At 46.9% G+C, this 72,089-nt stretch overlaps 2 protein-coding genes across 3 annotated transcripts in view; both read left to right on the top strand.

The window, feature by feature from the left end:
- RASSF1 (Ras association domain family member 1) overlaps positions 1-27,087 on the top strand; it is a 29,425-nt gene extending 2,338 nt beyond the window's left edge. The window contains exons 2-6 of one of the 2 annotated variants that reach the window (XM_066596888.1): positions 7,064-7,188; positions 23,078-23,182; positions 25,745-26,039; positions 26,274-26,389; positions 26,492-27,087. In XM_066596888.1, the coding sequence (XP_066452985.1) occupies positions 7,064-7,188; positions 23,078-23,182; positions 25,745-26,039; positions 26,274-26,389; positions 26,492-26,638 (788 nt within the window). In that variant the 3' untranslated portion in view covers positions 26,639-27,087. Of the gene's footprint in view, positions 1-7,063; positions 7,189-19,365; positions 19,666-23,077; positions 23,183-25,744; positions 26,040-26,273; positions 26,390-26,491 lie in introns of those variants that run through there. The other variant, XM_066596889.1, reaches the window with a different exon arrangement.
- Positions 27,088-47,369: 20,282 nt separating this feature from the next.
- Positions 47,370-49,825, top strand: TUSC2 (tumor suppressor 2, mitochondrial calcium regulator). The gene is made up of 3 exons (XM_066596887.1): positions 47,370-47,619; positions 48,603-48,723; positions 48,952-49,825. The coding sequence occupies exons 1-3, from the start codon at positions 47,486-47,488 to the stop codon at positions 49,015-49,017; spliced, it is 321 nt and encodes a 106-aa protein (XP_066452984.1). The 5' UTR covers positions 47,370-47,485; the 3' UTR covers positions 49,018-49,825.
- Positions 49,826-72,089: the final 22,264 nt, after the last annotated feature.

Here is a 72,089-nt window from a genome sequence, read left to right as displayed (position 1 = left end):
TGCGGAATCTGCAGCGGATTTTGCCCATAGGGAATCATTGGCCACCCGCGGTCCATTAAATTGATTTTTGTACCCGCGATGGCATTTTAAAAGAATTGCGTTTTTCACGTGTGGGAGAAAAAAACGCGGCATGCTCCATTCTGCTGCGGATCGGCAATATTGCTATCTCATTGATAGCAATGTGTGCGGATATCTGCATGCAAAAAAAACCAAAAACATTTAAAGCAAATCCGCGCGGAATCCGCCGCGAAAATCCGTATTTCAGTATTTTTCTAGTGGACATGAGGCCTTAGCGTGCCTTTCCACTAGCCTTTTTTTATTGCTGCGTTTTTTTTTCACACGAAAGTCAATGGGACTTTCTAATGGTAAAAACGCAATGCACCAAAAGCGCAAGTTGTGCTGCGTTGCGTTTTTAACATTAGAAAGTCCCATTGACAATCGCGTTAAAAAAAAGGAGGATCTGCAGCAAATGCCTTTCAGCATGCTATGTAAACTTGCTTTTTCCTTCACACTCATGGAAATGAATTACGATTTCTGCCAGCGGAGGAAAAATCGTAGCATGCTCTATTTTGCTGCTGACAGCTTCCATTGAAGTCAATGAAAGCCATTTGACCCACAGCCCATCCGCAATTAACATTTCGTTCGGGTAATGTGCCTTAGACGAGTATCTCCCTGCTCGTCCATAAAGATTCGGGGGCCGCTGCGGCTGACAGGTGAGTTGCGGCGGGGAGCAGTAGGGAGCGGGCGGGAGAGAGGGAGAGAGAGATCTCCCCTCCGTTCCTCCCCGCTCTCCCCCGCAGCTCCCCGCCCTGCGGCGGCCCCCTAATCTTTATGGACGAGCGGGGAGATACTCGGCTAAGGCACATTATTCGAACGAGTAGTGCCTTAGCGACTATACTCGCTCATCCTTAGTTATAATCAACGAGCGTTCGCCATCAGCTGCCGGAACCACAGACAGATGGCTAAAGTATTACATTGATAAAAAGTCCAACCTATTTCTAATATTTCTACCTTTTCTTTATAACGGATGATCACCACCTTCTGGACACCTTACAAGTGATCAGTTGGAACCGGCGACTGCTTCACTTTTCGAATTTACTACTTTTGATGAATGTCCATTTTATCACTTAAAGGGGGTTTCTGCCTGCCATTGCATCCTAATAAGAGAAACTCGGACCGATATCACACTTGTACAATTGTGATGCCCACTGCGAGTATGATGCGATTTACGAGAAAATCACATCACTGGACATGCAACTATCACGCACGTGAAAATCACATGTATTTCCAATAGGAAAAAAAAAAAAATCGCATGAAACTCTCATGTACACACGACTGTGATGCAATTTTTTTTCCTCATCCATTGAAAGCAAGGGGCGAGATTTCTGCGGACTCACAGAAAAATAGAGCTTGCTGCGATTTTTCTATCTCCCAGCATCACTACACAAGTAAAATCGCCCATAGAAATAGACACTTTGGAAACAATGGGGTCTATTTCAGTGCGGGTTCTGTGCATCTTGCAACGCACAAAACTCGCTGGTGGGAATGCACCCTAAAAGCGACGTAGTGAAGACTGCAGCAGATCTGTAGGTGGTTTTTCCTATTTACTTGACACAGAAAGCGCTAAGGAAACAAGAAACTGAGGTGAAAACACCTCCAGGAGAAAACTGATAAAGCTGAACCCTCCCACATGTCACTGTGGCAGCAATGAGGATGGAAGCTCTGACATCTATAATAGGTTGTTTGCTTGTCAGTTCCCTTCCATTTCCAAAATCTCTGCTTGCTGTCAGTGAACAGGAAGATGATTGTTTACATAGACTGAAAACCTGTCCTGACCTAATACTTCTCACAGCTGAAGGTTTGTTACAATGTATCCAATTCAGTCTAGACAATCCTCTATGATATGAGCATCCTGGAATCCACACTAATACATGTTACCTGCACTGATACATTGTAACAACTATCAGAACAGGAGGGGGAAAGTGTGCTGATAATTTGTTTCTCACAAAGGATTGTCTGCACTGATACACTGTAACAAACCCTCAACTGTGAGCAGGTCAAGGCTAGGATAATTTTTCAGCTTTTAGATGTAGACAAGAATCCTCATCTTGATAACCGAATAAATGGAAAGTTCTACAACTCTCTAATTTACTTTGTATTTCAGTTTCTCACCAGTTTCAAGATCTCTGCTTGCTGTCGGTGCATGAAAATATTCGTGTTCAGGATGTATTCACACAAGCAAGTTTTTCGCATGAGTTTGGTGCATTGTGAGACGCACAAAACCTGTGCTGGTATAGACCCTATTGCTTTCATTGGGTCTATTTACATGTGCAATTTTTTTTTCACGCAGTGACGCTGTAACATAAAAAAATAAATCGCAGCATGTTCTATTTTTCTGCAGACATCTCGCTCATTGTTTCCAGCCAGTTTCATTCGAGATTAATTTTAAATTATTCCTAAAGAAAATTAGTGATGCGTTGCCCCATGTCCAGTGAATGCACCCTTAGGCTACCTACCCACTTGCAAGTCAGACATTGCGCTCACCAACATATGTTTTCACGGTGATGCAAAGCGTTTTTCGGACAAAAGCACCTCCCATTGCTTCGGTAAAGTAGCGATTCTCCGGCGCGGCTTTCAACCAGAGGACTGCCAAGTGTTTCCCATTGTTTTCAATGGCAAGCCTCGCATCTCACTTGTGTGCACCTCGCACGCCCTGAGATGTTTTACTGTCCCATTGACAACAATGTGCAATGTCTTCCAAAGCAAATCTGTCCTATGTGAACATGGCCTTACAGTCCGAGGCAGTAAACCTGTACATAGCCAGTCCTGCTCACAGCTAAGAGGTTGGTACAGTTGTAGCCAATGCTCTGTGAGACTAGCAAAGTACAGGGTTTGTGCAACTGTTGCGTGTAGCTCACAGAGCATTGGCTAGACCGGATATAGTTGTAACAAGCCCTCACGCTATGTACAGGTCTGGTTTTATCATTGCAAAGTGTGAAGGATAATAAGGCAGAGAGCGCCACCTAGGGGACACTGCGTAAATGTTCCATCGTGCTGTACACAGACTGTCATTGCTTACAGTGGGCACTGTCCCCATGGTGGCTCACGATCCATATTCACAATTTAGTATATTTTTGGATTGTGAGAGGAAACCCAGGGAGAACATATAAGTACAAACTCCATGCAGATGTTGCCTTTGAAGCAGGGACCCCAGAGCTGCAAGGCAGCAGTGTTAACCACTGAGCCACCGTGCTCTTATTATTATTTATTTATTTTTTTAGCATGTGATGTGCACTAACCAACAGAGCAAGCAGTTATTTATTCCCATGTGTATGTTCTTGTATGACAGTGTATATTAAGGGTGCCTGTACACGGGCGTGATTTCACCGGCAGTAAACCGCCGGCAAATCACGGCGTCTGAAGCTTTCCATAGCATTGCTATGGAAAGCGCCGCCCCCCCCCCCCTCATTGCGATTCTACGCTCGCGGCGGGCATTTCGCAGCATGCTGCGAATTGCCCCGATTCTCCGCGGTCAGCCTATCTATTAGATTAGGCTGACTGGCGGAGATTCGTCTGTGGCTCCTGCTCCCGGGCAGCGGCTCTTGCGGCGGAGCTCCGCCGCGGGATACCGCATCGCCCATGGACAGGGGGCCTTAGGATGGTGTATATATACACTGCATTCGGAAAGTCTTCACGCTCTTTCACTTTTTCCCATTTTGCCAGGTTGTGGCCTTATGCAAATTAAAATAAAAATTCAGGTTTCCCCATCATTCTGCATTCAGTTTCCCGTAATGACAAAGTAACACCAGAATGTTGGAAATCTTTGTAATTTTTTAAAAAATTAACAACTATTCTTTTGCTCCCACATAAGTATTCACGCCCCGTACTCAGTACTTAGTTGAAGCACCTTTGGCCGTGACTCCATCCTCCTTGGGTATGATGCAACAAGGTTTGCACACGGATTTGGGAATTTTCTGCTCTCTTTTCTGTAGATCCTCTAAAGCTCTGTCTGTGGACAGCAATTTTCAGGTCTCTCCAGAGAATTTCAATTAGGTTCAAGTTAGGGCTCTGGCTGGGCCACTCAAGGACATTAACAGGGTTGTCCCTAAGCCCCTCCTGGGTTGTCCTGGCTGTGTGCTTAGGGTCATTGTCTTGTTGGAAGGTGACCCTTCTGCCCAGTCTGAGGTTCCTTGCGCCCTGGATCAGGTTCTCATTATCTCTGTACTTTGCTATATTCAGCTTTCCATCAACCCTGATCAGTCTCCCCTCACACAGCATGATGCTGCCACCACCAGGCTGCACTGTAGGGATGGTATTAGGCAGGTGATGAGCGGCGCTTGGTTTCCTCCAGATACAACGCTTAGAATTGAGGCCAAAAAGTCCCATCTTGGTGTCATCAGAGCAGAGAATCTTGTTTCTCGAAGTCTCAGGGTCCTTTAGGTGCTTTTTGGTAACTCCAGGCGGCTTTCATGTGTTTTACTGAGGAGGCTTCTTTCTGGCCGCTCTGCCGTAAAGCCCAGCTTGGTGGAGGCTGCAGTGATGGTTGACCTTCTGGAAGTTTCTTCTATCTGCAGACAGGATCTTTGGAGCTCAGTCAGAGAGACCATTGGCTTGTTGGCCACCTCTCTTACCAAGACCCTTCTTCTCCAATTACTTAGTTTGGTGGGTCGGCAGCTTTAGGAAGAGTCCGGGTTGTTGTTCTATGTAAGAGTTATGGAGGCTGCTGAGGTCTTGGGAACTTTCAGTGCAGCAGAAATTTTTGTAGCCTTCACCTGATCTGCGCCTCCACAAAATCCTGTCTCTGAGCTCTACAGGCAGTTCTTTCATCGTCATGGCTTGGTTTTGGCTCTGATATGCATTGTGAGAAGGTAGACCTGATATAGACAGGATGGTCTTTTTAAATGATGTCCAATCAATTGAATTTCGCATAGGTGACTCCAATCAAGGTGTAGAAACATCTCAGAGATGATAACGAGAAATAAGAGGTCCCCAGAGCTTCATTTCAAGTGTTATACCAAAGGGGCTGAAAACCTATGTCAATGCAAAATGGAGGTTTTTTATTTTTTTAAAATTACAAAGATTTCTAACATTCTTTTGTCACTTTGTCATTATGGGGTACTGAGTGCAGAATTATGAGGGAAAAACCAGATTTTTTACAAATTTGCACAAGGCCACAAGATAAAATGTGAAAGGGTCTAAAAACTTTCTGAATGCAGTGTATGTATGATTATGGATATATATGTAGGATGGTGTATACATTCAAAATTTCTGGAGAATTTTGTAACACTCCTTAAAAATGTAAACTTGGGAAGAAATGGTAATCTTAATGCTTTGGGATGTCTTTGTAACAACACAATTATTCCGACTTGGAATCTGGACATAACTTCACATCTTGGACTCCTCAAAGTCTCCCCCCTCCCCTTTTGCCTCTATGACTGCTTGCATAGTATCGGTATGCAGTGGATCAACTTTTACATTTTTTGGTCAGGATACATTCTCCATTCTTTGTGAGAACCTCCCACAGATGCTTCTGACTAGTCATCTGCTGTTTGAAATATGGGGCGTTTTTTTTCAATATCTGGATGGTATTTGATGATGGACTATATGTATGATGGAGTATATGTATAATGATGTATAATAGTGTATATGTATGATTGTGCAAGTGTACACATGTATATGTATGATGGACTATACTTATTTATGATAGTTTATATGTATGATGATGCAAAATAGTGTATATGTATGATATATATGTACGTATAATGGAGTATATGTATGACTGTGTATGTGTACACATGGTTATGTATATGTATGATGCTCTTTCTGTACGTATGATGGAGTATACATATATATGATGGTGTATAATAGTGTATATGTATGATGGTATATATGTACGTATGACAGAGTATACATATTTATGATGGTGTATAATAGTGTATATGTATGATGGTATATATGTACGTATGACAGAGTATACATATTTATGATGGTGTATATGTATGATGGTGTATGTGTACATATGATGGTGTATATGTGTATATGATTATGTATATATGGATGATGATGTATATAGATCTTGTAGCAGGATAACCTCTCATTGATATATTTCTTCTGTCACCAAGTCCCTAGAAGGACCACATCCAGGGGGTGCTCTGCTGTCACTCCATGATGCGCATACTTCTGCCCCCTTGACAGTCTCGGTAGGGCTGTGTCTTCAAGTTTTCCTTAATTTATCCACACTCGGAGCAGATAACTGGCCGCTCTGAGTGGCGCTGCAGTCATACCTAACCCCTCATACATGTTGCCGATTATAATAATCCCATTTGCACGGTCGTCTCGATCCTTCACAGGTTTTAGTGTGTCCTTTTTTTTATAAGAATAGGAAAATATCGACATAAAAAGATAAATAACAAAAACAAGAATTCTTGTTTTTTCTAGAAGTTTTTTTTCAGATGTTCTTTAAAAACATTACAAACCTGCAATAAAATATTTTCCACCGTGAGCGTCTCCTAGGGACAGGAACAGGAAAGTTGTCGCATTGCCCTGGGATCTGGATCTAAAGACGAGAGAAGCTGTGTGTACTGTATGTCTTACATCGCCAGCACATACCGGGGCGTAACTGGGCAGATTTGTCATTCGGGGTTCTGGGAAAGCTGGGTGATGACCCGGGTGGAACTTGTGATGGCGGCCACAGTTGTCTAGACATAGAAGTGCCAACTAAGTACACAGGCCCCCTTCTTTTACAGCCATCAGCAGGGGGCGTTACGCCCTATAATAGCACATGTAACACGGCGCAGATTGGTACAGGTCTTGTAGGCTGCAGCTGCTCTTTTTGACATATGTGGAGCAGCTGCATCAGAGCTGGAATTGGTCGGGGTGAGTTACCCGGCTGTACATGCCTTTCCGCTGCCTCCCTTCCCTCTATTGGCAGGACCATGACAACGTTTCCTAGACTATATGGCATATAGCGTCACCTGGTGGATATTTTAATGCACTGGTTTCTGCTGGGGGTTTGTGGGTCTGACACCCCATTATATACCTCTATTACTCTTGTGTCTTGTAGACTGCAGCTTCACGTGTCACTACCGATGCCGAGCCCTCATCCGGTTAGACTGCAGCAAAGGCGAAGACGAGGACAGTGACAGCGACTTATCACAGGACACCGCCTGGGAGAAAGACACTAATGTGGTAAGGTGACCGCCATATTACCCAGGGTGTAACCTGGAGGGGACTAAAGAGCCTCCTGCCTCTGTAGTGGAGGCAAAGATTTACCCTTATTGCATTTAATCCATATTGTCCGTGTTTCCCTGAACCCTGGATTTTGGCATATAGTCATCTGACCCTAGAATAATCTTCACTCTGCAGTGAATATCAGCGCTCTGCCCCTGCTGTTCGCAGATGATACTGCATGTATCCTTATTTCTCTATTTCCTCATCATGAGTCGTGTTACAGCGCTGTATGCATTGCCAATCACCTTGAACACCGTAGTCCTTATCCGATCATACCTGTGACCTCAACGGAGAGAGGGGAATAAGGTGTTGCTAGATAAAAAATGCCCCTCTGTGGTACAGTGCTGATCTGTTCCTCCTTAAAGTAATAATGCCCCTCTGTACCCCCTAAAATTATGAATTCTCCTCTGTAGTATACTGCCACTCTGTTCCTCCTCAAATTAATAATGCCCCTCTGTGCCACTCAAAGTAATGTGTCCTTTGCAGTCCACACCTGACCCTGGAAACTCCGGTCAGCAGAGGACAAACTTATGCTGCTGATCACATCACAGCTCAGTGCCCAACTGCTTCGCCTATCTTCTGCTCTAAGGCCAGCTTCACACTGGTGTGGGTGATATCGGACCATGATTCACGGCCTGATATCGCCCTCGCAATCCATGTGAAAACAGCCTTGCATCACTGTGAAAACAGCCCCATGGGGAATCCCTTCATCCCTGTGGGGAATCCCTTTCCAACCCCCCTGGGCCTAAAGGGATTTCCCCGCTGCATCTGAAGGGATTCCTTGCAGGGTTGAAGGAATCCCCTGCTACGGCAAAGTTCTTCCATTGCTTTCAATGGGGCCGGCACTGCTGCTGCCAGCTCCATTGAAAACAATGGGCGAAATCACAAAAAGATAGAACATACTGTGTTTTTTTTTCATGCAACATCACAGATGGGAATGAAATCATTGAAAATCATTGGTTTAATAATTCTGCATTTTCACTCACACTAGCATTGTGCAAAAATCACACGGTTTTCTCGCCAGTGTAAAGCTGGCCTTAGGGCTCTTTCACACTACATCGAGTAGGTGCGTCAAAGAATCGCATCTAAGAGAACCCATGGTTTCCTACACGCTCTTTCAGATGAATAATTTTTGGATGTGCTGAAAAAAATCATGTGTCAAAAGATAACACAATAGTTGCGGGTTTTTTACGCTTTACACCGACATATCCTATCTTTTGACGGCACGGTGCCAACTGCTCCCATTTGCTCCTATTGGAGACGACAAGCAAAGGGAGGGCGAGTGGCATTCTCGCTATTGGCAGCTGCGATGTGCTCGCGGCTGCTATTCGGTCACCTGATTTAACACTCAAATAGCCTTAAAATGACGCTGGTATGAAAAAGCCCTTGAGCGCTGGGGAGACAGGAAGGTGTCAGACTCTGTACAGCACTGAGCCGCGTTGTGTCCTGCAGCAGACTGAGTTAGGCCTCTTTCACACGGGCGACAGCGATATCAGCGCTATAAAATCACTGCGATATTGCAGTTTTGTACACGCAATTTTGTAGCATCAGTGATGCCTTTTCTTGTGAAAAATTTCTCATTGTGTCGCTGCTTACCCGTATACATTGCATTGAATGCCTGTGATTGGTTCATCGAGTGCTGAGTGATTGGCTGAGCTGCAACACTCGAGAACCAATCAGAGCCAGCGCTTCCTGGAGGCGGGGTTTTTGAAACCCCTGACCAGGAATCGCTGGCTGAAGACTAGAAACAAGTGGGTTTTTTTATGCAGCTAGGGTTTATTTTCAGGGCAGGGCTTATATTTTAAGCCCCCCTTCCCCTAAAAATCCTGGCAAGAAAGTGACACAAAATCACAATATTGCACAGAACACAAGTGTAATATCACTGTATCCAACTGCATCCTGAGGACACGGATATAGTTGAAATTGGGACATTCTGCAGGCCTTCCGGGATGGCGCCATAAAATCAGAACAGTCCTTCTGGAATCATTATGATAGGGAGGCATGCATATATGGTAATACTTCTAACTCCACTCCCTCCAGCGTGCTCACGATTCACAACTCCTGAACATCTATCCATTTCTGGTAGCTTGTGTGTGTAAATTTCTATAGCAATGGAGATAAGCGGCTGATGGACACATCTGTCGCTGCTTAACCCAGTAAGGCAAAGTGCCTAGATCTCTGATCCATTATTTGTAGGTTGTTATTGACCCTCCCCATCAGTGGCATCATCACTGCAATGGTCATACAGATGAAGTCCTGTCATGTGACTAGTCAGACCCGCGCCACCCTCCTGGTCGTCTGCTGACGCTGAGAGGCTCTTTTATCACAAAAACTTCTCAGCAAGGGCTTCTTCACACGAGAAAATCGTGCGAGATGTGTGCGTTGTGAGACGCACAAATATGAAACCCATTATTTTGCATGGGTTCATTCACATTTGCGATGTTTCTCAGCATGGCACTGTGTTGCGATGCGATACAGGAAACCCATCGCAGCACGTTCATTCTTATTGCAAAATCGCCCATTGTTTTCAATAGGACAGGCGGCAGCAGCCTCGGCCCCATTGAAAACAATGGGAGAACATCGCTATAGTTCCTTGCCTCACATCTAGGGGTTTTCAGGACTGCGAGGGCAAAATCAGGCTGTGAATCACGGCTGGGTATCGCCCTCGCCAGTGTGCAGGAGCCCTAATGTTGTATTTAAATGGGCGAGCGGGAAACTGGTCTGAAAAACCCAAATTGATATCACACTTGCGACTCTAGATGCACTTTTGCATAAATAAGGCGCGGCCTGGCATCCAGGTACTTTCGATTTTCATACGTTTTTCCAATAGATTTCAATGATAAAAATCGCATCGCCTCACATACGAATCGCATGGCATGTGGGTACAATGTGATTTAAAAAAAAAAAAGTAAGATCCCATAGGAAACCATAGGCGATTCCTTACAAGGAATCGACCAAAAATAGGATATGTAGCGACTTTATAATCTCACAGCGCTGCGAGCGAAAAATAGCTCATGTGAATAAACACATTCAATATGTTATTAACATGCGCGAGTTCCATCCGTATTGCTATTGGATGGAACAGGCACATGAAACTCACCCGTGTGAATGCACCCTAATGTGTGCAATTACCGAGCAGCGCCCATTAGCCTCCAGAGTTGTCACATGACGGCGTGTACAATCCCAATTACCGCCGTTTCCTCACAGGATACTACGTGACCTAGAATATAGTTTAGTGCGTTTAGTCTGACGCTGCACAGATGGCGGCTCATCTAGAGCAGCGGCCGTCACCCATAGCACTAATATATATATATATATATATATATATATATAAAACATAAGTGCCCTCTGTACACGGCCGCGTCCAGTAAATCTGTGTAATGGGTTACAGTCTCACTTTACAACACACTGGGTGGGGGAGGAGGGATGACCCCCGGAGGGTCCGATGACTAGAGGCAGGATATTCCCACATCTGGCGGGAGCCCCCCTCCCCCCCCCTTCCTCAGGATACCTGGTCATGTGACCCGGAGTTGCTGCCAACATTGAACTGAACACAAAGAACAGAGATTATAACGATTTACAGAACAAGAGCGAGAGCGACTGAGATCAAAACTAAGCGGCGGGGGAGGAAGGGGCAATGATGGCAGCCGGGGGGCACAGGATGTCATATGCAGCATCACAGGATCCGTTTTATATAATTGATTCATCTCTGTGTTCTTCCACTAAAGGGGCCTATAGAGGTGCTAGAAAAGGGTACATGAACAGAATGTGAGGACTACAGTGAAGACTGACACAGGCAGCTTCAAAGTATGCGAACACTTTTCTGGCACATATCTTATGTTGCATTTACATGGGCAAGCGTGATATCCGTCCGAGAACCATGGTCCGATATCGCACTCTTAAACCTGAAATTTTGCCTGCAAGTGCGATGCGTTTCGCAAGAAAAAGCATTGAAACGCAGTGCAATTTTCACGCACATTTTTCACGTGCTTGAAAATCACATGTTGCTTCAATAGGAATAATTTAAAAAATGGCTTGGCACTCTCATCAATCTTGCATGTACAGTGGGGAAAAAAGTATTTAGTCAGATCCCAATTGTACAAGTTCTCCCACTTAAAAAGATGAGAGAGGCCTGTAATTGACATCATAGGTAGACCTCAACTATGAGAGACAACATGAGAAAACACATCCAGAAAATCACATTCTATGATTTTTTAACAAATTTCTTGGAAATTATGATGGGAAATAAGTATTTGGTCAATAACAAAAGTTCATCTCAATGCTTTGTTATATATCCTTTTTTGGCAATGACAGAGGTCAAATGTTTTCTGTAAGTCCTCCCAAGGTTGGCACACAATGTTGCTGGTATGTTGGCCCATTCCTCCATGCAGATCTCCTCAAGAGCAGTGATGTTTTGGGGCTGTCGCTGGGCAACATGGACTTTCAACTCCATCCAAAGGTTTTCTATAGGGTTGAGATCTGGAGACTGGCTAGGCCACTCCAGGACCTTGAAATGCTTCTTACGAAGCCACTCCTTCGTTGCCCTGGCGGTGTGCTTGGGATAACTGTCATGCTGAAAGACCCAGCCACGTTTCATCTTCAGTGCCCTTGCTGATAGGAGGTTTGCACTCAAAATCTCACGATACATGGCCCCATTCATTCTTTCATGCATACGGATCAGTCGTCCTGGTCCCTTTGCAGAGAAACAGCCCCAAAGCATGATGTTGCCACCCCCATGCTTCACAGTAGGTATGGTGCTCTTTGGATGCAACTCAGCATTCTTTCACCTCCAAACCCGACGAGTTGTGTTTCTGCCAAACAGTTCTACTTTGGTTTCATCTGACCATATGACATTCTCCCAAAACTCTTCTGGATCATCCAAATGCTTTCTAGCAAACTTCAGTCGGCCCCGGACATGTACTGGCTTAAGCAGGGGGACACGTCTGGCACTGCGGGATCTGAGTCCCTGGTGGCGTAGTGTGTTACTGATGGTAGCCTTTGTTACGTTGGTCCCAGCTCTCTGAGGGTCATTCACTAGATTCCCCTGTGTGGTTCTGGGATTTTTGCTCACCGTTCTTGTGATCCTTTTGACCCCACAGGGTGAGATCTTGCGTGGAGCCCCAGATCGAGGGAGATTATCAGTGGTCTTGTATCTCTTCCATTTTCAAATTATTGCTCCCACAGTTGATTTCTTCACATCAAGCTGCTTGCCTATTGCAGATTCAGTCTTCCCAGTCTGGTGCAGGGTTACAATTTTGTTTCTGGAGTCCTTCGACAGCTCTTTGGTCTTCACCATAGTAGAGTTTGGAGTGTGGCTGCCTGAGGTTGTGGACAGGTGTCTTTTATAATGATAACAAGTTCAAACAGGTGCCATTACTACAGGTAATGAGTGGAGGACAGAGGAGCCTCTCAAAGAAGTTACAGGTCTCTGAGGCTGCATTCACATGAACGTTTTCACGCCGAGCCGATATACGTTGTTCTCCTCTGCGGGGGGGGGGGGGGGGGGAGGATGGAAGAGCCAGGAGCAGGAACTGAGCTTCCGCCCCCTCTCCGCCCCTCTGCACTATTTGCAATGGGGAGAGGCGAAACAGGGGTGGGGCTAATTCGCGGCACTTAGCCCAACCCCCGCCTGCTTTCATTGCCCGCAGAGATGCGAGTCTGTTGCATGCAGGGGTTTTCAATGCGACCAGGATGCAGGGATGTGAGGCTGTTTCCGTGTGGGGTTTTCAGAAGGATTGCGAGGGCGATTTTTGGGCCATTAATCACGCTCGATAACGCCCTTGCCAGTGCGCAGGAGCCCTAAGGCCTCTTTTACACGGGCAACAGTGATATTGGCGCTACAAAATCGCAGCTTTGTACACACAATTTTGTCTGGGGGGGGGGGGGTGCATTATTGGGATGTGAGAAGCTGGATGGTCGTATCGATGAACTGCCGCCACTGGGCCGTTCTGTCCAGACTGTTAGGGGGTGTTGGGACCAGTGATGCGTTGGGGCACACAAGGTGACCGGGCTCAGGACCCCCTGACAGACCACCAGTAGAGAGGATCGTCTGATCGTCCGACAACCACAAGCAGCTCCAAATGCTTTGTTGTCCGCCAGAAACAGGGGGAGCCATCGTTACTCTCCTGTGATTGTCGGAACCATTTCCAGGGGCTTAGCTGAAAGACATTTGTTACATGTACTGCCTTTGATACCCACCATCACCTCTGTTTGCAGTGGTGTCGTGAACAATTATACTGGACGCTACGGAGTGGAATCGGGTTGTCTGAAGCGACGAATCCAGGTTTAGTTTGGGCGCTGATAACGGCCGGGTTCGTGTCTGGAGACCTCTGGGTGAGCGCCTCAATCCTGCCTATACTGTGGGACGGCACACTGCCCCCTGCTGGTGTGATGGTCTGGGGACATCACATATGACAGTCGGTCACCCCTAGTAGTGGTATGAGGCACAATGATAGCTCAGCGATATGTTCAGGACATCCTGCAGCCACATGTGTTCCTCTCATGGCAGCTTCAAAGAGGCATTTGCCAGCAGGATAATGCTCGGCCGCACACACAAGGGGGACACAGGAGTCTCCACAACATTGTCACACTTCTGTAGCTGCCTGGTTGCCAGATTTATCATCAATAGAACATGTATGGGGACCATCTGGGACGCCAACTCCGACAGCCTAAGACTTTGCAGGATCTAAAGGCTGTTACAGCAAATCTGTAGCAATATGCCATAGGATACCATACGAACCCTGTATGCCTCCTGTGATGCCTACCCGTATCACATTTTGTATCCAAGCTAGAGGCGGTACAACAAGGTACTAGAGCCTCCATGCCCGCCTGTATCACATCTTGTATCCAAGATAGAGGTGGTACAACAAGGTACTAGAGCCTCCATGCCCGCCTGTATCACATCCTTTGCTCTGATATTGTAATTACTTACTTATATCAACACAGAGAAAGTTTCATTCCATCCGACAACTTCTGGGGGAGGGATGTTACTGACAATGAGTGTACTTTGGTTTTTTTTGAGGGTGGGGGGGGGGTTCCTTCCCAAGATCTCTGCTTGTAGTCAGTGAACGTAAGCATTAAAAGCTGGGGTGTTGTTGCAGTGTATCAGTGCACACAATCTTGTGTTAGGTAAACAGCAGCACAAGTCCCACTTCTGAGCTGGACTCTGGGCTGAGACACTAAGGCCGCCAGCTCACAGGCAGGTTGGACCCTGCATGCAAGATACCCGCAGCGAAGTTCGACCCGGTTCCCAGCCAGTGACCCCCAGCATACCTCTCCACCGTCTTCTCCTCTGCTGCATATGTGCCAGCCGACACGCCACAACACATGCGCAGTACAGAGGATGCCGCGCCGTCGCTATGGTGATGATGCGGCTGCCTCAACCATTCTACAATGATGGTTGCAAAATGGCAGCGGGACGGACGGCTTACATTGACTTCAATGGAAGCCAGCCGCGCGTTTCCCACACTAAAATCGCTGCATGATGTAATTTCTCCTCCGCAAGTGGAAATTGCAATCAATTTCCACTCGTGGGCAGGAAATCACGTATTGCCATAGCATGTTATGGGCTGGATTTGCTGCAGAATTTCGCAATGCAAATCCGCTCGTGTGCAGGATGCCTTAAGGCTCATGGGCCAGTAATAGGCACAATAGTTTGCCAGCCCACCTGAATAAGGCAATGTAACTGATTGCCTGTGAGTTACCGCATATCACACGGCGTAATCATATGCCGTGTGACCCGGCCTAAGACTGCGCATTGTTAGTCAGATGCAGTGTCAGTGCAATTTTGAGAGGGGGGCGGGGGGGGGGGGGAATTGACCGCATAACTGAATACACCCCATACAGTGAAAAGTCTGTAGACCGGACACAACTGTGACAAACCCTCAGCTGTGAGAAGTCTGAGGTCAGGACTGGAAGTCACAGAAGTGGTTATTATAATGGAGGTCCACGTAAAGAACTCTGTGCCCCTCCACATCCCCCGATGACTCAATTTCTGGCTTTGGCTCAAAAAAATAGCATCAAAAACTGTAGCATGTGACTCCCACCTTACACAGGGCAATTATATAATGCAGCGAGTGGCACAAAGATCAGCAATACCCATAGTCATTGAGCAAGCAGCGGTACCCGTAGTCGCGGAGCGCAGATCAGCGGCGCCCCGTAGTCGCGGAGCGCAGATCAGCGGCGCCCCGTAGTCGCGGAGCGCAGATCAGCGGCACCCCGTAGTTGTAAAGCACAGAAATTAGTGGCACCTATACTTTTGCAGCAGAGATTAGCGGTGCCTATACTTTTGCAGCAGAGATTAGCGGTGCCTATACTTTTGCAGCAGAGATTAGCGGTGCCTATACTTTTGCAGCGGAGATTAGCGGTGCCTATACTTTTGCAGCAGAGATTAGGCGGTGCCTATACTTTTGCAGCGGAGATTAGGCTGTGCCTATACTTTTGCAGCAGAGATTAGCGGTGCCTATACTTTTGCAGCAGAGATTAGGCTGTGCCTATACTTTTGCAGCAGAGATTAGCGGTGCCTATACTTTTGCAGCAGAGATTAGCGGTGCCTATACTTTTGCAGCAGAGATTAGCGGTGCCTATACTTTTGCAGCAGAGATTAGCGGTGCCTATACTTTTACAGCAGAGATTAGCTGTGCCTATACTTTTACAGCAGAGATTAGCTGTGCCTATACTTTTGCAGCAGAGATTAGCGGTGCCTATACTTTTGCAGCAGAGATTAGCGGTGCCTATACTTTTACAGCAGAGATTAGCTGTGCCTATACTTTTGCAGCAGATTTTAGCGGTGCCTATACTTTTGCAGCAGATTTTAGCGGTGCCTATACTTTTGCAGCAGAGATTAGCGGTGCCTATACTTTTGCAGCAGAGATTAGCGGTGCCTATACTTTTGCAGCGGAGATTAGCTGTGCCTATACTTTTGCAGCAGAGATTAGATGTGCCTATACTTTTGCAGCAGAGATTAGATGTGCCTATACTTTTACAGCAGAGATTAGCTGTGCCTATACTTTTACAGCAGAGATTAGCTGTGCCTATACTTTTGCAGCAGATTTTAGCGGTGCCTATACTTTTGCAGCAGATTTTAGCGGTGCCTATACTTTTGCAGCAGAGATTAGCGGTGCCTATACTTTTGCAGCAGAGATTAGCGGTGCCTATACTTTTGCAGCGGAGATTAGCTGTGCCTATACTTTTGCAGCAGAGATTAGATGTGCCTATACTTTTGCAGCAGAGATTAGATGTGCCTATACTTTTGCAGCAGAGATTAGCGGTGCCTATACTTTTGCAGCAGAGATTAGCGGTGCCTATACTTTTGCAGCAGAGATTAGCGGTGCCTATACTTTTGCAGCAGAGATTAGCGGTGCCTATACTTTTGCAGCAGAGATTAGCGGTGCCTATACTTTTACAGCAGAGATTAGCTGTGCCTATACTTTTACAGCAGAGATTAGCTGTGCCTATACTTTTGCAGCAGAGATTAGCGGTGCCTATACTTTTGCAGCAGAGATTAGCGGTGCCTATACTTTTGCAGCAGAGATTAGCGGTGCCTATACTTTTGCAGCAGAGATTAGCGGTGCCTATACTTTTACAGCAGAGATTAGCGGTGCCTATACTTTTGCAGCAGATTTTAGCGGTGCCTATACTTTTGCAGCAGATTTTAGCGGTGCCTATACTTTTGCAGCAGAGATTAGCGGTGCCTATACTTTTGCAGCAGAGATTAGCGGTGCCTATACTTTTGCAGCGGAGATTAGCTGTGCCTATACTTTTGCAGCAGAGATTAGATGTGCCTATACTTTTGCAGCAGAGATTAGCGGTGCCTATACTTTTGCAGCAGAGATTAGCTGTGCCTATACTTTTGCAGCAGATTTTAGCGGTGCCTATACTTTTGCAGCAGATTTTAGCGGTGCCTATACTTTTGCAGCAGAGATTAGCGGTGCCTATACTTTTGCAGCAGAGATTAGCGGTGCCTATACTTTTGCAGCGGAGATTAGCTGTGCCTATACTTTTGCAGCAGAGATTAGATGTGCCTATACTTTTGCAGCAGAGATTAGCGGTGCCTATACTTTTGCAGCAGAGATTAGCTGTGCCTATACTTTTGCAGCAGAGATTAGATGTGCCTATACTTTTGCAGCAGAGATTAGATGTGCCTATACTTTTACAGCAGAGATTAGCTGTGCCTATACTTTTGCAGCAGATTTTAGCGGTGCCTATACTTTTGCAGCAGATTTTAGCGGTGCCTATACTTTTGCAGCAGAGATTAGCGGTGCCTATACTTTTGCAGCAGAGATTAGCGGTGCCTATACTTTTGCAGCAGAGATTAGCGGTGCCTATACTTTTGCAGCGGAGATTAGCTGTGCCTATACTTTTGCAGCAGAGATTAGATGTGCCTATACTTTTGCAGCAGAGATTAGCGGTGCCTATACTTTTGCAGCAGAGATTAGCGGTGCCTATACTTTTGCAGCAGAGATTAGCGGTGCCTATACTTTTGCAGCAGAGATTAGCGGTGCCTATACTTTTGCAGCAGAGATTAGCGGTGCCTATACTTTTACAGCAGAGATTAGCTGTGCCTATACTTTTACAGCAGAGATTAGCTGTGCCTATACTTTTGCAGCAGAGATTAGCGGTGCCTATACTTTTGCAGCAGAGATTAGCGGTGCCTATACTTTTGCAGCAGAGATTAGCGGTGCCTATACTTTTGCAGCAGAGATTAGCGGTGCCTATACTTTTACAGCAGAGATTAGCGGTGCCTATACTTTTGCAGCAGATTTTAGCGGTGCCTATACTTTTGCAGCAGATTTTAGCGGTGCCTATACTTTTGCAGCAGAGATTAGCGGTGCCTATACTTTTGCAGCAGAGATTAGCGGTGCCTATACTTTTGCAGCGGAGATTAGCTGTGCCTATACTTTTGCAGCAGAGATTAGATGTGCCTATACTTTTGCAGCAGAGATTAGCGGTGCCTATACTTTTGCAGCAGAGATTAGCTGTGCCTATACTTTTGCAGCAGATTTTAGCGGTGCCTATACTTTTGCAGCAGATTTTAGCGGTGCCTATACTTTTGCAGCAGAGATTAGCGGTGCCTATACTTTTGCAGCAGAGATTAGCGGTGCCTATACTTTTGCAGCGGAGATTAGCTGTGCCTATACTTTTGCAGCAGAGATTAGATGTGCCTATACTTTTGCAGCAGAGATTAGCGGTGCCTATACTTTTGCAGCAGAGATTAGCTGTGCCTATACTTTTGCAGCAGAGATTAGCTGTGCCTATACTTTTGCAGCAGAGATTAGCGGTGCCTATACTTTTGCAGCAGAGATTAGCTGTGCCTATACTTTTGCAGCAGAGATTAGATGTGCCTATACTTTTGCAGCAGAGATTAGCGGTGCCTATACTTTTGCAGCAGAGATTAGCGGTGCCTATACTTTTGCAGCAGAGATTAGCGGTGCCTATACTTTTGCAGCAGAGATTAGCGGTGCCTATACTTTTGCAGCAGAGATTAGCGGTGCCTATACTTTTGCAGCAGAGATTAGCTGTGTCTATACTTTTACAGCAGAGATTAGCGGTGCCTATACTTTTGCAGCAGAGATTAGCGGTGCCTATACTTCTGCAGCAGAGATTAGCGGTGCCTATACTTTTGCAGCAGAGATTAGCGGTGCCTATACTTTTGCAGCAGAGATTAGCTGTGCCTATACTTTTGCAGCAGAGATTAGCGGTGCCTATACTTTTGCAGCAGAGATTAGGCTGTGCCTATACTTTTGCAGCAGAGATTAGGCTGTGCCTATACTTTTGCAGCAGAGATTAGCGGTGCCTATACTTTTGCAGCAGAGATTAGGCTGTGCCTATACTTTTGCAGCAGGGACTAGCGGTGCCTATACTTTTGCAGCAGAGATTAGGCTGTGCCTATACTTTTGCAGCAGAGACTAGCATTGCCTGTACTCCTGGAGTAAAAGTCAGCGCCGCCTGTAGCCATGGAACACAGAGCAGCAGAGTATGTGCTCATGGAGCAGAGATCAGCGGCGCCTGTACTCCGGGAGCACATGGTCACGGATCAGAGCTGTACATGGTGATGAAATCCCCGGAGCGGATGTGGGTGTGGAGTGTTGGGGGGATGAAGTCATCTCTTCCCCTCCCGGCGCCGCTCTCCCCCTCCCAATCACAGCAGACTTTGCAGACTCTGTGTACGTTCAACTTGAAGCTGAGCAGAGAAGAACAGAGCAGAACGGACAGGCAGGCAGACTGACCGACCGACAGCCGGCCACCTCCGTGTCACTACACATACTCGCTACCATCATGGGCAAAGGCGACAAGGACAGCGCGAGCTTCGAGCGGACCTGGAACAGCACGACCAGCAGCGGCTACTGCAGCCAGGAGGAGTCGGACCCGGAGCTGGAGCTCTTCTACACCGCCAAGACCTCCATACTGCCCCGGAGATCCCCGGCCAAGACCCAGGTCAGACTACGCGCCGGAGCGGGGAGGGGGCGCAGGATTGCAGCCCTGGTGGCAGAAAGTCCTGGGGCGGCAGACCCACGGGCACAGCGGCACAATAACTTATAGAGATAGCGCCAGCATAGTCCGCAGTGCTGTACAACCGGGAGGAACGACTAATGCTAGAAGTCACTAAACCGGTGACTGTGTTGGTGTAAGAGGGCAGGAGGGGCATAAGGGGGTACCGGCTGGGTGTGAGGTTGACAGTATAGGGGGCAGGAGTGGTACAAGAGGAGGTAGGAGGGGTATAAAGTGGTACCAGCTGGGTGCGACGTGGAGGTATAAACTGTCTGGAAGGGATTAAGAGGGGAAGAAGAGGTATGAGAGAGTACCAAGTGGGTATAAGAGGGTGTAGGCAGCTGCTGGTACTATCATGGGCACTGGCTTGGCACTTCATACTAGAAGTTGGCACACATGATCCTGGGGCTTGACAGGCGTGCCCACATCTATTGTTGGGCGCTGACATTCTTAATCTCTGACTAAATGGATTATTAATCTTAATTACTAATGCCGCCTTTAGACCTGGGCGATTGTCGTTTGCCCAAGCGAATGACGTCATCAGCAGCTCGTGCCGCGGCTCAGACCGTCAGATCGTCGCTGACTCGCTCCCTTCTTGTTCAGTGTTTGCTGTTCCTGTGCGAACGAGAAGTGGTTAAACACAACGCGCCAATGGTGGTTTTTAGTTCTGCAGAAACTGAATGACTAATGAGGAGCGAACGATTCTTGTTCGTCGTTGGTGCGTATTTAGATTGAACAATCATTGTTCTCTTTGAGACCCCCGGACTATAAATTACTGCCCTCAAGAATGTTCCTTCATGGGAGATGGCAATGAGATCTACCAGGAGGACCTACTGAGGGATGTAGGATATATATAAATTGTCCACAGAAAGGCCTATCCAGGGGCAAAACAGGCCCTTCCAGCGCGGCACGAGGGGATGTGTGCGCGGAGCTACTTGTTCCAGCGCTAAAATAACCAAAGGGAATCTATATTAGGCGAATTGGCGTAACAGTGTGTTTATTTATTGGTCGCCATTAAAAAATGTCACAATTGAATTAATGTAATCGGTCAAATAAATTAAATCGCTCAGCTAAAGCGTCCCGCGACAACCGCGAATCAGTGACAACGGGGGAATTGTATTAATATGAGGCCACGATGCAAATCGTGAAAGAAATGTAGTTTCGCCATATTGTGACATGCGATACTAGTGTCCCATCGATAGGAGATGCGAGCTGCTGGTGACACGTAGATGACAGCGGTGACGTCCTGTACAAACGGGCTATACCATGATAAATGGGGACAAAGCGCACAAGCTGCAGCACATAGAGTTCAAGAGGTCTCCCGGCGACCGTAGACTGCGCATATGATTCTGACTGCAGCTCGCCGCCTAACGCAGACTGGCAGCACTGGGGGCGTCACAGACCAGGTCACCCACGTCTGAACAACCTGGACATGTCGTCGCACTTCCATTCTGCCACCTTTACCACATACATCCTCGTATAGCCGCTGACTGCGCTTGGTAATGAACGTTTTTCGTATGATAAATCTCAGTTTTGGTTCCCGTCCCGCGGCCGTCCTTATCGCTGCCGGCCACAAAAGGTTTGTGTGTTATACTAATGTAATCCCACTGTATTTAAAATTCCCTGCGGCTCTGCCATTCAACCCCCCCCCCCCCCCCCCCTGTACAGGCCGGGCGTGTGGCTCCATGTCATTCTGAATAAAGGCCATCTCCACAACACACGTCTCTGGGTACAGGCCGGGCGTGTGGCTCTGCCATACCCCTCTGGGTACTGGCCAGGCATGTGGCTCTGCCATGCCCCCTTGTGTACAGGCCGGTGTGTGGCCTCATGCCCTTCTGGTTACAGGCCGGCACCACAGCACACGTCTATGGATACAGGGCGGGCGCGTGGCTCCATGCCCTTCTGGGTACAGGCCGGCTTCACTGCACACATCTCTGGGTACAGGGTGGGCATGCGACTCCATGCCCTTCTGGGTGCAGCCCGGCTCCACAGCACACGTCTCTGGGTACAGGATCGGTGTGCGGCTCCATGCCCTGCTGGGTACAGGCCGGCTCCACAGCACACGTCTCGGAGTACAGGGTGGGTGTGCGGCTCCATGCCCTGCTGGGTACAGGCCGGCTCCACGACTCCATGCCCTGCTGGGTACAGGCCGGCTCCACAGCACACGTCTTTGGGTACAGGCCGGGCGTGTTCTGCAGTTTCCTTCCTCTCAGATTTCCGGAGTTGTGGTTCTCAGGCCTCCACTTGATCTAAACTTGCATCTGAGTCACAAAGATCAGGGAGGGGGTTCCCAGGGACTGGGCGGCCATCGCTCCCAGCCCCCACCACAGACTGATGCAACTGTGAGCAAGAAGAGGGAGGAGGAGGGAGCGCGGACCATGGGGAGAGACAGGCAGGACATGGGGCACAGAGGAGATTTCTGAAGCAATATGCACCAGAGTCCTCCGCACCAGACGATGACTAAAAGAACTGTGTTCATTATTAAATTTTCCCCAACAATCGGTTAAAATCGTTCATTTTCATCAACTTTAGTCTAAGGTGTATGTGGACCTTAAAGGGAACCCGTCACCAAGTTTGTACAATGTATGATCCACGATAAACCCTTAACTGCACTGCTAATGGGATTTTCTTAGCACTATTTGGTTCTGTAGTCCGTGCCCCGATACCTTCATAATCCGCTCCTTGAAGTTTTCCGTGCTGTATACTAATGTGCTGAAGAGTCAGATTTCTCCCTCGTCGACGCATCGGGCACACCCCTGATCATGATTGGCATATATACTGATTTCTCTTCTGCTTTTATTGCTGACCTATCCTTAAGATAGGTCATCAATAGTTGATCAGCTGGGGTCCAGCGCTCAGGACCCCGACCAATCAGCTGTTCAAGGACTCGCTGTCACCGGCAAAATACACAGGGTTTGATCAAACGCAGATCACTTAAACCCCGTGTAGTTTCCGGGAACTGATCGGTCGGATAGGTCGTCAATAAAAACCCCTTTAACTATAGATTTCTTGGACACAAGAGGAAGCAATGGCAAAATCGATATCCACTGTAGCAGCGGGATGTAATTTGCCATAAAGGGGTTAATTCTGCACGCACTGTACTGGTTCTCATCAGTCCAGGCAGGGACATTCCTGTTGGCGCTGCTGCCGCTCCCGATGTGCAGAGAACCTTTTATGTGCAAAGAACTTCACAACCCGAACTATGAGGAAGGAGAAACTGCAGATGACTGAGAACCAGTAAAACTAATCACAAGTCAGGGGAATGGCCGGAGCGGCTCTGTGGTGGCAACGGACGAGAACTGGACTGACGGCAGAACAAGCCGGATCACCCATCCCATAATCTCTTGTGTTTTTTCAGGATGAGAAACCAGAAAAGCAGCCACCGACTCTGAGCCAGAAGGAGACGGAGCAGACGATCAGGGATTATAACTCAAAGATCAAGAGTAACCTCTTCATGAGCATGGTAAGTCCATCCCAGGGCTGACACCAGCGAGACATCCTGTAGTGACCGACTGGGTCCGTACACTGGCAGTGACCGGTGGGGTCTGCCTAATGACTAGTACTGACTGACAGGTTCCGCACACTGAGTAACAGGTAAACATGTAGACCAATATTTGCAGACTGGGTCCACACACTGACTCTCGGGGGTCCACACAATGCCCGAAGTTGACTGACTAGATACGCACACTGACCAATAGCATCCATACAAGGACCGACGCTAACCTACGAGTCTGCACACTGACCGACACCATCCGTCCAAGGACCGACGCTGACCCACGGGTCTGCACACTGACCGACACCATCCGTCCAAGGACCGACGCTGACCCACGGGTCTGCACACTGACCGACACCATCCGTCCAAGGACCGACGCTGACCCACGGGTCTGCACACTGACCGACACCATCCGTCCAAGGACCGACGCTGACCCACGGGTCTGCACACTGACCGACACCATCCGTCCAAGGACCGACGCTGACCCACGGGTCTGCACACTGACCGACACCATCCGTCCAAGGACCGACGCTGACCCACGGGTCTGCACACTGACCGACACCATCCGTCCAAGGACCGACGCTGACCCACGGGTCTGCACACTGACCGACACCATCCGTCCAAGGACCGACGCTGACCCACGGGTCTGCACACTGACCGACACCATCCGTCCAAGGACCGACGCTGACCCACGGGTCTGCACACTGACCGACACCATCCGTCCAAGGACCGACGCTGACCCACGGGTCTGCACACTGACCGACACCATCCGTCCAAGGACCGACGCTGACCCACGGGTCTGCACACTGACCGACACCATCCGTCCAAGGACCGACGCTGACCCACGGGTCTGCACACTGACCGACACCATCCGTCCAAGGACCGACGCTGACCCACGGGTCTGCACACTGACCGACACCATCCGTCCAAGGACCGACGCTGACCCACGGGTCTGCACACTGACCGACACCATCCGTCCAAGGACCGACGCTGACCCACGGGTCTGCACACTGACCGACACCATCCGTCCAAGGACCGACGCTGACCCACGGGTCTGCACACTGACCGACACCATCCGTCCAAGGACCGACGCTGACCCACGGGTCTGCACACTGACCGACACCATCCGTCCAAGGACCGACGCTGACCCACGGGTCTGCACACTGACCGACACCATCCGTCCAAGGACCGACGCTGACCCACGGGTCTGCACACTGACCGACACCATCCGTCCAAGGACCGACGCTGACCCACGGGTCTGCACACTGACCGACAGCATCCGTCCAAGGACCGACGCTGACCCACGGGTCTGCACACTGACCGACAGCATCCGTCCAAGGACCGACGCTGACCCACGGGTCTGCACACTGACCGACAGCATCCGTCCAAGGACCGACGCTGACCCACGGGTCTGCACACTGACCGACAGCATCCGTCCAAGGACCGACGCTGACCCACGGGTCTGCACACTGACCGACAGCATCCGTCCAAGGACCGACGCTGACCCACGGGTCTGCACACTGACCGACAGCATCCGTCCAAGGACCGACGCTGACCCACGGGTCTGCACACTGACCGACAGCATCCGTCCAAGGACCGCCGCTGACCCACGGGTCTGCACACTGACCGACAGCATCCGTCCAAGGACCGCCGCTGACCCACGGGTCTGCACACTGACCGACAGCATCCGTCCAAGGACCGCCGCTGACCCACGGGTCTGCACACTGACCGACAGCATCCGTCCAAGGACCGCCGCTGACCCACGGGTCTGCACACTGACCGACAGCATCCGTCCAAGGACCGCCGCTGACCCACGGGTCTGCACACTGACCGACAGCATCCGTCCAAGGACCGCCGCTGACCCACGGGTCTGCACACTGACCGACAGCATCCGTCCAAGGACCGCCGCTGACCCACGGGTCTGCACACTGACCGACAGCATCCGTCCAAGGACCGCCGCTGACCCACGGGTCTGCACACTGACCGACAGCATCCGTCCAAGGACCGCCGCTGACCCACGGGTCTGCACACTGACCGACAGCATCCGTCCAAGGACCGCCGCTGACCCACGGGTCTGCACACTGACCAATGGAGTCCACACAATTGATGTTGACTGATAGGGTCTGCACAATGGCCAATGCTGCCTAACCAGATCCACACACTGACCGACTCTGATCAACAGGAGCCACAAACTGACTGGCAGGGCCTGCCCACTGACCAATAGCGTTCACACAGTAACCAACGCAGACTGACAACGTCCGCACAATGGTTGGAACTGACCGCTGGGTCTGCAAAATGGCTGGCGCTGACAAGACACCATGTGATGACAGCCAAGTACAAGGGACGCCATTGGTCAGCACCTACAGATGATGGAGTCTCACTAGACAAGTTCTGGGGTGACTGTTGGACCGGTACTGCTATCGGATCCTCAGAGCAGTTGGTCCTCGTCTAAAGTCATGGAAGATTCATTAGTTCCACCTTTTCCTCCATCTTGTGTCCGGTAATCACCTGAACCTGTTTTCTACCTTTCAGAATAAAGATGGCTCCTACACTGGCTTCATTAAGGTTCAGCTGAAGCTCATCCGTCCGGTTTCAGTGCCGGCCGCTAAGAAGCCATCCTGTAACCATGACCGGAAAGGAAGTGCCCGATCCCAGCAAGTGAAGCGCAGAACCTCCTTCTACCTTCCCAAGGACGCCTCCAAGCACCTCCACCTCAGTTCCCGCACCCCGGCCAGCGAGGTCATCCATGCTCTCCTGCGCAAATTTACTGTTCTAGATAACCCCAGGAAATTTGCCTTGTTCCAGAGGACGGAAAAAGACGGTCAAGGTGAGAACTGCGAGTCTTACTTCTTAAACTTCTTCACTTACAGCAGAAGTGACAACGCAACACATCATCGGTAAGTGCACTTCTATAATGCACAGGAGGCGACTGCAACATCACCCCCTTACTCATCAGCTGCTCCTCTTATAATGCTACAGCAGATATATACTCTAGGCTGTAAGGGTGAATGTCCCTTTAATTACACTTACATTGATATTATCTATGTGACATTTCTTGCAGTCTCCATGAGAAAACTTGCAGATGATGAGGAACCGTTAAAGTTGCGCCTATTCTCTGGACCGTGTGAGAAGACTTTGAGCTTCATCCTGAAGGAGAACGAAACTGGGGAAGTGAATGTAAGTTACATGCTGCGTTTCTTCTCCCCTTTGGCTTCTCTCTCGCTATAGTTTCCTCTATCTTGTGGTCTTCTCGCACTGACCCTTACCTCTTCCTTGTAGTGGGATGCGTTCAGCATGCCTGAGCTACAGAACTTCCTGCGTATCCTCCAACGGGAGGAAGAAGAGCACATGCGGCAGATCATTCAACGCTACGCCCGCTGCCGGCAGCAGATGCAGGAAGCACTGGCGTCACGTACTCCTGGCTGAAGCGCACTGCGTACCTCTAAAGGAAAGGAGCGCATGAAGACTGCACGACTGATCCAGAGGACGCGGTGTGACTGGAGACTGAGTGTGGGAGAGCTACAGCCCAGGGGCGGCAGAGATCCTTGCCCCCCCACAGAATACATGTGAGTGAGCGGAAGAGAGAGTGTGTCTGTATGGGACACGAATTACTGCATCCGTCTAGGTGACAATGCACCAAGCGGGCATTCAATGACACTACAGTGACAGGAGGCATCCCATTGTAACGTGAGGCTTTGCAGGAACCTCGGCCTTCATGAGGCAGTGCTGGGGACGTATGAGCAATTAGAACATGGGATGTGAGGTCAGTCGGGTGAGATGCCCGGTTCCTTGTGCCTGCTGACTGTTTCCCGTCTGATTTTTATATGTTTATAAATGTTACTTTGCACTAATAAAGTCTTGTGCTATTTTGACAATTTGTGTTACCCTTTCGCTCCCTCATGTGTCTGCACTGTGAGAGATGTATTGCTCATGCCACATGCTGTCCAGAGTGCAAGTCAGGAAATGTCTGTCCCTTAGTAACAACTGGCAGAATTCTGAATGCAGCTCTGGATGTAACTGAATATAAAAGATAATGTAATACAAGATCATGGCAGTATAAATAATTTGATTGTTTCTAGATGGAAGTGGTAAAATGTCTACATGATCGAAGACTGGTTATCGTCGAGGAGTCGCAGCTAAGAACTAACCTGGCACCACCGGCAATGCCAACGTCTGATTCCAATGAGTCACTTCCTGTAGATCTTATGTGTAGTTCGTTCAGAGGAAACGGCTCATTCTGAATCATAATCTGAGGCAGGAAACAAAAATGTGCATTTAATTTACAAACACGTCATTTATATCTTCCAGTGTGATATCAGTTAGTTGTGCATATTTTTGTTTCCTGTCTCAGATATGCACTTACTGGCCTCTTAGAGCCCCCGACCCCCTCATGATTGGGCTTCCTCTGTTAGAAGTTATTCTGTGTACAACATAAAATCATGTGACAAGTTTTCCATGGATCAGTTTCAGTGTGAATCCACATTAGATTAGAAAATCCAGTGATCTGAGCGACTTGCCATGAGGTCTGGTCATCGGTGCTAGAGTAGCTGGGGCCGGGATGTCACTGCCAACTGCGTGTGGTTTTCTTGTGTAACGGTGTAGAGTATGCAAAGAATGGTGTGATCAAGGAAAAACTGCCAGCAAAAGGGGATCCTGTGTATGGAAACAACTAGTCACTATAAGGGGTCAGAGGAGGATGTCGGGAATCGTTCTGACCAACAGGTGCTGCACAGTCAGAAGTAGGTGAATACAATACTCGTGCTCCAACTAACGTGTCCAAATACACAACCCTCTGGTCCTTAGCCCGGATTGGCTACAACAGCAGACAACCAGTTCCAGCACCATTAAGTGTAAAAGAAACAGAAAGGCGAGACTCCAGCAGGACAAAAGAGCGCAAAATTGCATCACTGAGCGGCACAAAAATCTGGTCAGATGGATTTCTGTTGCACCGTGCTGATGGGAGGTCAGAATTCGGCACGAGCAGCATAAATAAATGACCCCCTTCTGTCAGCTGGTCAGAACATGTCAGCACCTCCAACTAATGTGCAGCAACTACAAGAAGCTGCCTGGCCGCAGGGGCCGATATTCCTGCTGAATGATTTCAGCACCTCATGGAATTCACGCTATGACGAATTGCTGTGGGTCGAAATGTGTCCAACGTATTACTAGATGGGGGCTCTAATAAAGCTGTTGTATATCCCAGATAAAATAATAGTATGGAGGGGAAAAAGACATCACTGCTTAGTAACTTGATTCAGATGAACAATAGCGCCACCATATCACAGGCCATGAGAGGTACTGCAGGTCAGTGTAACATTTATTACTAATAATCTTGATTTGTATAGCGCCAACTTATTCCGCAGTGCTTTACATTTACATTAAGGATGAATACGGAAGGTTAAATATTTGCTCTTTCCAATAGATAATTGATACAGCAAAAACATTCAAATGTTACACAGTAACCAGTAGAATCTGTAGCTTAGCTGGTGGGGCGCAGGATGGGGTAAACATGTTTGTTACTGGAACACATGTTGTACACATGCATTTTCATACATATATTTATAGCTGATCTTGCCCTCCTCCCAGTCGGGCCTCATTCAGAGAAACCATAGTATCTGAACAGCATCTTGTTTCTCTTCCATTTTCTAACTATAATTGACACAAATATTCAGATATTTTCGTTTAGATTGCAAGGACTGAAGAAGGAAAAGCTGCAATTGACCTTTGCTCACACAAATATGTAGCCAGTCAGCTGACTAAATATGGAGTTTGTTTTAGAAATGTAGTAGCAGGTTAAAAAAAACAGTTTTTCCCAGTCGTCTCCACGATAGCACCACCTGAGATTAGCCTCCTCCTGGTTGGACAGGAACACACCAAGAGGTTAAAAGCTCCTCCCTTTCCCACCTTCCTCAGTGATCTTCCTGTCCTGCCAGGAGGGCAGGATCACTGAGAGGGGCTGGTGGAGACGCCAGCATGCAGTGGATTAGGAGAGAGACGCGGGCATACCTTTCCGGTGCATAGCAATATATCTAAATTAATCCAGAAAGAATGGAAAAAGCCCCATGTGGAATCCTTTTCCACCAGGGGCGTTAAAAGGCGCTACCCATTTGAAGAGGAGGTATGCGCAATTGGGAAGAAATACCCAGAGTAGACGTCCCAGTAGCGAAGAGGACAACATTACCCTTTGAGGACGCAACACAGCTGAGAGACCCGATGGACTGGAAGACTGAGGGTCTCCTGAGGAGGTTCTGGGAAGCAGCATTTGGCACCCTTAGGCCAGGGGAGGCCAGGGGTAGCCAGGACCTTAGGAGTATGGTTGGAGCAGCTGGAGCTCCATATATCGAACAAGACCCCAAGGGAGCAGATCCTAAATTCTCTCCCGATTCTCAAAATGGCCACTAATTTCCTGGCGGATGCATCAGCCGAGACAGTTAAGCTCTCAGCACGGGCGACCGCTCTTATCTAATTTGGCCAGAAGAATTTCGTGGCTAAATTCCTGGTCAGGCGACCTAGCTTCAAAAAATAAGTTGTGCTCTCTCCCATTCTATGGTTAATTCCTTTTCAGCCCAGACCTTGACAAGATCCTCGAGAAGGCAGCCGACAGGAAGAGGGGCTTTCCGAAAGAAAAACAACAAAAAGGGAAAGCCTTTTTTCTGGCCCCAACGCAGCATCCCAAGCTGTACAAGGGCAAGGGCAAAATAGGCAGATGGAGTTACCCTAAGGGGGGTAGAGGGAGGAATTTCCCAGTCGGGGCGAGGCTGGGGAACTTCGCGGACCGATGGGCCTCAATCTGCGAGGGCTCATGGATCCCCGAGGTTCTGTAGCAGGGATACCAAATAGAACTGGTGTCCCTCCCCAAGAGAAAACTTGTAACTACGTGGGGCTCGGCCCAACAGTTGCGCCTACTCCAACAAGGAGTTCGAGACCTACTACATCTAAAAGCAGTATCCTTTGTATCTCCAAACGAACAAACCCGGGGCCACTACTCCAGACTCTTCTTGATAAGAAAATCCTGCGGGAAGTCATGCATGATCATCAATCTAAAACCCCTGAACACCTACATCCGGTATCGGAGATTCAAGATGGAATCAATATCCTCAACAGTGAAGCTGATACCAAAGGGGGCATATATGGCGTCCATAGACCTAAAAGACGCATATTTCCACGTGCCTATCCACAGGGAGTCTCAGAAGTTCCCGAGATTTGCGCTAAATTTGGGCAGAACCACAGGTAACCTCCAGTTCAGATGCCTTACTTTTGGGATTTCATCACCTCCCCGAATTTTTACAAAGATCATGGCGGAGGTAGCAGCCTACCTGAGGCAAAGGTTGATCTTAAGAGTAGCTTACCTGGATGACATCCTGATCAAAGCGGAATCCAGAGAGCTTTTGGAGGAACATCTGGCAACGGTTCTCCAGAACTTCAAGGCGAAGAACAACTTCTCCCTCAGACCAGGGGACCAGCCAACAGCAGTGGACGCACTAAATCAAAACTGGGGCAAAAAGCTCATTTATGCCTTTCTCCCCCAATACCTCTAATCCCAAGGGTGCTACAATACTACAGATCCCAGAAATGCACTCTGATCCTAGTAGCCCCTTTCTGGCCGAGGAGGAGCTGGTTCGGGTTTCTAAGAAATCTAAGTATCCAGGACCCAGTCATCTTTCCTGCCCAAGGGGACTTACTGACACAGGGCCCTCTAAATTACCCAAACATAGACTCCACCTAGCAGCTTGGATTTTGAGGAATCCATACTAAGGGGGAGGGGGTTCTCCGAAAGAGAAATCCAGACCTTAATGTCCAGTAAGAAAACAACGACTAATATCTACCAGAAGGAAATATATTTTATGGGGGCAGGAGAGGGAATCCCAGGTTTCCTCCCCGGACATCCCCTCAATATTAGAATTCTTACAGGAAGGCCTGGATATGGGCCTCTCCCCGAGCACTCTCAGGGTCCAGGTAGCGGCCCTTAGCGCCCTGTTTGACACCAAGCTGTCAGAAATTAGGTGGATCAGCAGATTCTTGACAGCAGCAGACAGGTTGCGACCCAGGCCCACAAATATTTTTCCTGACTGGAACCTAAACTGGGTCCTGAGGGCCATGTCCTCAGATCCATTCGAGCCGATCAAGTCACTTCCAATTAGAATGCTGATGATAAAAACAGTCTTCCTAGTGGCTATTACCTCGGTAAGGCAGGTTAGTGATCTGCAGGCCCTATCCATCCGCCACCCCTTCCTTAAGATCACTGACACAAAGCTAGTATTCAAATCAGACCCAGCGTTTATGCCTAAGGTGGTGTCACCTTTCCACAAGGACCAGAACGTAGTGATCCCCTCGTTCTTCGACAAACCCAGAGATGTTGCGGAGAGAGTCCTTAGTTATCTAGACGTCAGGAGACCGGTCCTTAGTTATATTAACGCCACAAGTCCCTGGAGACGAGACGAGACGACAACCTGTTCGTCCAGTTTTTCGGCCCAAATAAGGGGAATAAAGCAGCAAAAAGCTCCATAGCAAGATGGATTCGCCTGGCTTTTACGGAAGCGCTTAATAAAGAGGTCCCTTCAGAATTTAAGGCCCACTCCACAAGTGCAGTAGCTTCTTCATGGGCCGAACATAGTTCAGCGTCCGTTGACAGATATGTAAGGCCGCAGTTTGAAAAAGTGCAGCTGGATGAGGACATGGCCTTTGGCCGTAAGGTCCTCTCGGCAGCAACGCCGCCCTAAGAAATTTTAGTTGGTACGTCCCAGGTGGTGCTGTCGTGGAGACGACTGAGGAAAAGGTGATTATACCTACCCGATAATCGGGTTTTCGGGAGTCTCCACAACAGCACCCTTATATACCCTCCCCCCCCCCCCCCCAAAAAAAAAAAAACATGAGAAGAGAATTATGAAATTTAATTTCCGATTAAGAAGAAACAGATTAAATACCACTTAGGGAAAGATTCTTAAATTAAACTCCTACCCCCGGCAATTCGTTAGAAATCACTGAGGAAGGTGGGAAAGGGGGGAGCTTTTAACCTCTCGGTGTGTTCCTGTCCAACCAGGAGGAGGCTATCTCAGGTGGTGCTATGAAGGTTAAAATTCTAAGTGCAACACCAATCCGGCCCACCCCACTTGCCCCGTTGCCGGCCGTAAGAATAGACACCACACAGAGGTCTGGTATAGCTTCTCACACGGGAGAAAAAACTGCGCACTTTATTACAGATTACATGAGATCTTATACCCTCTGCCCTCTCACCACTAGGGGGTGATGGGCTTATAACCATATATGGGCAGTCCGGATTTGCGGACTGAGACAGTGAAAATCATATAACAGTCATGTACATTTGAACATCTTGATATCTTGTTCCAGCGCTTCTGGGAAATCGGCCAAGTACATGCGTCCTTGCGTCTGGTTCGGTATCTTCTCTGAACTTCTAGAACATCTTCTTGCAAAACCTTGGCATATCTGATTTAAGGCGACATTTAAGTTTTTTTCTCATTTGGAATTGAATAAAACTTGCATATAGGTATAAAAGCATAAAAAACACATATGGCAATATATATATACCCTCACAAACCCCCCTAAAAAACTTAATATGGAGATCAAGCATCAGACCTTGCACTCTTCCTCGGTCGTCTCTCCCTTGCGTCAGGGTTTCTCCACTGCCCGTAAGTCCCTACTCCTAAAAGGGAGGGATCCCTACCTAATCTCAGAAGGAGGCCATGGATTCCCTGGGCTTATTTCCGGGCCTCCATACCCTCTATCTGTACAAGTTAACACCCCACAGGGTGTGCCCTCGCCGGAACCTAAGGTCTTCTGCACTTTCCCTAGGCAAATGGGAAGTCCACTGACAGTCCATCTTATGAGACTGAGGCAGACACAGTACTAGTCCATCTCTCCATTCTTCTGGTAACGTACGTGGTTGGCATTATCGGAACTGGTTCTTCATCTTTTTCAAACAAGGGAAATTTTGGTGTCACATTGTCCAGTCCCTTACTCATACTCTTTGATCAAAGGGAAAATACACATACAGAAAATTACATACCCAACCTCTTTCTGCTAAAATCATATCCAGGGCTACTCTATTTTGGAACGCCATGGATGCAGTGGGCCCGAACTGGTCAATTAACCCTTGCAAAAGCATCCCTGGTGTAGTTTACAAACCTCTGCTGATTGTAATAGATATAATTCATCTAATCTACATTATTATTAACAGTGACAATAGCAAATAAGGACTCAAAACCTGCTTTAACCTGATCTCTAGAATTAAATTAATCTCGCACCCCCCTTGGCACTCCTATTGTATCTATGTATACATGTGGATCAAAGTTACCACCTGGAGCGTCAACGTCTCTCTTAGCACGATGCGGTGTTGGATTCTCACCCTCAGTGTAGTCTTATTGATTGCACATTTGATTGTATTAATTTGTTCTGAAACGGGGAGCTAGTGTACAGTAGTCAAAGGTGTGTGTTAGAGGAATTGTACCACATTATAGCATTTAAAGGATATGCAGGATCATTAGTTTTTTCAGTGCGAAGTGTGGATCCAAGTGGGCTTTCCTTCGAGCTTGACTGCAGTTGGGTGAACAACATCTGGTAGGGACATTCAAACCGGGTTTCTCGCTCAAACTCTTTTACATAGACCCTGTCACCTGGTTTCAGATTGTGACACTCATCTGTAGGACCTGGTAGAAAAGCAGAGACTACAGAATACATTACTAACAATTCCTTGGAGAGGCCTATGACAAAATTAACAAGAAAATCATTCCCCAAACTCTGCTGCTTTGGCATGCATCCTCCGGAGAAAAAAGAAACACTAATGGAAGACACTCAATTCAAAATTTTACCATTTCCTTCATTGCCTTTTGGATCTACTTTCCCCCTACTCCGCGGATGGAAGGGTGTGTGAAAAACCTGGAATATACCCAAAACAGACATGATGTGTTGCATTATTTCACCTGTGAAGTGTGTACCTTTGTTTGACTCAATCACTTCTGGTACCCCATATCTGCGGATTACCTCATTCATGAGCTTCTGTGCGATTACCTGCTTATTTACTTTGGTAACAGAGTAGGTCTCCATCCTGAAAAACATTAACAACAACAAGCACATATTCATGCTTCCCAACAAGTGGGAGCTGAGTGTAGCCAATTTGCAATCCCTGAAATGGGTAGAGTGGCCTAGGCAAGTGTTATGTGGCAAATTTACTTCTGCCCTGTTGCTTTACGGCAAAGATCATGCAAAATTGGACAAATGATGCAGCAGCTACAGAAAACCAAGGAGCCACCCGTCCTCGTTCAAGCATCGACATCATTGTTGCTTTGAGAGGTGCGTCTTTCCGTGCGTCAGCTGGGCCATTATGAGGCACAGGGACTATGGTAAGCAAGTTCTGTTGACTGTTCACCATACGCCGTCCCTTTTTAGTCCATTTGTCTTTTTCTGTAAAGTCTTTAGCATATCAAAGTCCAATGTTCAAATCAAAGTCCAAGTTTAAATCAAAGTCCAAGTTTTATTATCAAATCAGAGTCCAAGTGTAGTCAAAGTCCAAAATTATTGTTAAATTCTTCTTTTCTTCCACGGCTTGAGGGCCACTGCCTTTGCTGTGTGGCCTGTGATGGCATTGCCTCTTGCTTCTCCGGTGTAGGAATTGGTGTGAGCTCTCCACTTTGTCAGGTAGAAGTAGGGCCTCCGTGAGACTCTGCACCATTGCATCATTCTTAATTGGCTGTCCTGCTGTGGTAAAAAACTGTCTGGCCTTCCATGTTGGGCCGTAATCATGAGCTATGCCAAATGCATACCGGGAGTCAGTGTAAATGTTTACCGTCTTACCTTCCGCCACTCTACTCGCCTCCGTGAGTGCTTTTAATTCCGCTTCTTGTACTGCGACATGCGGAGACATTCTGCTTTTAGGACATCTTGTTGTGTAACCACTGTATATCCAGTGTGGAGTCGTCAATCACCCTGGGTACCATCTATAAAAAACAACTCAAAATATGCATTATTAACAAGGGCTTTCAGTAACTTTTTTTAAACTTAAATTTTCTTGTTGCATCACTGCTAGACAATCAGGCTGGTATTCTATTTGAAAAAGATCAGAATCTTGTTGCAAAAAATTTAAAAATTTAAAAATGACTTGCAAAAAAAATTAAAAATGGCTGATTTGCAATACCTAAAATGGCTGACTTGCAATACCTAGATCACCTATGCCTTCTCCTCCCCACCTTTAAACCAGGGTACGCAATTGGAACAATAGTAGCCGGGTTTAAGTTATTATAACATTGTAAAAAGATTTGATGGAAGCAGATAAGGCCTGTAAGATGTTAGCACCTATAGCAGAAACATGAGTTACACCGGGGCAGAATAATCTACAAACACCTATTAATATTTGAAATGTGATATCCCTTTAAGTGAATTCATTATTAGTCTGTTCCTGCCTGCAATATCTTTATCAAAATTTCAGACAGGAGAAAAAAAAAAAAAAAACAGGAAAAAAAAAACTAGCTGCTCAAAATTCTCACCCCCTCCCTCGTGCAGGAGGGATGAAACATTATTACGTACTATTACATCATCTAGCTCCACCCCCTCGATATTGGCACATTGCGTCCGTCTTCTCAACTCCATTTCAGCTTAACCGTCCACACGTCCACATCTCAACCAAGCAAAGTCCCATGCATGGGGTAGGACTTTTACCCCCAGTCATTTATCCACATCACACATTCCACCACAGCTCGAACATGGGTCACTAACTCTCATCCATCCATGCGCTCAAGTCTGCTCCGTCACCCCCCCTTTAAAGGTGTACCAGTCCATACAGATGCACGGACAAAAAAAGTTTGGCAAACATACATACATCAGTTGAAAAACATTGAGGTGAGTGCTTTTAATTTTATAAAGTACATAATTCTATTGAGATGAGATTGTGAATGAGCGCTATTTATGACAAATTATGTGAAAAAGTTTGCTGAGTGACTGAAATATTCTATATTTCTTATCTACTGAAGCTATTATATGCTGTATTAAACGCTGAAGTGTTTTAGAATCTGTGACCCTGAATTTGGAGTGAGTTCTGAAAGCCCCCACTTTTTTAAAATAAATCTCTTATCTCTCCGCGACTATGAAACACATACTGAAATAAGTTTTAGCTTAAACTATTGAAAAGACATTTTGAAATCATAATTAACACATATGCTGGGACCTTGCAACATTCATTTTCAACCCCTGTATAAGTAAGAATATACATTAGAAATTACTATATTTCCCTGCCTACTAAGACAGTATAACTAATTAAATTCATTTCAATTCATTGCAAGCAAGCCAAGATATTAACCAAGGATGTTATTGTATTTTCTCTCTCGCTGTTATCTTCCTGACCTTGGAAGGCTACACAGAGTCGCAGCTATATGTCAACAGACTCTTCTCCCCTACAAGCAATCTCAGTTAACTATTTGCACATACAGTATATATATATATACACACATATATCCACCTAGTATGGATTATACATATTATCTATTATCTATCTTGTATTATACACATTTTCATCTCTTTCTTTACCAACAAATCACGTGCATTGTAACTTACTTATCGACTTTCTTGTTACTTCATCACTTTTCTCTCCCCTACCTAACTGCCAATATAACCTTCAATAGACACTCTCCTGACGCCCTCTTGATCACTTACTGTACTTTTCAACATTTCACTTACGGATACTTTCTTAAACAAATAATGTGTACATACGTAACTTACTCTGACTATCTCTCTCTCCTCCTAGCAAACCTTGGTCTTCCAAGGCACCTCTGGGTCCTAAAGACCTCCTCCCAGACACCATTTTGTAATCTGCCGTGCGGGTCGGTCTGACACATTTTCATACAAGTTTTCTTACATTCTACAGATTCATCCACACGGCGGCAGCCCTTGAGGGGCTCTGTCTTCTTTAATAAGATCTTACGCATATTACAACAAAAACAACAAAAAATAACACGCTCCATAGAATGCATCCCTCTTAATTTTCAAATTGTCAGCCCCTTATATACCGGCAGACAACCGAGGGTCCCTTCTCCTTATGGAACCAGCCCCATAAAAATGCATCTCTCTGAAATCAAATCGCTAGCCCCATATATAAGGCAAACCGACCGAGAGTCCCTTCTTTCTATGAAACATCTCACAAAATGCATCCCTCTCTGCTAAACCATTAACAACTAACTAAACTAACCTGAGGGTCCCTTCTCTTGTGAGATCAAATGAAAAGTAAGAGAAAAAAAAATTCTGCAGATACAACAAACAATCTCCACTATCGCTAAAACGCTACGGACTTCAAAGTACAAATAAACTACAGACTAATTTCTGGGTGAGCCATTGGTGCGCATATCACGGTCAGTGGTCCATGACGGCAAACCCGGAGCCCACACGAGTTACCGTGTAGAACTCTTAACCCAACCCGTCCGGTCACAAACCACAGATAGTCAGTCCTGCTGCAAGACTCTCAGCGTAAAACACAACATAAATATATGTTTGTCTTACCTGGAGTTCTAAGTGAGTTGATCAGGCTCGGTTTGCAGTAGGACGGTTTCTCAGTAGCGTGGATCCGGGTGAATTGCGCTGTAAGCTCCGATTTTACCGCCCCAGTTGGTTGCGCCATTTATGAAGGTTAAAATTCTAAGTGCAACACCAATCCGGCCCACCCCACTTGCCCCGTTGCCGGCCGTAAGAATAGACACCACACAGAGGTCTGGTATAGCTTCTCACACGGGAGAAAAAACTGCGCACTTTATTACAGATTACATGAGATCTTATACCCTCTGCCCTCTCACCACTAGGGGGTGATGGGCTTATAACCATATATGGGCAGTCCGGATTTGCGGACTGAGACAGTGAAAATCATATAACAGTCATGTACATTTGAACATCTTGATATCTTGTTCCAGCGCTTCTGGGAAATCGGCCAAGTACATGCGTCCTTGCGTCTGGTTCGGTATCTTCTCTGAACTTCTAGAACATCTTCTTGCAAAACCTTGGCATATCTGATTTAAGGCGACATTTAAGTTTTTTTCTCATTTGGAATTGAATAAAACTTGCATATAGGTATAAAAGCATAAAAAACACATATGGCAATATATATATACCCTCACAGTGCTGTTGTGGAGACTCCCCAAAACCCAGTTATCAGGTAGGTATAATCACTTTTTTTTTTCCCCTCAAGCACCTGTGTGAGAGTGGCCTGAGCTTCGGTTTCAATGTATTTGTCTTATAGGACTATTAATTTTTTGGCTGGGTAACACATGAATAGAAAGAATCACTTGCAATTTACACTAGTGCTTTGTGACATGCTAGTGATTTTGCGAGCTACTTGAATTTTAACCTTTAATTTGGAGCACAAGAATAACACTTGTAGCGCTCCGTTGCGCTGACAAGGACGTACTGTACTTGTGTTTCATATTCCATATTCAGGAATGTGACCTCTGGGTCTGCTCTGGTTTTACTGTACCAAACCTACACAACCGCGAGGCAGCGGTCGTCACAGATGGGTAAACATCGGTACAATACTGCCTGCATGTGAAACTGGGGGTGTATGAGCCACAAACAGAGGTGTGATTCAAGGCATAAAATAAACATAAGAAGTAGCATAGTAAGAAAAAAAAATCTATAATAAATTACATAGGAGCCTTCCGCCCTGATTGTTGCTGCAACCCTGCACATGTAATGCACAATGTTGGCAAAAGTATTGCCCTGGTACCAGCTGTGAAGGCATCACGCACATCGTCTGCCCTCGTCATGAGGGCTCACAGGCCATTGGAACATCCATTAGCACCAGAACCATCCGTCGGGAACTGCATGTGAAGGGTTACCATGGACGAGCGGCTGCACACATCACAGCAGTGAATGCACAGCGGCGCCCGTGATGGTGCTCGGAGCATCGGACTGAATATGAGTGGAAGTAAGGGTTCCCACAGGCGTATGCAGAAAACTCTGCGTGGGTCACATCGCACGCACATTGTCATGCACAATAGGGCTGTTTGTACGTGATCCACGGTGAAATAGAGCATGCTGCAATCTTTTTCACATGAGTATTTACACACAATGTATATACGCTATTGTAAATGGATTAATGAAAATCCATGTACTTTTGTGTACTCCATTTACCACGTGTCACACCGCTGTGCATGATACGCAGTGAAATCACAGCCGTGTGAATGAGCCCTAAGAGTTGTGGGCAGCTGAATCACAGTACACCATCTTCTGATCGGATGGCGGCATTTAGGTGTGGCTGTTGTCTGGAGCGCAGTTTCTACGTGACTGCATTGTCCCAACAGTGAAAAGCAGAGGAGGTTCTGTTATGGTGAGGGGTGTTTCTGCTGGGAAGGACTAGGACTATCGGTTATACTAACATCCACCCTCAAAGCCAAAGGGTAGAGAGACATTCCGGACAACGTGGCATCACCTACCTGTGGTAATACGTGGATACAGTTCCGTGCCTCTACCACCCTGACCGAGCCCCATGTCATAGAGCACGCAGTGTAGAGGAGCAGAAAGTCTGCAGGCTTCATTGGCCAGCCCAAAGTCTGGATCTCAATCCCATCGAGTGGGATGAACTAGAACGCCGTATCCTTACATGCCCATCATCCCCCACATCACTATCTGAAGCTCTCCTCCAGGAATGGATGTAAATCCCTCCACACATCTATGGGAATTTGGAGGAAAGCGGCCGAGGAGGGTTACTGCAGTCATTGAGGCCAAAGGCGGTCCAACACCGGACTGAAAAATAGGAATAAAATCCAATTTCATCACCTCTGTGTTTCCAATACTTCTGACAACAGTGTATTCCGAGGACTCCTGCCTGGGCAGCGTGTTCATGTGTGTCTAATGCAGCCGGAGAGCCACAGGATGGGGCCACAGTGAGTGCAGAAGTTACACTTGTGCAGCCTAAGATGATGCCTGTTATATCAGCACTTGGGGGGGGTTAGGGGTGGCGCTCCTGAGCCTCCATTACCAATGCTCAGTGGTAGTCCCCTAGGGGGGTTGGAACCACAATGGACCCTGCGAGGATGTCTTCAATCATTACATATAAAGACATGTATAAACTTCCTACATTGTATATCACTGACTGCTGTAACCTGTGAATACTCTCTATCTTGCATGTCCTGGGATAAAAGTACCGGGGCCCCTATGGGACTAGGGTGAGGTATCACTTGTGATGAGGTTTAATATCAGGGCAACTAATGACCCAAAGGGAATGAAACCTGTGATAAACCCCAAATATTCAACACTGATCTCAATATCACAGACACATGACATCATCGCAGGTACACAAGATGTCAGGTGACCCCCCCCCCCCCAATCACTGACATCAGAGAAGCATTTTCATGCACTTGTCATAGTAACATAGTATGTTAGGCTGAAGGGAGACAATATCCATCTAGTTTAGCCATTTCTCCCCCCACCCCACTCTCTTGTTGACCCAGAGGAAGGCAAAAAACACCCCAAAAACAATGAGGCAGAAGCCAATTATCCCCCCATAAGGGCAGTCAGAATAATCCCTGGGTCAATGTTTGAAAATTCCTACCTGACTCTGAGACCCGTATCAACAACCCCACTGATTATTTAATGTCTATATCCTGTAATATCATAGCACTTTAAAAAGGCATCTAGTCCTCTCTTAAACTCCTCTATGGATTTTGCCGTCACCACGTCCTCAGGCAGAGAGTTCCACAGTCTCACTGCTCTTACAAGTGCCTTATATAGTGGAAGAATAATGTTCTCGTTCCTCGCCCCTATACCTCTTTTAATGCACCCCAAGACTTTATTTGCTTTTGCAGCAGCTGACTGGCATTGGCTGTTCCAGTTAAGTCTACAGTCCACTAGTACCACCAAAATCACTTTTCCCTAGCAGTACCCCATTTAGTGTATATTGGTGACATCCGTTTCTCCTGCCCATGTGCATAACCTTACATTTATCAATATTGTACTTCATTTGTCATTTTTCCACCCAAGTTCCCAGATTATCCAGGTCCTTTTGTAGCCGCATATTGTCCTCCGTTGTATTAATTATCTTGTATAATTTTGTATCGTCTGTAAATATTGATATTTTGCTGTGCAGCCCCTCATATCAGGTCGTTGATAAATATATTGAACAGAATGGGGCCTAATACTGAACCCTGTGGCACCCCACTAGCAACGGTGGCCCAATCAGAGTATGAACCATTTATTACCACCCTCTGCTTTATATCTGTGAGCCAGTTCTTTACTCAGATACACACGTTTTCACCCAATCCAAGCTGCCTCATTTCATATATCAGCCTATTATGCGGCATGGTGTCAAATGCTTTAGAGAAATCCAGATATATGAGATCAATAGACTCTCCCAGGTCCAGCCTAAACTTTACTTCATGGTAGAAGCAGATCAGATTAATCTGACATGATCGACCCCTCATGAACCCATGCTGATGAGGAATTATACCGTTGTTTTCCTTGAGGTATTCTAGGATCGCGTCTCTCAGAAACCCCTCAAATATTTTTCTTAATTCCAAATTGTCCCAATTTATGTTACTGATAGAAGTTCTGAGCTGATCAAATTTTGCTTTACTAAGGTTTAGGGTTTTTTTGTTGCTCCCTGATAAGGCTTCCTATTGATGACAGTTGGAAATTGACTATATTGTGGTCACTATTTCCCAAGTGTCCCTCAACCTGCACCCCCATGATTCAGTCCAGTTTGTTAGTTAATAATAAGTCCAGGATGGCCCTCCCTCTAGTTGGCTCTCGTACAAGTTGGGTAAGGTAGTTATCTTTAATTGCTCTCAAGAACTTATCACCCTTGTTAGATTTGCAGGTTTCGTCTTTCCATATTATATCTGGATAATGAAAGTCTTCTATAATAATTACTTCATTGCGGTTTGATACTTTTTCTATTTGCCTTATTAAAAAGTTTCAGTTTTTTTCTTTTATTTTTGGTGGCCTATAGAAAACCCCTATCAGTATTTTGTTACTTTTCCCTCTCTGTATTTCTACCCACAGAGATTCCACGTGTTCATCTCCTGCATCTATATCTTCCTGTAGCTTCGGCATTAGATAGGGGGAGGGGTATGTCTGTACGTTAAATCCTATCTGTTTCCCACGGTTTCTTCTGAAGAGATTGTAGCCCTGTAAATTCACCGCCCAATCGCACTTATTATTGAGCTATGTTTCAGTTATTCCTACTATGTCGTAATTTTCTCCAGACATTTTCGCTTCGAGTTCACATACAATTTATATGGTTGTTGTTATTCTTTGTATTCATTATGCTACTTATGGTCCTATTAGCTGTTCTATCAGTTCTAACTGCACTAACCCCTCCCCCCACTCAACCCCCATTCCCAATACTTGGTCCCAGGTCACTATCTACACTGTCTTCCCCCCTATTACTCTTTTTGCCCTCCCCAGTGCCTAGCTTAAACACTCCTCCAGCCTTCTAGCCATCTTCTCCCCCAGCATACCTGTACCCTCCCCATTGATATGCAGCCCATCCCTACGGTAGAGCATGTAGCTGACAGCAAAGTCAGCCCAGTTCTCCAGGAACCTGAAGCCCTCCTTCTGACACCAACTCTACACCAACTCCTGAGCCACTTGTTTACCTCCCTAAGATCCTGCTGCCTTTCTGGTGTGGCTCATGGTACTGGTAGTATTTCCGAGAAAACTACCTTGGAGGTCCTCACCCTAAGCTTAGATCCTAGGTCCCTTAAATCGTTTTTGAGGGTCCTCCATTGACCACAAACTTTATCATTGGTGCCAGTTGTGCACCATGACCGTTGAATCCTCACCAGCTCCTCCCAGTAATCTGTCAACCCGATCTGCGATGTGTCGAACACGAGCGCCAGGAAGACAACACACCGTTCGACGATCCTGGTCTTTATGGCAGATTGCCCTGTCTGTCCCCCTTACAATTGAGTTCCCCGCGACTAACATAGTAACATAGTTCGTAAGGCTGAATGAAGACAATGTCCATCTAGTCCAGCCTGTTTAGCCTCCTGTTTTGTTGATCCAGAGGAAGGCAAAAAACCCCAAGAGTAGAAGCCAATAGCCCTTTTGGGGAAACAAATTCCTTCCCGACTCCCTAATGGCAATCAGACTGTTCCCAGGATCAACCCCTAATAGTTCCTACCTGCCTGTATACCCGGATTAACAAATAATCTTAGATTTATAGCTTATAATATCCTTCCTCTCCAGAAAGACATCAAGTCCCCTTTTAAACTCCTCTAAGGATTTTGCCATCACTACGTCCTCAGGCAGAGAGTTCCACAGTCTAGCTGCTCTTACAGTTAAGAATTCCTTTCTATGTTGGTGATGAAACCTGCTTTCCTCTAAACGTAGCGGATGCCCTCTTGTGACCGTCGTAGTCCTTGGTATAAACAGATCCTGGGAGAGATCCCTGTATTGTCCCCTCATGTATTTATACATAGTTATTTGGTCGCCTCTTAACCTTCTTTTTTCTAGAGTAAATAGTCCCAATTTGGATAGCCTCTCTGGGTATGCCAGTCCCGTCATTCCATGTATTTGTTTAGTCGCTCTTCTTTGAACCCCCTCCAATACCGTAACATCTTTCCTGAGCACCGGTGACCAGAACTGTATACAGTATTCCATGTGAGGCCTGACAAGTGCCTTATATAGTGGGAGGATAATGTTCTCGTCCCTCGCCCCTATACCTCTTTTAATGCACCCCAAAACTTTATCTGCCTTTGCAGCAGCTGATTGGCATTGGTTACTCCAGTTTAGTCTACAATCCACTTGTACCCCCAGGTCTTTATCCATATCACTTTTCCCTAGCAGTACCCCATTAAGTGTATATAGGTAACATCCGTTTCTCCTGCCCATGTGCATAACCTTACATTTATTAACATTGAACTTCATTTGCCATTTTTCTGCCCAAGCCCCCAGCTTATCTAGGTCAGTTTGTAGCTGCACATTGTCCTCCATTGCATTCATTATTTTGTATAATTTTGTGTCATCTGCAAATATTGAAATTTTGCTGTGCAGCCCCTCTATCAGGTCGTTGATAAATATATTGAACAGAATGGGGCCCAATACTGAACCTTGTGGCACCCCGCTAGCGACTGTGGTCCAATCAGAGAGTGAACCATTTATTACCACCCTCTGCTTTCTATCATTGAGCCAATTTTTAACCCAATTACACATGTTTTCACCTAATCCAAGCTGTCTCATTTTGTATATTAGCCTATTATGTGGCACGGTGTCAAACGCTTTAGAGAAGTCTAGATATACGAGATCCATAGACTCTCCCAGGTCCAGCTTAGAGCTTACTTCATCATAGAAACTGATCAGATTTGTCTGACATGAGCGACCCTTCATGAATCCATGCTGGTGAGGAGTTATTCCCTTGTTCTCCTTGAGGTGCTCATCGATGGCGTCTCTCAGAATCCCCTTGAAAATTTTTCCCGTTACTGAAGTGAGACTTACTGGCCTGTAGTTGCCAGGCTCACTTTTTGTCCCCTTTTTATAAATTGGAACCAGGTTGGCAATGCGCCAATCCAATGGTACAACACCGGTCTTGATAGTGTCTAGAAATATTAGGTATAGCGGCCTAGCTAACTCATCACTTAGTTCCCTTAGTATCCTTGGGTGTATTCCATCTGGGCCTGACGATTTATCGATTTTAATCTTCTTTAACCTGTTCCGCACTTCCTCCTGCGTTAGGTATGACATATTTTGCGAGGGGTTTATTTTATTCCCCTGTATCTCGTGTGCATTTCCTTTTCGTTTGTGAATGCGCTTGAAAAGAAACTATTTAATAGATTTGCCTTCCCTCCATCATCTTCAACGATTTCCCCTGCATTATTTGTTAAAGGGCTAGTGCTCTCCCTGTAAATCCTTTTGCTGTTAATATAGTTGAAAAATAGTTCTGGGTTGTTTTTGCTCTCTTTGGCGATCAGTCTTTCCGCCTCCTCCTTGGCAATTTTGATCGTATCTTTGCATATTTTGTTTTTGTCCCTGTACGATTTTAGCGCTTCTTCGCTGCCTTGTTGCTTTAGTAGTTTGAACGCTTTCTTCTTTTCGTTTATTGCCCCTCTTACTGTCTTGTCGAGCCACATTGGTTTCCTTTTGGTTGAGATTCTTTTATTTTTAAAGGGAAAGAACTGCTCACATGAGGTGATTAGGATCCTTTTGAACTTTTCCCATTTATCCTCCGTACTGGCATTTTTGAGGATGTTGTCCCATTTAATGTTACCTATAGTAGTTCTAAGCTCATCAAATTTTGCTTTACTAAAGTTTAGTTTGTTTGTTGCTCCCTGATAAGGCTTCTTATTGAATGACAGCTGGAAGTTGATTATATTGTGGTCACTGTTCCCCAAGTGCCCCTCAACCTGTACCCCCTTTATTCGGTCCGGTTTGTTAGTTAGTACTAGGTCCAGAGTGGCCCTCCCTCTTGTTGGTTCCTGCACCAGTTGGTTCAGATAATTATCTTTAATTACTCTCAAGAACTTATCACCCCTGTAAGATTTGCAGGTCTCATTTTCCCATATTATATCTGGATAATTAAAGTCCCGCATTATAATTACTTCATTGTGGTTTGACACCTCTTCTATCTGCCTTAATAGTACGTTTTCAGTTTCTTCTGTTGCTTTTGGTGGTCTATAGAAAACCCCTATCAGGATTTTGTTATTTTTTCCTCCCTGTATTTCTACCCACAGAGATTCCACCTGTTCTTCTCCTACCCCTATGTCCTCCCGTAGTCTCTGATTTAAGTTCGATTTGACGTACAGACATACCCCTCCCCCTTTCTGGTTCCTTCGGTCTCTTCTGAAGAGATTGTACCCCTGTAAATTCGCTGCCCAATCACACTTATCATCAAGCCATGTTTCCGTTATTCCAACTATATCATAACTCTCATCAGTCATTCTTGCTTCAAGCTCACCCACTTTACCAATCAGACTTCGTGCATTTGTGGTCATACAATTGATATCGTTATTTTTGTTTTTTAAATTCGTTTTGTTGCTATTCGTACTAATGGCTGACCTCACATTTCTAACTGTACTAACCCCCCCCCCCCCCGTCTAGTCTGCCCTGTGCTCCCCTTCCCCTTCTTACTAGAGCAGACCTCCCTGGCGTTCAGAGGGCATGTCGGGCTGCCCTGTAATGGCATCCTCCTCATCTGCCAACTTTGCAAACTTATTGGGGTGTGCCAGTTCAGGACTAGCCTCCCTGGTTCTCTTCCCTCTACCCTATCTAACTGTCACCCAGCTAGCTGCCTGATTGTCCTGCTCTTCTGAACTAAAGTCCACCCCCGCAATGATCGGCTGCAATATGTTGCAGGGTATAATCTATAATAATACAAAGTATGAAGGGTGCAATATATAATAATACATGGTATGAGAGGTGTAATATATAAAAATACAAGAGGCATCATATATAATAATAAGGAGTATTAGGGGTGTAATATATAATAATAAAGAGTATAAGGGGTGTAATGTATAATAATAAAAAGTATGAGAGGTGTAATATATAATAGTATAGAATATGAAGGGTGCAATATATAATACATGGTATGAGAGCTGTAATAGATAAAAAAACAAGATACATAATATATAATAATAAGGAATATAAGGGGTGTAATATATAATAATAAAGAGTATGAGAGGTGTAATATATAATAGTATAGAATATGAAGGGTGCACTATATAACAATACAAGAAGAGTGTGAGAGGCATAATATATAATAAGGAGTCTAATATATAATAATACAAGGTATGAGAGGTGTAATATATGATAATACAGAGTATAATATATCATATTACAGGGTAGGAAGGTGTAATATAATAACTGGTTAGGAGGGGTATAAAATATGATAAGGTATGAGAAGTGTAATATATGATAATAATGCAGGGTATGTGGGCAATAATATGTAATAATACAGAATGAGGGAAGAAATATATAACAAACCAATAACATCTCTCCTTTCATTTTCTGCTTTGTACTGGCCACATGAGAGCTGATACGTGATTGGTTGCTGGGTTTTCCACAGCGTCACCGATTCTACCTGAGGCCAATGACAAATGATAGGGCACGGGTCACGTGTCAGGCTCCGCTCTCAGGTGAACTCTAGTCGCGTGTCAATTCAAGCCTCATTCTGGATGTAAGCTCCGCCCCTGTGTCGAGTGCTTATTGGCTGTGATGGTCCCACGCGCCGGCTCAGTTCCGGAAGTGACGCAGTGAGATAGCGGAGTGACAGGAGGCAGCGGGCACCGGGGGTTGATCCTCGGGGGCGCCCGGTGTGCACCGCGCTGTGTAACTCGGCTTGTGGGAGCCGTCATGGGCGGCAGCGGATCCCGAGCCCGCGGTCTATGGCCCTTCTCATCACAGGGAGCCGAGAGCCCCGGCAGCAACACCGAGCAGAGTGTGGCCCGGATTCGTAAGGCCACCCCGTTCATCTTCACCCGCCGCGGGTGAGCAGAAAGCCAGGGGGGGAGGGAGGTGACCCCCAATAATGATCCTGACACCCGCACAGCAAGCTGCGGCTACCGGCTATCAGAGAGGACAGCCGGCAGGGTGATCCCCTGGTCTCTCTTCTCCACATCTGCTCCCCTGGTGCACCCCTTATCCTCGTCCCTCTGGGCCCCAACACCTCATGTTTTGTTCCCCCGGTGCACCCCTCGTCATTCCCCCTCCAGGCCCGCAACCCCTCTGGTGCACCCTTCATCTTCTGGTCCCATGGGGCACCCTTCATCCTCTCCGGTCTCCCAACCTCTCTGGTGCACCCCTCACTTTCCAGTCCCCGGTGCACCCCTCATCCTCCCCCCTCTGGGCCCCCACCCCGCTGCACCCCTCATCTCTCCCACAGTTCTCTCCCCTGCTGCACCCCTCATCTCTCCCACAGTTCTCTCCCCCGCTGCACCCCTCATCTCTCCCACAGTTCTCTCCCCCGCTGCACCCCTCATCTCTCCCACAGTTCTCTCCCCCGCTGCACCCCTCATCTCTCCCACAGTTCTCTCCCCCGCTGCACCCCTCATCTCTCCCACAGTTCTCTCCCCCGCTGCACCCCTCATCTCTCCCCTCTCTCCCCCGCTGCGCCCCTTATCTCTCCCACAGTTCTCCCCTCTCTCCCCCGCTGCGCCCCTTATCTCTCCCACAGTTCTCCCCTCTCTCCCCCGCTGCACCCCTCATCTCTCCCACAGTTCTCCCCCGCTGCACCCCTCATCTCTCCCACAGGTCTCCCCCCTCTCCCCCGCTGCACCCCTTATCTCTCCCACAGTTCTCCCCTCTCTCCCCTGCTGCACCCCTTATCTCTCCCACAGTTCTCCCCTCTCTCCCCCGCTGCGCCCCTTATCTCTCCCACAGTTCTCCCCTCTCTCCCCAGCTGCGCCCCTCATCTCTCCCAGATCCTTCCCCCTCCGGTAATTTGCTGTAATAAGCCTGTGTTCTCCCGCAGCTCCATGTACTTCGATGAGGACGGAGATCTGGCGCACGAGTTCTACGAGGAAACAATTGTGACCAAGAACGGCCGGAAACGGGCAAAACTGAAACGCATCCACAAGAACCTGCGGCCCCAGGTAAATCCGGAGGAGAGCGATAACCTGTCACCTCCCCATTTTGAGGGTGCGTGACTCCAATCTATTGCTCTTTGTGATCAGCCATGTCAGGCTGGTTAAAGACGGTCTGTAAGACACGTTAGTGCAGCCTATGTCTCCCTTTTGGCTGATGGTAGGACAGGTGAGTGCAATCTATTGTCCTCTGTTATTAGCCCCACATCAGTAACTGTTCCTTCTGCTTCTCCGCAGGGCACGATCAAGTTAGACCATCCATGTATCCATGTGGACTTCCCCATCGTACTATGTGAGGTCTGACACTGCCACCCTCGCCTGCCAAGCTGCGCCCTCCTCTACCAACCTTTGCACCCTATGCTGTGCTCTTGAGACAGGGAGCCGGAAGAGAGTGATGGGGGAGGCACAGGGGGACCCCCGACCCCCCCAAACGGACTTCTGAGTGGTATGTGCAGAGTCAGTGACTGGGCTGTGAATAGAGACAATTAACCCACGCTCTGCCAGGGCCGACACGGCCGGGGTGTAATGTTCTGCGGCCGTGCTGTTCTATGGGCTGCTGGACTTTTCTCTCTTCTCGCTTTAATACTTACCGGTGTTTTCACTGTCCTTTATGGGGACTCCGTCTCCGACCTCAATCCTCGCCAGGGGGGACGTGGCTCAATACTGACAGCTGCCCAGGCTCCTGGCGCGTAGCATAGATGCCAACCTGGCACCATCTAGGGGATACGTTCCGGCCCCCCAGCCTCTATCTCAATGGTCTTATTATCCAGCACATGTAGAGTTGTCAGTCGGCCTCAGCGTGTGACCCGCTTGTTGCCCTGCTAAGGGGGCACTCTGCACTACGAGGGGAACATTGACACTCGTCTCTTCTATGTGATGCACTGTTGATGCAGGAAATTCCCTGGTACAATCGCACTTGTATGTAAGTTAGGATGGGCACGCTGCCTCCGGTTATTTATTACTTGTATGTTTTAGTTCTGTGTCCTCTGTTCCTGAGCTGTGAAGACCCCGTTGTCCCTGCGATCCCCCCTGATCCGACTGTGATATGTACAAGGCAGCGGGAGAGATCGGGGCGCTGGGAGACTGACCCCAATAAAACCTATGTTTGTAAGTCGGACTCCTAGCTTCATTGTTACTTCAGATCCCGGTGCCGCGTTACTGCACAAATAACCATCTGCTGGCAGCAGGCGCTGATATAGGGACAAGCAAAGAATGGGTGGCGGCAGGCGCTTGTATAGGGACAGGTCAGAGAATGGGTGGCATCATCTTGGCGGCAGGTGCTTGTATATAGAGAGATCGGAGAATGGGCGGCATCGTGTTGGTGGCAGGTACTAGTATAGAGACAGGGCGGAGAATGCGTGGTATCATGTTGGCGGCAGGCGCTTGTATAGGGACAGGGCAGAGAATGGGTGGCATCATCTTGGCGGCAGGCGCTTGTATAGGGACAGATCAGAGAATGGGCAGCATCGTGTTGGTGGCAGGTACTAGTATAGGGACAGGGCGGAGAATGCGTGGTATCATGTTGGCGGCAGGTGCTTGTATAGGGTGTAGCAACACGGGGGTTAATGAGTACGCCAAATGGTCACTTTTGCTTCTTTGTTAGTTTATTCATACAAGTTTTAGCAGAACGTAAACGACTGGGTCTCCAGAGAAATAATAAGGTTTGCAAAAAGTCCTTTCAATTTAACCCTCCGTAGTCCACAGGAGGAGCAAGTAAGTCCACAGCTGAGGGAAACAGTAATAAGTCCGTTTGTTTTCACAGACCTGTGGTTGGCCAGAGCGCAGCTGGTCCTTAAGTTGTAGTGTTTCCAGACCCCAGTCCTAGGGCAGGCGTTCCCCAAGGGTCCTGCTGGAACAACGTAGTTCCTTGTCCACAGCGTCTCGACGTCAGGTTACAACTGAAGTCTGGTTCTCCCAGACACACACACCTGCTCCTCACTTCCATCTGTCTCCTTACATAGCTTGCTGGTTTAGGTGTAAGATCTGGCCTGGAGTAAAATTGGACCGATCTACATCACAGAAGCACACCTCTCACCCTGTTACAAGGGACAGGTTGGAGAATCGCTGGCATCATGTTGCGGCAGGCACTTGTATAGGGACAGATCGGAGAATGTGTGGCATCATGTTGGTAGCAGGTGTATGTATAGGGACAGGTCGGAGAATGAGTGGCATTGTGCTGGCGGCAGGCGCACGTATAGAGACAGGTCGGAGAATGAGTGGCATTGTGCTGGCGGCAGGCGCACGTATACGGACAGGTCGGAGAATAGGTTGTATTGTGCTGGCGGCAGGCGCATGTATACGGACAGGTCGGAGAATAGGTGGCATTGTGCTGGCGGCAGGCGCATGGATAGGGACAAATTGGAGAATTTGTGGCATTGTGCTGGCGCCAGGTGCATGGATAGGGAGAGGTCGGAGAATGGGCGGCATAGTACTGGCGCTGGGATAGGGACAGGTCGGAGAATGGGTGGCATCGTGCTTGCGGCAGGCGCATGGATAGGGACAGGTTGTAGAATGGGTGGCATTGTGCTGGCGGCAGGTGCTGATATTCAATATCCTGCCAAAAGTATCTGAACACCTGAGCAAGAATAGCGTTGGCTTTGTGATGGATATGATGTGCGCAGCGGCATAACATGTATATCCAATAGCGTGTGGTCCGCTTTGTGCGGCGCTGACTTGGTTTCCACTGGCTTGCAGATTCTCAGTGCGCTCCTGGATAGTGGCAGAGCTCTGCAGACAATCCCTCCCTTAAGTCATCTGGTTCTTGGTTTAGTAGTGGTAGGGCCTCTCTATTCCGCCTTGTGCTTATGTAACTTGGTTGATCTGGTGACCTGGGTTTTGTCGGAAATGTCACTAACATAGTCCACTAATGTGACAACCAACACGATCCTCCGTGTAATACTCTGTAAAGGGCCATTTACACGGTACAATTATATCGCTCAAAATCCGTCCAAATGAATGAAATTGAGCGATGATTGTGCAGTGTACATGCAGAAAAAACATTAACTATTAGTTGACTTCTCGTTATCGCTGACTTTCAGTCGGCATAAAAAACCTCGCTGGATCGCTGGCTTCTCGCTGCGTGTAAACGCTCCGCACATTACATAGTAGGTGAAGCGCTGAGCGAGACGCCCACAATCTAGCGGTGATCTCTGTCTGGCCAAACGTTCTGCATGAGTGCTAATAACCTTAGCAGTGACGTCAGCACTCCTGCAGTCATTTAGACCAGGGGTCCCCAACTCCAGTCCTCAGGGACCGCCAACAGGTCATGGTTTCAGGATATCCTATGGTAAGAACACCTGTGGCAATGTGTGAGGCACCGACAATAATTACATCACCTGTGTAACACTGAGGAAATCCTGAAAACATGACCTGTTGGCGGTCCCTGAGGACTGGAGTTGGGGGAACACTGATTTAGACGACTGTCGTCCCGTCTACATGGGAGGTAAGATCCCTGGGTCAAAGCATGCTAAAGGGGTTATGCCAGAGACCCCACCAATCAGCAAGCTATCCTCTATATTGTGGATAAGGAATACATTTCAGGGTTCATTCGCGTCATTGAAAACCTGGAATTTGATGAAAGTCATGGATTTTTGCTTTTTGTCATGGATTTTTTTTCTGAGTATTAATAATTTCTCAGATTCTTGTGTGTTTTTAGTTATTTTTGTCCAAAACAATTTCTTTATTGCATTACGATCCAGTATTGTGTTTAACACTAGAAGCCAAAGGGATAAAGAAATTGTTCTGGATAAACAGAACTAAAAACTCACAAGAATCTCCATACTCAGTCTTAAAAATACAAAAAATATTTCCGCTTTTTGACGTGCATTGAAGCTTTTGTTCTCAACCGGCCTCTCGTGGTTGGGGATTTCTTATAAAAAATATATATATATATATATATATATATATATATATATATATATATATATATATATTATATATATAACTGAAAAAAGCTTGACTATTTTTGTATATAAAAAAAAACATTGATTTTCAATGGTATCCTTTTACGATTTTTTTTTTTTTTGGGGGGGGGGGTAATCTCCCATGTTTCCCTATGAAGCCTCCTTTTTTTGCATCACAAAGCAGAAACTTGCGATTTTTGTGCGATGCGTTTTTATAATTAGAGAGTCCTATTGACTTTCATGCTAAACAATTGCAGCAAAATCGCTCGAGAAAATTGCAAGTGGCAGCCATGTTTTTACAAGAAAGCTGTTCTGACGCTCAAAAATCGTGCAGCGATTTCTCGCTCACCAGTGTGAAGGAGCCCTAAACCTTTGATTGCGTGTATTTAAGTTCTGCGAGTGTCATTGAAAAATCAAGATTTTGTCATTTTTTGAGACATTTTTTTAAACACCTGTATGGACACTGAACTTGTAATTTGGGTCTGACCCCTTATAGCAAAACAAACTCCGGCTGACACCTCCAAGGGTCTGCATCTTCTGTAGCATGGTTTAGGACATGTTACATGCTAATGAGACCCAATCCACTTTACTGAGAGGGGGTATCCAAATACCTTTGGTAGGATAGTGTAGAGATGGTGGAGAATGTGCACCAATGCTCTGGCAGTGACCTTTCACACGGAATGGAATACGTCCTACTGCAGAATATTCAGCACCAACATTATCACTCCTAACATCAGCCATCAAGGATCGGACATATTGGATTTCATCGTGCCTGATCCTTTATTACTGCTGGCTATCAGTGCAGTCGGGGTGATCTTACCGCTGCAGTAAATATGCACGCAGCATAATACTTGGTTGTCGGGGTCGGGCAGTAGCGCCTGCTTTCTGTTCCCCCTAATACCCCAGAATTACTCCTGTACGATCCTCTAGAGGTTGTAGATTATGGCTGGTCGCTCCTGCTTAGTTTGCATTTGCTCTGGGCATCTCCCTGGCTGCGGCTGGTGCTCAGGATATTGTGTATGACATCGGTTGTGGCTCAAGAACTAATTGTGACTGGAACAGCTCTGATCAGAGCAGCGTTTGTGGATTAGTTTATGCACTTGCCCAATATATGCGACTTCAACTAAGACCATAAAGCAGAGGATCCTGTGGGGATGGCGTTACGGACGTCCGTTTCCCCCTCTGTGAATCCTATCCATAGATGAGGGAATGAAGACCATGCTATCCATACGTTTACTTTCATTCTCAGCAACTTCATGGCCGCGTAAGTAACTTGCCACTCAAATATCTCAGCAGTAAGACCCCCTCTGATCAGCAAGTTATCCCTTATCATGTGGCTAGGGGATAATTTATAATCTTGGTACAACCCCTTTAATTGATGTCTCCAGTTCAAGGGGGCTGGAAATATTGTGCACTTCAGACTCTACGTGTGTACCGCACTTCCAAAAAAGGCGCATGCGCAGTGATTTGGCTTGCTGCAGTCACTCTTCCCGGAGGTGCGACGCACGTGCAGTGTCTGATACGCACACAGTCCCCAGCTACCTTTTTAAAAGGGCTGTCCGAGTTGTAATATTTCTGTAAAACCTGGTCTTCATGCACTAACATAACAAACCCGCATATTCTCACTCACGCTGTGTCTGCCGCTGCTGCTGCTCCAGGCATCCCCTTCGATGTCTAGATTAAAGGCTGCGGCAGCCTGTTTGTGACGTCACAGGTGCCACAGCCAATCACAGAGCTCAACACTTCATCGCTGAGCTGTATTATTGGCTGCAGCACCTGTGACGTCCCATAAACCAGGCGCGACTGCAGCGTTTTAAACAAAGGAGCGTCAATTGAGCGGTGGCGCAGGACACTGTAGGAGCAAGGAGAGGCGAAAATGTGCAGATTTGTTATATCTGTGCATAGGGAAGAGCTTTTACAAAAATGCTACAGCTTGGACAACCCCTTTAAGCTGCAAACGTCAATCAAATAACAATGGGTGGATTTAGGCACGGAATGAGAGGGGGGAAGCCTGGACCAGTACTGAGGACTGACCGATGTCTCAGACTGTTTGGTCTTAATGATTATACATAAAGTGAAGAAAAAGCCGATTTCAGGGTCATAGAGCTGCTGACTATTAAAGCGAAGGAGTGAATACATAGGGGGGGGGGGGGGGGGAGGTGCCAGCCTTTCTTTAAACTTTTAAGGACCAAGCATGGTAAATATACGGTGCTTGGTCCTGTGCTTTAATCTCCGCAGATGTACGGCATGGTATTAAAGCCTCTGTCCTGCAATCAAGCAGAAGCAGGTTGGGTCCTTAGTAAATCACAACTGAGGACCCAGATGAGAAGGGAGAAGCAGTTTTTAACCGCTTTTTCCTTCTCCTTTCTGAGTGACATACGCTGAATGAGTGCTATGTATTAAAAAGTGGAAGTATTACTGCCACTATGCGACCAGTGATCACCTGACCCTCCGGGTGCCGACTATCTCAGCAGAGCTGCAGGGTCCTAGCAAACCGTGATCAGCTCTGCCAGTGACTTGTCACTACAGGGGGATGTTTTTCCCTGGAACTGCAGCTCCTACACGTTTCAGCTACAGTGGAAAATTGATGTAATGAACAAAAAACTGACCCCCAGAGGTCTTGTATAACATCATGTGACAACTTTATCTTCCAAAAAGTAGAAGAGAAAACACGCGGATCTGCTATCGGTACTATTGTATCTTGTCACCACCGGAAGCTAGGGGTGGCGACATAATACAGCTGTCAAAAAATTTTGTAACGCCCCCTGCATCTGATTGGCTGGGGGCCTGTTTAATATTCAAGTGCTGTTCTGACACGGCAGGAAGACAGCGGCGAGGCTGGGAGCGGCGCCGCCAGCAGAGCCAGAAGCGCCAAAAGACACTGGCCAGTGCCGTTCTGAGATGGCAGGAGGACAGCGACGAAGCTGGGAGCGCCGGCAGAGCCAGAGGCATCGGAGGACACTGGCCAGTGCTATTGTGAGATGGCAGGAGGACAGTGCAGAGGCAAAGGCACCAGAGGACGACTGCGTGTTGAATCCCTCAAGTGCCGTTCTGACATGGCAGGAGGACCGTGCCAAAAGTGGGAGCTGAGGCAGAGGGACAGCAGACCACAACAGTGAGTGACCGGGGCAATTGGTGGCCGGTATGGAGCAGACAGCCAACACAGCGGCTGCAAAAAAAGTGGCTGCACGGACCAATGAGGGAGCGCAGGGACAGCTGCAGTGTGTAAATTGAATTTGTGCCTGGACTGGAGTGTTAGGGTTCGTTTTCCTAGTAGGCTTACATTTATAGCTGTAAAGGCTTCTGCATTTACAGCTAATAACCCTCCAGCCCAGGCACAAATTCAATGTACACGCTGCTAGGACCTGCAGGAATTCAGCCAATCAGGAGCTAGGGGCATAACAGGGGCGTTCCTCCATGCAAGCCCTGTGAAACCCCTAGCTTCTGGAGGTGACCAGGTACAATAGTACCTCTGCTATCTTGGACCTAATTCTTACTAACAGGGAGGGAATGGTTGAGGAAGTAAGGGTGTCTGGAACCATAGGAGGCAGTGATTAGTCTATCCTCGAATTTTTGATAAAAAAGGGGAGTAATGTCAGGAAAAATTCTGCGTAAAGCACCAATTAGGCCCACCCCAATGCCCCGCTGCCGGCGGTAAAGAAGAGACACCACACACGGAGGTCTGGTATAGTTCCTCACACGGGGACATGACTGCGCACTTTATTACAGATTACATGGGATCTTATACCCTTTGGTCTCATAACTAGGAATGGGTGATGGGCTCATTGGCTCAAATTCACCGCATAACCATATATGTGAAGTCCGGATTTCCGGCCTGAGACAGTGAAAGTTATATACGTAGTTGAACAGTCGTTATCTAGATATGGCGCTTCTGGGAAAACAGCCAAGTACACGGCCTTCGTGTCTGGTTCTGTATCATCTCTGAATTTCTGGACACATCTCTCGCAGCCTTGCAAAGCCTTGGAATATCTGATGTAAGGCGACATATAAGTTTTTCTCATTTTAACTTTGAATAGAACTTGCATACAGGTATAAAAGCATAAAAACATATGGCAATATATACATATTCCCTCACAGTAAGAACTGAGAAAACTCAGACCTCAAGGTTGGATTTCAAAAAGGCAGATTTCTATGAACTCAGAAAGAGGGTAAGAAGAATCCAATGGCTGGATGTTCTTAAGGACCGAAATGTCCAGGAAGGTTGGGAAATATTACAAAATGAGATTCTCAAAGCACAATCGTTACCAATCCCTAAAAGAATGAAGGGAAAGCATTTAAAGAGACCAGGCTGGATGAACACAGAACACATATTAAAAAGGAAAAATATGTTTATCAAATGGAAAGCAGGGGAAATATCTAAAGGAAGAATATAATGCGGTCTGCAGAAACTGTAGTGGAAGTGTCAGAAAAGCTAATCATGAATTAGGGCTTGCAACAGAGGCTAAAAGCAATAAAAAAGGATTTTGTGGGGTATCTCAAAAGAAAAGTCAAAGATGCTATTGGATACTTACAAGATGAAAATGGTGAATTGGTTAAGAATGATGTTGAGAAGGCCAGACTTTTAAATTCCTACTTTTGTATCTGTTTTCTCTCAGAAAGTAGATGGAACTTCAACTGATCTTCCCTGTCCGATTGGGGGGATAAAAGAATGCAGACTATAATCAGAGAGACAGACACTTGAAAATGGTGTGCTGTGCTACCACTGACGAAGGCTCTGTGCAGCCGATACGCGTCTGGTTTAGTGATGTGTATACCTGGCAATTTTAAATATGTCTTAATAAAGGAAGATTATATATTTTATTCTGCAAGCAAGCGTGGATTACACTTTTTCCTGCGTGGAATTCTCTGTTATAATCAGAGAGATGGGGATGGAACACTTAGCTACCTTCAATGAATTCAAGTCTCAAGGTCCAGCTGAATTACATCCTAGGATATTAAAGGAAGCACTGGAGGTAATTGCTGAATCACTCCCCATAATCTTTGAAAATTCCTGTAGAACAGGAGGAGTCCCAGAAAACTGGAAAAAGGCAAGTGCTGTCTCTACCATCAAAAAAGGGAAGAAGGTGGATCCAGGAAACTACAGGCCTGTGAGCCTGACTTTTATAGGGGGAAAGATCTTTGAACAAATTATTAAACAGCATGTTTGCAAGTACTTGGATAAAAATGGAATAATTAACCAGAGCCTGCATGGGTTTGTAACAAGCAAGTCATGCCAGACTAATCTAATTTTCTTCTATGACTGAATCACCGACTGGGATGATCAGGGAAATGCGGTAGATATAGTAGGTATTAGTGTATCTTGACGCCCTCGGAAGCTAGGGGATTGATGGGAGGAACGCCCCTCTCACACCCCCAGCTCCCGATAGGGTCAAGCCACCAAGGTCCTAGTAGTAGAGTGTGCAGTGTAGCGCTCAGGGAAACATTTCTTCTTAGCCTTACGTTATGACCTGTAAATGGTGCCATGTGACCGGTGAAAGATGGCAGCATGTACAGGTCATAATGTAAGGCTAGGAAGAAATATTACCCTGACCCTAAGGTGGCGCCCTCACCTCTTGTTGTCCGTAGCCTAGACTGTCAGCTCTGTTTCAGCCGCTGCCGGTCTGAGTGGTTCTGCTCCACCATCGGGACTCATCTCCGAGGCCGCCACCCTCACCGCCGCTGGGACTCCCACACTGAGAGATGCCGCCCTCCCCACCACCGAGACTGTTATATCTGTGCCGCCCACTCCCCCGCTGACAGCTGCCGGTGTCAGTGGTTCTGCTTTGGGGCCGGGAAAGCCGCATCGGGGATGCCAAACATAGCACACTCTCACCCCCCACCCCCCTGCCCGGTCGCCTCCCTGCTTCGGCCGGTATGTACCAGTTGAATCGGGTGGGGGTTGCTATTGCGGAGCATTTGGCCTCAGTCCTACTACAGTGACCGGGGTTGCACCTTGTGCGTCGATGGCCAGGCTCTGCGTTAGCACCACGGACCGCTGGATGTTTTTGACGGCTAATTTTAGTGCCCTTGCAGGACCTAGTTTCCAGGCTGTTCTCCAGCCAATCAGCATCAGGGGCCGTCAACCCCCTTTCAATCTTGACTCCACCATCAAGATACACTAGTACCGATATACTATATCTTGACTTTTCTAAAGCATTTGACAAAGTATCTCATACCATACTTATTGAAAAAATGATCAAATATGGGATTGACAAGGCAGCTATTAGCTGGATTCACAACTGGCTGAGTCATTGTACTCAAAGAGTGGTCATAAATGGCTGCACATCCAAGTGGAAGAATGTATCAAGTGCGGTACCACAAGGCTCTGTCCTAGGCCAGTGTTCAACATTTTTATAATTGATCTGGACGAGGGAATTGATGGGGAACTGATCAAATTTGCAGACGACACAAAGCTAGGAGGGATAGCTAACACTAAGGTCCCCTGTCCCTGGCAGTTTATTCGCTTGTGGTAAACCACCAGCGAATCACGCCGACCGACGCTTCCCAAAGCATTTCTATGGAAAGCGCCGGCACCTGTCCACAAGCAGAGAATCATTGCGATTCTCCGCTTGCTGCGGGCAATTCGCAGCATGCTGTGAATTGCCCCGATTCTCCGCAGTCAATCTATTAAATAGAGCTGACCGGCGGAGATTCGCCACGGGATACTGCATCGCCCTTGGACAGCCAGCCGGTCTAAGGGAGAAAGAGAGTATTCAAAAGGATCTGGAAAAGCTTGAACAGTGGGCGGTGACTAACAGAATGGTATTTAACAAGGAGAAATGCAAAGTCCTACATCTGGGCAAGAAAAATGATAACATACAGAATGGGAGGAATTGGGCTAAGCAAAACATGTGAAAAAGATTTGGGTATACTAATAGATCATAGACTGAACATGAGTCAACAATGTGATGCAGCAGCCAAAAAGGCAAACACAATTTTAGGATGTATTAAGAAAAGCATAGATCACGTGAAGTAATTATCCCCCTCTACTCTTCCTTGGTCAGACCTCATCTAAAATACAGTGTCCAGTTCTGGGCACCCCACTTTAAAAAAAGACATAGACAAACTGGAGTAAGGTCAGAGAAGAGTTACCAAGATGGTGAGCGGTCTGCAAATATCTGAAGGGCTGTCACAGTGCAGAGGGATCAGCCCTATTCTCATTTGCACAAGGAAAGACGAAGCAATGGTATGAAACTGAAAGGGAGGTAACACAAGTTAGATATTAGACAGTGAGGGTGATCAATGAGTGGAACAGGTTACCACAGGAGGTGGTGAGTTCTCCTTTAATGGAAGTGTTCAAGCAAAGGCAGGACAAATCTGTCTGGGATGATTTAGTGAATCCTGCACTGAGCAGGGGATTGGACCCAAAGACCCTGGAGGTCCCTTCCAACCATTCTATGATTCATGGGGAGGTCAAAAAAGGTTAAAAAAAAGTAACAAAAATAAGTTACAAAATTAAATAAAAAAAAACAAAAAAACATAAAAAAGAATATTACCCACCACCGCTGACCAAAACTGTCACTGTATGCACCCTGTAATCCAAAACTAGACCTATGAATCAAAATGGCTGAAACAAAATGAGGAACCCATTCCTATACTTTTAGTGTAAATATGCTAATAAAAATTATAATGTTAAACGTTTTATTAGCTTTTTACCCCCAATAAAGCTAAAAAGTGGGGGGAAAAGTCAGTGAAAAACAATATAAAAAATTAGCCCTCCATGTCACAGAAAAAAGAACTCCCTGAAAAGTCTCTGGTCCGTTAGGATTTTTTTAAAAATCTTAGCCAGACATGATTGAGATGGGAACACGGCCGATTACAAACTGGCCAGAAAAACTGAGCTCGGCTGCGCTAAGCTGTTTCCGTAACTCCTATAGAAGGAAATTACACAAACAACGTAGCACAGAAATCTCTGGCGTTTCCGCAGCTCCTCAGTTACCGAAGCAGTGTAGCTCAGCTGTTTCCATCATCCCAGCCACCACATTTAGCACGACCGGGTTGGTGGGGGCTCACCTCTGGCGCTTTCCTCGATCATATTGCTGGTGTATTGTGTAGAGTCAGACCAACTCTGAGATGGAAGAACCCCTTAAATGGCAAAAAAATTTACAAATCCTTTCCCCTGTAATACCGTGATGATGACACCAGCAATTCTCTGCCTGCGACACTAGAGTTTGGGTGCAGATCACTTTCCTTATGTCCTCAAGCCACCCCAGCCCACACCGACTCAGGAAATCCACAGATCAACATTTTGAAGGATCAGCAAAACTCTGATCTGACGCTATCTGACTCACTTCTTCCACACACAGCCTTGTCCTAGTGCTGTTTGTCCACACGAGGGCGCCCCTCCCCTGAGAATCTGCTGCTGCGTGCACTGGAGGGTTATGTGTCAGTAAATCCTCATCATCAGCCCATTAGCTACAGGCAGTTCTGGCTTCTGTTTCTGCATCAGTCTTCATAATGTCCACGGGGATTGGAGCCGCCTGTAATGTGGATTTATCGTACTGTGTAAAGCCAAGTTCCTGTCACTATCGGAGTAGCGCCGTTACTCTATCCTAGTACTGACCCAACTATCAGATATCCATATAAAGTTTCTATACACATCCAATTCTGAGAGGAGTCTGCTGTAGTTCAACCAGTAAAAAAAAAAAAAAAAAAACGCCTTGGGTCACTGCTTGGGGAGATCTGATCGGCCATGTTTAATTTTCATGGTCAGTTCTATACACTGATTGACCTCTTTATTAGACCACCTCCCAGACTTTTTATGGTTGCCGCTTCTCTGTATGGAAATTGCTGTGATCCCGGTGTGCAGCATGAAAAAGCATGCAATAAGGTTTTTGTGGATCAGTTTCAGTGTGAATCCACATTAGATGGGAAAATCCAACGATCTGAGCGACTTCCAATTAGGCCCGATTATTGGTGCTAGACTAGCTGGGGCCAGGATTTCTCTTGTAACTGTGTGGAGAGTATACCAAGAATGGTGTTACTGAGAAAAAACATCTAGTGAAAGGGGACTGTAGACGGAAACAACTCAGCAGAGGATGTCAAGAACCGTTCTGACCAACAGGTGTTGCACAATTAAGTGCAGCTGAATACAATGCTGGTGCTTGCGACTAATTTGGCCGAACACATAACTCCCTTTTCTTTAGCATGAATAGGCTATAACAGCAGCTGACCAGTTCCTGCACCATTGTGTGTAAGAAAAGCGAAGACGAGGCTCTAGCAGGCAAAAAAGAGCGCAAAACTTGTATCACTGAGCAGTAGAAAATCAGCGCCTGGTCATGAATCCAGATTTCTGTTGCATCATGCTGATGGGAGGTCAGATTTTGGCGCAAGCAGAATGAATTAATCATCCCTTCCTGGCAGCTGGTCAGAATATGTCAGCACCTTCATCTAATTTGTTGCAACTAGAAGAATCTTTCTGTCCGCGGGGGCCGATATTCCTGCAGCAAAATTTTATTACCTAGTGAAAGCTACACCATGATGAATTGCTGCTGTTCTGAAGGACGAAGGAGGCCCAAGACGTTACCAGAGGGAGCTCTAATTAAGGGGCCATTCAGTGTGTATAGAGTTGGTTATTATTGTACACCCGACTACCACTAGTACTGTTAGTGCGGTAAACGCATTGTATGACTACTTGTTCATAGGCTGACTGCACAATGTCTCCGCCCCTGAGGTTCCAGTCTAGCACAGTCTCCGCCCCTGAGGTTCTCCTCTAGCACTGTCTCCATTTATCATGTGTTTTTCTTGGACATAGGCCATCTTGGTACATTGTGTTGACCGCCTGTGGAAGTGCCAGCCACGTCTACTGTCCTGAGTCTGACTGCACCATGATCGTCGCTGTGTCCTGACATAGTATAATCAGGTTATATTCGCACGGAGTAGTTTCTGGGACTAAAAATCAGTTCTGTTTACCTGCATGGGGCTAGTGTGGCAGCAAGCACATGGTTTTCTGTAAGATACATTCAGATGCATGGAACACCTTCAGAGATTTCTGCAACAAACTTGCCGCCTGTGGATAAATGGATGTAGCAAAATTTAGCCTAATGTTGAGAATGCGTTGCAACACGTTCTCTTAAAGGGGTATCACGAGGATAGGCTATAAAAGACTGAGAATTGGGGTCTTGTGTTCCCTTCCCCATCTCATGGTGGGTTTGCTGCACCCACCACCGTGAGGAGATTGTATAGAGCAGTGGTTATGCAGGTGCAGTGCGGCTCCATTCAGCTTCAGTAGGGCTGACAGCTAGCTAAAGGCTTGTCCTCAGCTAGTTCCATCAGCCCCACTGAAATAAATGGAGACATTCTGCGCATGCTCAGCCACTGCTTCATTCAATTAAACATGAGAGAGCCCGCAGTGATTAGAAGATGGGACATGGGACCCCCATTCTCAGGATCAGTAGGGGTCTCAGTGGTGAGACTCTGATCAGACTGTTATCACCTATCCTGTATTTGCATGCGATTCCTGGCCCATTCTTTTCCTCTCGGTGATGCATCCATGAGCCGGCGCTGGCGTTAAGGATGACTCTAGAGGAAATCCTGAGGGAGGAGGGGAGGGCGGCGGTCACGAGCTCTGTCACATAAAAGTGCAAGTTGTCACATTATCTCGCCAAACCCAACACAAATGATTTGTATCTCATCAATATCATCCTCATTGTTAGACCCGGGCCCTGTGAATAATTGGGGTCACCTTCATCTGTGCCCTTAGCCCATCTCGTGGCAATTCGGCTTCAATGCTGAGAAACGTACAGCTAAGGTGGTCGGCGTGGCATCAAAGAAGTCACACAATGACTGCAACAAGCAGCACAAGGTATCAGTCACAGAATATAGTGTGTAATGGATATTATCTATAGGCTCCATACAATGTCACATATACTGTCCTATCCAAAGTAACTGAACACCTGAGCAAGAAGGAAAAGTAGTCATTATTTACATATGTTAATAGTTGGGGTTCCTTTGGACCTAATGATTTTGGAAATTTTCTACTAACGTCTGATACACGTCAACTGGTATTTCCCTCCATTCATCCTGCAAATGTCTTACGAGTTCTCTGAAAGAAGAGGATTGTCGAGTCTGAAATATGACCAGTGTCCTAGTTCATCCCAAAGATGTTCAGGTTGGGACTCTGTGCAGCCAGTCCAATCGTGGAACATCCATATCCTCAAACCAACGTAAAACAGCTGTTGATATGTTTCACTCACAGAGGATTGTCTGAACGGAACACATTGTACCTGTGAGAACGATTAGGTCAGGAGAGGTTTACAGCTTCTAGATGTAAATCAGACTATTTCCATTCCCTGTCAGCAAGCAGAGATCTTGACACTGGTACAGAATTTAAACACAAAGTCTTTGAATTTCACAGAACAGTCAGCAGTTGCTTATTCAGAAGTGACATCCAAGGTGGCGGCGGCTTCACTTGTCATATAATCACAGGTGGGTGACTGCTTGGGATCACGAATCGCGCCATGTTGTTCTAGAGAGTCTGGTGCTGGACCGCAGCCATATTCCACTGCGCAGAACGACGATAGCTGACAAAACAAAGATTAGGCTCAGGAATGTCTCTATCCTCAGAGGTGTAGGGACAGGTGGTACGTGGTGTGCTGCAGTGGGACCCCCCAGCAGTCGGAGACACGGCTCTGGATGTATTATAGCAGGTGTTTGGCGCCGAGCTCCAGATAAGACAGTCATCCAGACTGGAAATATAAAGTGCACCGTCACTTAAAGGGCCGCCGTCCACAGGATTATAAGGTTTAGCCGGGATTAGATTCCCCAGACAGTTTCATGTGTGATGGGATTAGATACAGCAGTTCAGTTGCCAGTTTCAAATGATGCACAGCTCAGCAAACAGTATAACACATTGGGACTAGATAGAGCAGCTCAACAGACGGTATCACACAGGATTAGATACAATGGATCAGCTGACAGTATCATATATGATTATATTATACCCGTATATGGAGGCTCAGGAGACAATATCACTCAGGATAACATTGTACAGCAGACAGTATCACACATGCTAGGATTAGATACACCAATTCACTAGGCAGTATCACACATAATAGGATGTGATACACTCCTCAGCAGACAGAATATAACACATGATAGGATTAGATACAGCAGACAGTATCACATATGATAGTATTATGTTCAGCAGACAGTATCCCACATGATAGGATTAGATACAGCGGCTTGGCAAACAGTATCACGCAAAAATAAGTACACAGCTCAGCACAGAATCACACATGATAGGATTAGATACAGCAGAGAGTATCACACATGACAATGTGATACGGGGGCTCAGTAGATAGTATGACACATGATAGGATTAGATACACAGCTCAGTAGACCATACTACACATAATAGGTATAAATACACAACAGTATCACACAATAAGGATGATGAGGACTGTAGTCCTGTTTATTTGGAATCTGCTTTATCATGACGCTGCACTTTGGGTCCGCAGCTCCATTCGCCTGTACATGACTCAGATATTTCGTAAGTGATTGGACGGATACATCACCCGGAGGAGAATTCTTAGAAGTTGAGTTCAATAAGAATACAATGGGGTCATTGTTATACAGAAACCACACAGCCAAACTGCGGCGATACGTCTCGCGCCTCCTCACAAATACTAACAGCTTACGACGAGATATGGAGGGAACGCAACAGCTCAGAAGACGTGATCCGAGGAGTCTACCCAACTCTCCACATCCTCCCAAAATAAACTGGACTCATCATCATGGGCCGCTGTATCAAACTCTTATAATGTGTGATACGGTCTTCTGATCCACTGTTTCCAAGCCTATTGTGTTACACTGTCTGCTGAGCTGTGTATCTAATCGTATGTTATACTGCTGTGTATATATGCCCTTTATGTGTGGTACTGTTTGCCAATCCGTTGTATCTAATCCTATCGTGTGATACAGCCTACTGCCCCACTGTATCTGATCCTATCATGTGTGATACTGTTTGCTTAGCTGGTGTATGTAATATCATGTGATAGTGTGCTGTATCTAATCCTATCCTATATTATACTGTCTGCTGACCCACAGTAACAAATCCTACGCTGTGAGAAGTATTAAGTCAAGGAAGGTTTTCAGCTGCAGAACTTTTCTACATATATTGATGAAGTTTTATCCACATATTATTGAAATCCCCTATAAAATCATATGGCATGGCAGGGATTTTGTGCCCATGTTTTTTTTCCTTAGTCATGTGACAGTCCCGTTACCATGCAGGGAACAGAACCTGTGTGTCTTATCCACCCTGTTCATTCCATTGGCATATGTTTAGATGTTATTTCCATGGTTCAGGGTGGCGCTCCCATCCGGCCGGTAACAATTGCCCAGCCTGACAATTACTGGAGCTGTGCGATTCAGCCTAGAGGGACAAACACTGATTCTGAGTATACCTGGCCATGTCACGGGTCCCAGCAGCCACTGATCACCATGTATATTAGAAAACTTTGAAAGTGCACTCAAAAACAAACTTGTCATTTAGCTGCAAAACTCGTCCTGCAGTTCCACCTCGGGCTGATATACAAATGACTAGAGTTGTGGTGATTAGATGAACGGTCTTGTCATCTGAGGCCCTAAAAGTGGTTCCCCCTTGGCCTATAAAAGGCTCTCGGAGGCTCCTTGTGTGTAGTGACCTCTTCTTACACTTGTGTAGAGCTTGTTGACCACTAGTCGCCTCTACGACGCAGAGAAGAGATGTCACCCCCTTACCAGAGCCTGAGAGGGGCGCATTATTGGGATGTGAGAAGCTGGATGGTCGTATCGATGAATTGCCCCCCACCGGCCGTTCTGACTAGACTGTTAGAAGGTGTTGGGACCAGTGGATGAGTGAGGGCACACAAGGTGACCGGGGGGGGGGGGGGGGGAGCCAGGACGTCCTCTGCTGACCACCAGTAGAGAGAATCATCTGATAGTCCAACAACCCCAAGCAGCTCTAACTATTTCATTGTCCACCATCCAGAGACGGGGGGCGCCATTGTTACAACCCTGTGTCTGCCAGAAGCATATATCTATATTACTCCCCAAATCCACACTATTTGCAACCTGATTGGATGTTTGGATTTACTCATTCCCGGTGATTGGTATTTTGGGTTGGCTGATTCACGGTGATTGGTTGTTTAGGTTGGCTCATGTAGAAGTGGGGAGTAAAAGGCTAATATGCCTGCCAGAACCATTTCCAGGCGCTTCGCTGAAGGACATTTGGTCTCACGGCGCCCATTACATATACTGCCTTTGACATCCACCATCACTTTTGTTTGCAGTGGTATCATGAACGACAAAACTGGAACCAGGTTGTCTTCAGCAATGAATCCAGGTTTAGTTTGAACACTGATTACGGCCGCGTTCATGTCTGGAGATCTCTGGTTGAGCAACTCAATCCTGCCTTTGCTGTGGAGCGGCACACTGCCCCCTGCTGGTGTGATGGTCTGGGGGCATCACATATGACAGTCAGTCACCCCTAGTAGTGGTACGAGGGACAATGATAGCTCAGCGATATGTTCAGGACATCCTGCAGCCACATGTGTTACTCTCATGGTGGCTTCCAAGCAGAATAATGCTCGGCCGCACACAAGGGTGGCCCTGGAATGTCCCCACAACATTGTCACACTTCCATGGCACCCTGGCACCAGACTTATCACCAAGTATATAAAACATGTATGGGATCCCTCTAGAACGCTATATTCGACAGGCTACGAGTTTGCATGATCCAGAGGCTCAGTTACAGCAAATGTGGAGCGATATGCAGCAGGATACCATACAGAATCTTTATGCCTCCATGCCTGCTTGTATCAAATCTTGCATCCAAGCTAGAGACGGTACAACAGGGTACTAGAGCCTCCATGCCCGCCTATATCACATCCTGTATCCAAGCTAGAGGCGGTACAACAGGGTTCTAGAGCCTCCATGTCCACCCGTATCACATTTTGTATCTAAGCCAGAAGCAGTACAACAGGGTACTGGAGCCTCTATGCCCACCAGTATCACATCTTGTATCCAAGCTAGAGGTGATACAACAGGGTACTAGAGCCTCCATGCCTGCCCATTTAACATCTTGTACCCAAGCTAGAGGCGGTATAACAGGGTACTAGAACCTTCATGCCCGCCTGTATTACATCTTATATCCAAGCTAGAGGCGGTACAACAGGGTACTAAAGCCTCCATTCAACAGATCAGTTCTCCACAATAAATGATCCTTTTGCTCTGATATTGTAACCACTTACTTATATTGTTACCATCACACAGAGAAAGTTTCATTCATTTCTGACAACTCCTTCTAGGGGGGGGGGGGGTTGGTTTTACAGGAGAGGAATTTGTGCTACTGTGTTTGTTTAGCTCCCAGACGACTGTCCTCTGCTCACACAGCTGCAGGTTTGTTACAGTGCAGCAGTGTAGACTTTAATGTGCACTTCAGTCATTTTTACTTCCAAATAGCAGCAAATGATATGGAGCATTCACGGTTGTGGCCGCAGGGTGCAGGATGTACGATATCTCCGTCCCTCTCATACGGTGAATAAGGGCTTTGTCATTGCAGTGCGGCCGCAGCACGGGGTCTGCAGTTTGGCTTCAGTCTTACTATTTTCATGGATAAATAGTTGTCCTATATCAGACACTGAGAAATGCAGTTAATGAAATGCATCTAGGATAATAAATAACTTCAGGGTTATCCGAACATATGTGTAGAGCGACGCACACAACAGCAGGAGGCTACAGCCAGAAGTGATGGGGCGCTAATCTGCGAATGGCAACTGCATGTGAATGGCTATGAACAATAGGAAAAAGTGAAACCAGCTCACCCACAGCGGGCGCTATCCTGGAGTCTAAGCAGCACGGTGCAGGGAGGGAAGCCGGTCAGCCACGGATGGATCCAATTCCAAAACACAAGGTTTCTTCCAGCACTCATATGAAGTTAGAAACAAAACTTGTATTATAGCATCCCTAAAAACCTCCTCATAGAAGCAGATAGAAGGGAGGGGAACGACTTTTGTATGTTTCAAGCCTCACCAACTAGGCTCTCCCTTATGTCATTCCCAACCTCATGCCTCTGGTTAGAAACAAACCACTTCTACACATATGGTGAATATAATTAATCACATTAACCCTTTCCAATCCACTGTCTGACGTCTAAAGACATCCTGATTAAAGCCTGTACAGCTCTGATGTCAGAAGACATCCGACAGGGTATTCTTACTGTATATTACTGGCCACTCTATGGTCAGGGGCCTCTCCGGCATGTCACATACTGCAGTACTGGCTCTAGCCAGCAGATGGCGACATTGTAAAATGGCAGAAAGAGAAAGCCCCCTAGGAAACCCTGCATCCAATATTGGATTGCAAAGGGTTAAAGGGGTTTTCTGGTGAAATACTACTGATGACCTATCATCAGGATAGGTCATCAATAGTTGATCGGCCGGAGTCTGCCGCTCGGAACCCTGACCAATCAGCTGAGTGGGTGCATGCTGTCAGTGCCGCAATAACACAGAGGTAGGAGTGGAAGCAGCGGAAGCCTCCGCACCAACCTCCTTGTAACTGCAGGCATGACTCAATGAAATCAATCAGAGCCATGCCTGCAGTTACAAGCGCCGGCCACTACAAAGAGGTTGGCGCTGAGGCTTCTGCTCCGCCCTCTGTGTATCTGGACTGAAAGTCTCCGCGCCAATCTCCCATGGATTGGCTAGCGCTTGTAACTGCAGGCATGGCTCTCACTGATTTCAATGAGAGCCGTGCCTGCAATTACAAGCGACGGCCACTACACGGAGGTCGGCACGGAGGCTTCTGCTCTGATCTCTATGTTATTGCGACGCTCACAAGATGCGCTCACTCAGCTGACGGGTCGGGGTCTCTATCATCAGGATAGGTCATCAATAGAATTTCACCAGAAAATCTCTTTAAAGATGCACATGACCTCAAATTGGTGAGCGATGAGTTTAACTATGACAGTGCAGTGTAAATAGCAGCCGTCACTCAGTATTGAACGGCCACTACGTTAACGGAATAGAGAGGTGCGGGGAGAACTGAAATCTCCTTCTGCCACCCCGCTGTGAGCCAGCAATACTAGCTCACATGCAGGAGTGCGGGAGCAGGCATGGGCGTAACTATAGGGGATGCGGTTGCACCCGGGCTCAGGAGTCTTAGGGGGCCCATAAGACCTCTCTTCTCCATATAGGCAGCCCAGTAATATGAATAAAGCATTATAGTTTTGGGCCCTGTTACAGGTTTTGCATTGGGGCCCAGAAGCTTCAAGTTACGAATCTGGGAGCAGGTATGTGCGGGGAAGTGTGTCGGGCATCATTTGCCCGACATTCAACCCATCTAAATGGGGCTTAATTCAAACCTCCATGTCTATAAGCCCCATAGGCGACAGTGGTATATTGTACCTGTAACATGACAGACAGAGGCAATATATTGAATCTGTAATATGATAGGTCATAGTACATTGTACCTAGGATCATAGAATGGTAGAGTCCAACCCCCTGCTCAGTGCAAGATTCACTAAGGCCGCCTGCAGACAGCCGGGTCGAATTCGGCTGCGAGAATTCTCACAGCGGGACCCGTCCCGTGCCCCTGCAGGGACCAGCGCGTACTCACCTGCTTCCGCGGCTCCGGCTGTTTAATGGTCCGGCTGCTAACGCAATCGTATGGCAGCTTCCACAGGCGGAAATTCTGCGGGAAATCCCGCCGCGGAATTTCCGCCTGTGTGCAGGACGCCTAAGTCATCCCAGACAGATGTCTGTCCAGCCTTTGCTTGAACACTTCCATTGAAGAACTCACCACCTCCCGTGGTAACCTGTTCCACTCATTGATCACCCTCACTGTCAGAAAGTTTTTTCTAATATCTAATCTGTGTCCCCTCCCTTTCAGTTTCATCCCATTGCTTCTGGTGTTTCCTTGTGCAGATGAGAATAGGGCTGATCCCTCTGCACTGTGACAACCCTTCAGATATTCGTAGACAGCTATTAAGTCTCCTTTCAACTTTCTTTTTTTGCATGCTAAGCATTCCCAGATCTTTTAACCATTCCTCATAGTACATGATTTGCAGATCGCTCACCATCTTGCTAACTCTTCTCTGAACTTGCTCCAGTTAGTCGGTGTATTTTTTAAAGTGGGGTGCCCAGAACTGGACACAGTATTCCAGATGAGGTCTGACTAAGGAAGAGTAGAGGGGGATAATTACCTCACGTGATCTAGACTCTATGCTTCTCTTAATACATCCCGGAATTGTGTTTGCCTTTTTGGCTGCTGCATCACATTGTTGACACATGTTCAGTCTGTGATCTATTAATATACCCAAGTCTTTTTCACATGTACTGATGCTTAGTCCAATTCCTCCCATTCTGTATGTTCTTTAGTTATTTTTCTTTCCCAGATGTAGGACTTTGCATTTCTCCTTGTTAATTACCATTCTGTTAGTCGCTGCCCACTGTGCACGTTTTACTAGATCTTTTTGAATCCTCTCTCCCTCTTCAGTATTAGCTATCTGTCCTAGCTTTGTGTCGTCAACAAATTTGATCAGTTTCCCCTCAATTCCCTGTTCCAGATCATTTATAAAAATGTTGAACAACACTGGGCCTCGGACAGAGCCTTGTGGTACCCCACTTGATACATTCTTCCACTTGGATGTGCAGCCATTTATGACCACTCTTTGAGTATGATCACTCAGCCAGTTGTAAATCCAATCCCATATTTGGTCATTTTTTCAATACGTATGCTATGAAATACTTTGTCAAATGCTTTATATGACAGTTGGCAGTGGTATATTGTACCTGTAATAAGACAGTGGTTAGTGGTATAATATAGCTGTAATATTAGAGGCAACAAAAGTATACTGTATCTCTAATATGGCAGGTGGTGAAGGTATATTGAACCTGTAGTATTACAGGAAGCAGTGGTATATTGCACCTGTATTATGTCAGGGGATGATGGGTGTTGTATTACTCCAGTTGTCCATCAAACGGCCTCCCTGTGTCCAGGGTCAGGTGGTGACTGCCGCTCCTCCTGGTTGATGCCCTGTTGTGCCTCCTATATATGGCCTATTACTGTATGCACTATTGAGACCTGGAGACAGAATCCTTGATTTACACTCTGCAGAACTCGAGAAGGGATTACATTTGTTTGCTGCCTTAGCTGGATGCCAGGACATTCTGCCCGATCTCTGCATGTTGTGGATCTTTCTCCTAGCTCAGCCCAAACTTCCTTCCTGCTTTGCTGGGTGGGGTGTCAGAGCTGCTGGGTGCTGTGCCCTAGACACCTCCTCCTAGTCCTCCACAGCTGGCACGGAGGCCTGTGGGCAGGAGACCCCTGAGGTGTGGTGCCCAGGTCTATGGTTAAACTGCCAGGGATTATTATATCTGTCCATAGTACCTCTGCCCAGACCCCCACCTCTCAGTCTTTACTGTTTTCTGGGCAGAGACTGCTCAGCTATTTCTTAGTTCTTAGCCACAGCTTTCCCAAAATCCTAAAAGG

The sequence above is a fragment of the Eleutherodactylus coqui genome, chromosome 3 (assembly GCF_035609145.1).
Source record: "Eleutherodactylus coqui strain aEleCoq1 chromosome 3, aEleCoq1.hap1, whole genome shotgun sequence".
NCBI lineage: Eukaryota > Metazoa > Chordata > Amphibia > Anura > Eleutherodactylidae > Eleutherodactylus > Eleutherodactylus coqui.
Note: the sequence above shows the minus strand (reverse complement) of the source record. Positions and strands in the feature narration are given on the sequence as shown.

Excerpts from the sequence above, each read along its gene's own strand:
- TUSC2 (XM_066596887.1), top strand. The coding sequence starts at position 47,486 with ATGGGCGGCAGCGGATCCCGAGCCCGCGGTCTATGGCCCTTCTCATCA. Across the intron at positions 47,620-48,602 it reads TTCATCTTCACCCGCCGCGG|CTCCATGTACTTCGATGAGG; the intron begins GTGAGCAGAAAG and ends GTTCTCCCGCAG. Across the intron at positions 48,724-48,951 it reads ACAAGAACCTGCGGCCCCAG|GGCACGATCAAGTTAGACCA; the intron begins GTAAATCCGGAG and ends GCTTCTCCGCAG.